We start from the raw sequence: 72,089 nt of genomic DNA, 5'->3' as shown, positions 1-72,089 counted from the left end.
GCTGCCCCTTACGCCTGGAACGCTCTTCCAGAACATTTGAGAACTACAAGTTCAACCGCAGCTTTTAAAGCTCAACTAAAAACTTTTCTTTTTCCTAAAGCTTTTAAAACTTGATGTTGTGCAGACTTCTACTGTTACTTTCTACTGTTAGTTTTACCCTACCCTGTGCCTGCTTACCCTATCCTGTACCTGTTGGCATTCTCTTCCCCTCCTTATTGTTTTACTATGATTTTATTAGATTGTAAGCCTATGCGGCAGGGTCTTGCTATTTACTGTTTTACTCTGTACAGCACCATGTACATTGATGGTGCTATATAAAATAATAATAATAATAATAATAATAATAATAATAATAATAATAATACAATTCAGAATCACTCTGGCCTTAGCTAGACCTAAGGATTATCCCAGGCAAATGGAGGGGTCATCGCTGCCTGCTCCCAGGATCCCCTGTGTGTCATCTGGATGCACAGGGATGACCCCAGGACAATCCCGGGATATCGGCCTGGTCTAGCCATGGCCTCAGACTCCTTCATTGTCCATTGATCTGAGCTATCTTGTTTAGCTCTCCTTTTTGCTGTCTTGTTTTAACACTCCATAAAGATGCAGGGATAGTTGATAGAATGACTCACAACTATAGGAATGTATCCAATATTAACCCTATTTAGAGTAGACCTGTTGAAACTAATGGGACAAGTTAGACTAATATTGGATACAAGCGACAACCCAAGGAAATTTCCAAGTGGATTCTGTAGGCTGACCCCACACATTGAACTCCAAATAACAACTGTGTTTCCATTCTTCAGAGATCAGTAGTTGATGAGTCAGCTTAATGCAAGCGTATTCCCTGACAGAAAAATCAGAACTACACTGTTTTATGTATTTAGAGCCAAACTCATCCTGACTAGACAAGGAGTTATGATCAGCTCTAGTTGATAATGGCAAATAAAATGAATTTTGGCCTGATATTCACCTCAAGATCTATATTCCTTCCAAATGGCTGTGTACGTAGAGACAATTGAAACTGGCTGTGCTGTCCCTTCCAGTCTGAGAGGCTCAGACACCTATCGGTTGATGATGCTAGCTTACTTTATTTTAACAGGACAAAGGTTCTAATGAAGCCCTTCAGGAGAAAAAGATGTGCTTGCTGTATCTTTGATGTAGAGAAAAGGTCAAAAGTGGCCGTAATCCCATTCTTCCAGTCAGCATGTGGCAGACCTTCTTGAAACCTCCTCTGCTCCTTCTCAAATTTCGGTAGAATACATCAATTCCATTGCTATTCTTACAACCCTGTCACAAAACAGCAGAAGCCAACAGCTCAGCACAACTGTGAGTGACATGGCTAGGTGTCCTCTTTTACAGAGGACAGTCCTCTGTTTGGAGACACCCACTATTTAAAAGGCTGCCCTGTTGAATTCCAATTTAAAGACAAAGAACCATAAGAACTGGCCAGAATTTCCCCAAATTTGCACAAAGTTCCTAAGTGCACAACTTTTCTCCATGGTCTAAAGTGGTATTTTCAGTCTGCAGAGGGAAATTGAACTGAGAAAGTTGCACAAATCGAATGATAGCTCATATCCAGCAATTTGTGAACAATTTAGGTGGACACATGCTCACAATCATGCTTAGGGCTTTGAACAGGGCATGCTCACATGTTTTGCAGGCAAAAACAAAATTCTCATACATCCCTATGGTGTACACATAGTTACTGTGGCTCCCCACTGCAATACTTGCATTAATACTCACACCCAGAACTCAGAAGGCATTCATAGTAGATTTTCCCCATTCCCATAGCCTTTCTCAGCAGTTGTAACTGCTTTATTGCAGGTGGATCATGGTATAACACTGTGGAAAATGGGAGTGAAAGTCTAAGTAAGCTACATGTCCACATTACATGTTCATCCTAGTCTCTGTCTTGTTTCCTTTCCACACACACCTATCTTATTGTTTCGTTGTACTTCCCTGATGCATTTGGCATGCTCAAGGTCCACACATGGAAAAACCAGTGCAGGAATACACACACGTATATGTGGGAATGGAAGAAACGGCCATTTAATCCAGCTTGCAGTTGCATATAGCAGAATGGCCATACTGCCCTCACATTCTCAGTTCAGATTATTGTTGTGAAGTTAGTACACTTTTACTGATATAATAAGGGAGAACTCCTATGGCCACTAGATGGTCATATGATTTTTCAGGTTCCTGGGAACCAAGGTTGGAGCCAGTGCTCTGACCTCGGTTCCCAGAAACTGTTTGCCCTGCCCCCACCCCATCTCCTGCTGCCTCTTGGCCAGCACGGTTCTCTCTGCCCCAGCTCCTTCTCTATGCTTGGGAATGGAGCACAAAAAGGGGGCATGCTCTGGGGAATGTCCAGCAGCAGGGAGGCAAAGAGACTGTGAAAGGTCCTTTATGCAGTTTCCTATGCACCATGCAGCCTCCCCCCAACTGCTCTGAAGCTCTAAATCAAGCATCTATAGAAAACTGCAGGGCAGACAGAACAAGGATGCGAGGATCCCCTCTGTGCTGCTGCCGCCCTGCATAGGAGGGATGTTTAGGACTATCCTGATAGGATTGCACCCTAATTAACCCTGTAATCTCCAACGTGGTGCCTGTGGGTACCAATGTGCTCACAAGCACCTCTTGTAATGCCTGCCAGGCTTCTTGCCCCAGCTTTTTTTTTTTAAAACATTTCTTACGATTTCAGAAAGTGTCTACTTCTATCAACAATTCTGAAAGATCATTCATTTATGAACTTCCTTACTTCAAGTTTGCCAAGTGAGGCATTTTTCCATGTATTATGGAGACAAAGGGTGAGATCTATGGGCCTTCTTGGGAATGATCATGCAAGAGGTGAGGTCTACCTTGATTTTTTTCTTCTTTATTTATTAAAAACCATGTTAGTGTAATATCTTTATTGGGTATTATAGTAATATGGATACTGGATTTTTTTCTTATGGCCAACACAGCTACCTTTGTTTGGTGTTTCTGTGTGGGTGTGGGTGTGCTTTTATTAAAGATATGCTTCCCAAGAGGAAAATTTAGGCCTTCCTTTCTTAATAATCTTTCAGGTGGTACCCAGTTGGACTTCATGGATATGTTCCCACCTTGTGGTTTCAGTACAATTTTTATTTATATTTTATGGAATTGATATTGGTTATCAGCTGCTTTGGAGAGTACAATATGATGGCAAATGCTTAAATAAATAAGTTGTCAAGGTTACAGTAGGTCCTTGATCTGCCAAATTGCAAAGAATCAACAGTCTTATGGTGGCCTACATACTGAATTTAATCATGAGAGTGAGTGAGTGAGAGAAGGAGATTGACTTAGGGCAGGTGAAATTAAATACAGGCAACTCAGCAGCATTAATGCTTGCCTTTGTCCTTTCCTCATTCAACTTACCAGTTGTGCCTGCAAGACGTTTTGTTGCTGAAGGGATCCAGTTCTGCACAATTCACAGTTTGCAGCCATGAGGACCAAGCTGACTATAGAGTATTATTCGTCGCAGAACAATTGCGCTCTAGATGTCTTTGAAAAAGGAGAGAGACTCCAAGTTGCCATTAAAGCTCTTGGATTTCAAACTGATGGAGGATGAGGAAATCTCAACTGGTGTCTTCACAGAGGCGAAGTGACTAAAAATAGCTGAATCATCCTCAAATTGGACTAAATTATTTTTGCCTGCTGAAATGATGGCCAGGGAGCTGTGCACTCTGGGGGATCAAAAGATGAATTGGAATCTTTTTGCCCTAAAGGCCAGTCCAAATGGAAGAGGAGATGTGAACCTCCACTACTAAGAATGGAAGAGGGGAGGAGGCCTTCCCTTCCAAATTAATCTAGAGGGGGAAATGGTTTAGTTAAGTGGATGTCCACCTGGTGATTTACAGAGATTAGTTTCAACCTTGTAGGGAGACTTCTGTGCTCAGTCACACTTTAATGACATCATCAGAAGTAGAATGGGTCCTTTTCAGGACCCTTTGAGAGAGATTCCATGCCATTGACAGCAGCTTGTCAGAAGTAGCAGCACAACTGGGCTGATAAGAACTGTGAGGTGTAGCTTACAGATTTCTGCAAAACTCATATGGATGAGATGTCAATTGGATGAGATGGTAACTAAATATTTAATAAGGAGATAAACGGCTCCTTTTGCTGAAGAATTGGCAGCATCTTGTCAGAGTCAGATGTTTCAACACAGCAACAATGTAAAGCCAAAAGTGTTGCTGTGGTCTTGCTAATGGGCAAGTATCTTGGCCCTGAATAAAGACATTGCTACATCAATAAAATGCATGAAATTACTAAAAGCTGCTCCTGCAGTTTGAGCTGCAGGAGCTATACTAAAGTGACCAGATACAAAAGAGGGCAGGGCTCCTGCAGCTTTAACTGTTGTGATAAAAAGGGAAATTCACCAGGTGCTGCATGCATACAAATGACACCTGTTGAAATTCCCTTTTCCATGCAACTGTTAAATATACAGGAGCCCTGTCCTCCTTTCCACATGGTCACACAAGTGTATAGGAGTGCACGGTACCTTTCTCTCAGACTAACCTAACTCATATTGCTCTTATGAGGAGGTAAAAAAAAGAAAGAACTAACCTAGTCTCCCCCATTGTTTTAATAGTTAGTTGCCTTATAAGAAAAAATATTTTAAAAGGACAGGCTGTAAATCCATAAAATAAAAACATTAAAAATATTTAAAAAGTAAACAAATAATATTGGGGGCAGAATGGAAGAAAGCATATCTGCTTTAAAGATAGACCTGGCCAAAGATTCACTTGGCACAATTACCTTGACATACCCTTCCAGGAGCAGAAATTGTGGGCAGAAGAATCAATCTCACTGACTTGGGTTACACGGTGAAGTGAAACCAATTGGTGCCTTGTGCAGTAATCTGTTGAATGATCAGGAGAATTCGTTGAATTGTCCTGCCAACTGGTTGACATATGAGAATCCATTAACATATTTATTTATTTATTTATTACATTTTTATACCGCCCAATAGCCAAAGCTCCCTGAAGCTGCTACACCCTGTAACAGTAGGCCAGCCTTCCCAAACCTGGTTCCTTCCAGATGTTTTATACTACAACTCCTGACCCTTGACCATGCTGGCTAGGACTGATGGAAGTTGAGGTCCCAAACATCTGGAGGATGCCAATTTCAGGAAGACTATGACCTTAGCTAGACCTAAGGTTTATCCCGGGATCATCCTGGGGTCATCCCTGTTCATGTAAATGACACACAGGGGATCCCAGGAGCAGGCAGGAATGACCCCGGGATGTTCCCGGGATAAGGTCTAGCTAAGGCCTGAGTCTAGCTAACTATTGCAACCTCCAGCAGCTCAGGTGTCTCAGAATCAGAGTCTCTGCGAGTCCTGCTTCCTTGACAAGCTTTTCAACTGAAGGTGCCAGGGGACTGAAGCAGGAACTTCATCAATTTGCCTTGTACTGAGTGAGCCAAACCATGGTCTATCTAGCATAGTATTGTCCACTCTGGTAAGAGGTCATTCCCATCACATGATATGGAAGATCCTTTAACAGTTGAGGGCCGGGGAAGTAATCACACTCCTTCTGTTGTTGGACTACAACCCTCATCATCTCCAACTATTGGTCACATAGGCTGGAGCTGATGGAACTCAGCAACATCTGGTGGGCTGTAGATTTTCCACCCTTGCTTTAAGTGGAGATGCAGTTGTGTGAGCGAGTACTGAATAGGAGGGTGTGGAGCAGGTGAATGGGGAGTGAAAGGAGGAACCCTCCCCCTCTTTTCTCTCCCACACAAAGGGTGTTTGTTTGTTTGTTTTAATTAATCAGATCAACTTCCATAGCACGGGCTGGAGACAGTAAAGAGGCATCCTGTTCAGATGACATGGTGGTTAAGCATTTTGTGCTAAATGTTATGGCTTAGCAGGCTTATCTTCCAGAAGTCATTTCCTTCTTTCTGTCTTGGTCACACACAACCTATATTTGCCGTTTTCTTCCACTTTAAGTTTGTTACAAATATTCCAGCACCTCAATTCTTTCTCAAATATATTTATTATATTTACAGACTGTGTTGTAGATGCTGCTCTCAGGGGGGGGGGGGGATGCAGAGACTTCAGCACCAAGCAGGTAGTGTCAGAAATTGCTGAAAATAAGAATATAGAAAATCTGAAACATTATTAGATCAGATTTTGGATTAAGGGAGGACTTTAAACAGTCGCATCCCTTACCTTTTTTGAGGTAGAAAAATCTCTTTTCCAAGGTGGATTTCTACTTCAAGATTCATCTCAGAAAGGGACCCCACATGGTAACATTGAACTGTTGCTATCACAGCCTCAAAACTGATAGAAAATAAGGCTGCAATTCTATGCACACTCATCTGTGACTGAGCATAAGAGTCATGGGACATAGTGGGACTTACTTCTGAGTAAACATATATAAAACCACCGTGTATGTGATTTTCAGGATGTGGAAACTTGAGACCTTACCACATAGGTCAGTTTTAAAAGACTAATTTTATCTCAAAAGCATTATGGAAAAAGGTTCACAAAAATAAGCCCTGGGTTTTTGCAATCCTGAAACTAAGCAACATTTCAAGGAAGAAACGGCCCATTGCAAATTGGAAAATCAGCCCTTGTGATCATGCTTGTGTTTGTCTGGTGCCTGATTGTAAAAGGAATTTGACGAGATAATCTTTTTTCCCATTCTTCGTGGCAATGACTCACCTTTTGTAGAATAACAGGACTGTTACACCATTTTGCAGAGTTGATATCAGCTTTATCTCTGTCAGGAAGGACATGATCAGAAATATGGGAATGCACAACTAATTCTTCCCCCACATTATTATCTGCAATGCAAAACTTTGATATTTTCCATTTGGGGCTAATGGAAACCTAGCCGTACACTGCGCTCAACATCTAAGGTCTTCCTCCGAGTGCCTACTCCAAAGGAAGCTCAGAGGATGGCAACAAGGGAGAGGGCCTTTTCAGTGGTGGCCCCCTGACTGTGGAATGATCTCCCCGATGACGCTCGCCTGGTACCAACACTGTTATCTTTCAGGCACCAAGTCAAGACTTTTCTCTTTTCCCAGGCATTTAACAGCATTTAACAATGCTAAGTTTGTTTTTTAATGGACCCCAGAACTTTTGTTTTTAAAAGGATACTGTTGTTTTTATGTTTTTGATGGTTTTAAATTTTGTATACTTTTTAATGTTTACTGTTTTTAACTTTTGTAAACCGCCCAGAGAGCTTCGGCTATGGGGCGGTATATAAATGTAATAAATTTATATTTATTAAATAAATAAATTTATATTTATTATTCCGCCCTGTCAGAGAATGCCAAAATGAATTCCACATATTTATTTATTTTGGCATTCTCTGACAGGGCGGAGTAAGGGGAGCTGGTCTGAAGTCATGGCAGAGAATCGCCTCAGCGGAGCTCCCACTCTGCACATCCCTAGTAATCAGCATCACAAAAACTAAGGGATACACACTTGGCAAGCAAGGCAGAGAGTTGGCACTCTAGTTCCTTACTCTGTCATGATAAATGGCCAATACAATGAAACATTAGAACAAACTGTATTACTGACTTAGCCAAGTTCATGGAACTTCGATTCACCAAGTCAATATTCTCTAGATTCTGGAAATAAGGAACAGGGGAAGTGTGCTACTTGTGTGCTTTGAGAGGCATGTAGCTGAGGCAATCAGTAGGTTCTCGCTGCTTTCCGGGCTCCCCATCCACTATGCCATGAAACTGGCCTTGGAAACCTTCGTTTTAGCCAACATAGGTTGATGGCAGTAGGTTGATGGCACTAGCATGTTATTTCCTTGAGTTACTGTCCTTTGTGACTGATCACACCTCCCATGGCAGCCATTTTGTGGTGTTGCCTGGGACAATTCCTCAAATTGCGAAAATGTGTCCACAGGCCTAAAAAGGTTGCCTAATCCTACTATAGGGTGAAGGAGGCTTTTGACAGTAGATATCTAACAAATTAAAAGGCAAGATTGGATAGTGGTGTTCATGCCACAGAACAAAGCAAATATCTCCAACCCATCCCTATGTTGCTACAGGTTTAGTGAAAGATGCAACATGAGGCTTGCCGCTTGCCACAGAAGTAGCCTGTGATGGGTTGATATAAGTTTAGTTTGGGTGTCTGTGAAAGTACTTTAAGAGGCTCACCTTACATTTATATGAAGGCCAGGCCAGAATTCTTATTTTCCTATCAGAGTAAAAATACTGGGTGGTAAAGAGGAAAGGAATCTATAATTTACTTTTGAAGGAAACCAGATCACAGTGGACATTGGGCACTCTGAATGTAATGCCTTTTGCATTACCTTCCTGCATTACCTTATACCTGAGATGTCTTTAAAGTAACCTTTCAGTGTTACCCTATCCATGCAGTACCTTTCGCCAAACTGTAAATACTGCATTTGGTGGCATTACTGGAAAGAGAGATCAGGGTGGGAAATAAAAATGCAGCCACATCAGTTTCTTCAACATGAAACCTTGAGAACTTTTTCAGCAGCAACGCAGGCAATTTTCCAAGTATAAGGTGAGATGGAAGCCAGCCTTAGTCGGTAAGATTAAAAGGAACCGGGGGCTTATCTTTTATGGACAGGCACTGGGCTTCCCAAAATCTTACAGCTAGGAACAACCATAAATAACAAAGGACCCCCTCTTCTCTTGCACTTTTGTTCTGATTTATATCCAGAACATAGCTGCTTTCCCCAAGGCTAAATGGATAGCGATGGCAAAGGTTACAGTATTTTACAGGCAAATACTAAAAAAATGTGTTGGCACTTAACACTTCAGAATTTTATTCTCCATTAGCACACATTTCACAATGGAATGCCACTGCAATCAGATACATATTTCTCTTTGACACCTCTATGTAGAGAATTAGAAAAGTAACTCTGCTGTCTGGAAGCCAGATAGCAACAGCGATAATAACTCTTACATTGCCCTTGGGTGCAGGGTCTAATCTTGAATGGCTGCCACCATGCCATGACTATGTCATGACATTAAAAAAAAAAAGCACCAACCTCCAGCCATGTTTAATTCCCAGTATATTTGCATTTCCAATGCATTTTGAGAGACTTCTCTTCTTCAAGGGAAACTGAAACACTTGATACCAGCAATTCTTTAAAAGCTAATTTACATCCCTTAATAACACATCAGCAATACTTAATGCCAGGATATGACACAGTTAAACATGCCATAACCATATCCCTAAATAACAATTGTGCCTCATGGGTGCAGGGAGATTTGTAATTGAATATTTGAAAGGTCTGCTTGAATTCTGTATTCTGTGAACTTTTCCCAGAAGTATTATATCTTAAATGCTGAATTTCCCTGGCTACATGTTTGGTTTTTAGCACCATAGCCAGAGTTTTCCCCTCAGAGCTTTCTGCAGTCCTATTCTTCCAGGTTCTTATCGCCAGTTAGAACATTGTCCATATGTACTTCAGCATTCTCTGCTCCTTCAAAAATTTGCAGCCATGTCCTTTGGAACAACCTGGGATAGGACTGGAAGCCAAATGGTAGTTTAAAGAAAATGGTAGTTTGAGCAGGTCCATAATACAAGAAAGAAGTAAATAACTTATTCCATCCATGGATATACCACTCACACCAGAGAGAATGGGCCTGTTCAGACAACATGCTAAACCATGGTTAGGCTACTAAAAAAATTTCAGCAAATGGTTAGTGAATGTGTTTAAACCATGGTTATGTTGCCATCATGGTTAGGGATGGTTCACACAGCACACTAAGCCATAATGTTTAGCTCAAACTGCCTAACCACTGTGGTTTAGTGTGTCATCTGAACAGGGTCACTAAAGTCCACTTCTCACATGGACTCACTTACATAGTTTTACATCCGTGTGATCTGGAACCCTGCACCATCAGGATTCCAGACTGTGTGGAAGCCTTCATGCATGCATGCAAAGGTTCCATCCCTGCAGAGGTTCATGCTGTACAGAAGGATGCCAGGGATGTGGCTAGTCAGCATGTGCAACATTGGCCACATGGCTATGTGACATGGCCCCACATACGCCTCACACACTGAGTATGAGTAAAACCTCTGTCGGTGTAAAAGGGAGCTGCCCCTAGTGCAAATGTATCAGCTTCTCCTTGTGCTTAATGAGTCAGGCAATTTTCTCATGGCAAACAAGGAACCACCACATGCTGAAAAATAAAATGGATGCCTCCTTCACAGCAGTATCATTAATAGACCCTTAGATATTGCTTACAGTAGTCACTGTTTATCTCCACTTTCACTTGCTCATTGCTGCTGATTGTCACAGAACCCAGTACTGAAGCCTGTGGTGGTGTTTATGGCTCCTCAAGCTCATAAACAGCAAACTGGAAAAACACAGTCCTGCTGACTTTGCAGCAGGGACTCTAGAAAATAATTAGCTCTAATAGCCCTGTCCAGACACTTTATACAGCCATGTTAAAGAGCAAACTACCTAATGGCAAAAACACACATCGCACCTGAGATAAGGGATGTGTTATTCATTCCTTTGCTTTTTTCCTCCACAATGCATCTTGCATTCAGAGAGAGGCAATTCCTACTCATTTGTTGTGTGACTTTATTTTCTTTCTGCATTGTTTATAAATTCCCACACTGTGCTTATATGTATTCAATTTCAAGAATTTAATTACAGAAGAAACCTGATGCACAAAATGTTGGATTTGGCCCAGGAAGTTCTCGTTACTATCCATGCTCAGGTATGGTCCCTTGGGGTGACTCTTGGCCACCATTCTCCATTCATAAAATGTGGAGTGGGGGGTAGTGGCCATCCTTGTGTCATGTTATACAAATGCAATATAGGATTTGCAAAGCACGTATCACTTTGACATGTGTAGCTGATTTAGTCTTTTTCAGTAGAAACAACAAAAAATATTGTGGCACCTTAAAGACTTAACACATGTGTTAAGGCAAAAGCTTTCATGGGCACTGTCCACTTCATCAGATGCATGAAGCATTAACACCATGCATCTGATGAACTGGATAGTGTCCATGATAGTTTATGCCAAGAGTGGGTAACTTGTGACCCTCCAGATGTTTTGGCCTACAACCCTGATCATCCATCACCATTGGCTATGCTGGCTAGGGCTGATTGGAATTGTATGCCAAAACATCTGGAAGGCCACAACTCAGAAGTAAGTTCCATTGAGTGTATGGTCTTATTCCCAGGTAAGTGTGTAGGGGACTGTAGCCTTTTAAAAACTGCCTGTAACCTTGGAAGGAGGAAAGTGATAGCTGTAACTGAGAATTTCCTCTCCTTTCCAGCACAATAACCCTACAATTAACAACTTGCTTACTGTGTGTGTGTGTGTGTGTGTGTGTGTGTGTGTGTGTGTCATGCCCCTGCTAGAGGAATCCTCCTCAGAGGAGAAAGCAGTGCCCCCAGAAACCAGGGAGACACATCAAATACTGGCACCAGACTGGGAAGAACCTGGGCCTTTAGGGGAGACAGCTGCAGGGCCTTCAGAGGAGATGGCTCCAGGTCCTTCCCTGGCAGGGGGAGGGGACTGTGACTCTGGAGCAGAGGCTGAGCAACCCCCTGACCAACAGGAGCACCATCACCTCAAGAGACAAGCCAGTAGGCCTCCTGTAAGAAGTGCTCAGTTGCAAAACAGTCTCCTCAGGAGAAAGCAACTCCTCCTGAGTAGGGCTCTGGCCAGAGAGCTCTGATGGACAGCAGCTAAGACTGGGTGGGGATCGGTAGCCTTTGTGAATAATAGCCAGCAGTGAGAGCTTGTTGGTTGCTGGAAACAATGGGCTCATCTACACCAAACAGGATATGCCACTTTGAAAGTGGTATATAAAAAGGCAGGAGCCACACTACTGCTTTATAATGGTAATGAAGTGCACTGACCACTATTGGGGCCCATTGACACATCTACACCAAGCAGGATATAATACTATGGAAGTGGTATGAAAGCAGTATATGGTATGTGTCATGGGTCCCCACAGTTGTCAGTGCACTTCAGTACCACTATAAAGCTGTAGTGTGGCTCCTGCCTTTTATATACTGGGTTCATAGTGGAATATCTGCTTGGTGTAGATGAGCCCAACATCTCACCAACTTCTGTTGCCTCCTGACCCTGCCTTGTTTCTGAACCTCTGTGCTATGACCTTGGACCTCTGCTTGACCCTGCTACTGGATTATGTATGTAATGGACAACCTCACTGTGTTTGACCCTTTGCCTGTTTGACTACTTCTGTATTTGGCTGAACTTAAAGCTTGTTTGCTGAAACATTGGACTGGGGTATTACTTGGGCTAGTGGTCAGCTGTATAACCAAGAATGCTACAGCCAGTGCAGGACAGTGTGTGTGTGTTCTTTTTCTTTTGATCAAGCTTCCTTTCTCCCCACCACCACCACCTGCAATTTCTCTCTTTTTAAAAAAAACTCCATGTATTTGATTTTTAAAGAATTTGTGTTCCTCGAGTCTCTATCTGATTTCATATTGTGATGCAGCCACTTTTGAGCCTTAGAGCTGATCAGACGGGAAGGTTGAGGGGTGCAGGAGAAGAGCCCCATTGCACTGGGGAAGTGGGTGGGAAGGAGGAATATTGCAAGGAAAGTTTCCCCCTCCTTTGCCCACTTCCAGAGACAACTACAACAAAATCCACACACCTCTTCAAATTAGTGCATGGAAGTGAGACTCATTGCATGCAATAGAATTTACTTCTGAGTAGACAGGCCTTGGATTGAATTGAAAATCAAGCAACAATGATCAAATGAAGAGTAAAAGAACGCATGTGCACACAAACACACAGACAGACACAGTAAGTTGTTAATTGTAGGATTATTGTGCTGGAAATTCTCAGTAACATCTCTCACCAGGGGCTTCATTATACAATGAGGGCCCAATGACCAGTCCAAAATCTCATCAGCTGGCCTGGACTCAATGTTTGGTAATTCATTAACCAGTAATTTTCTTTTCTCAGAATTAGGATAGGAAAAAATAGTTATTTTGGACTGCTTATGGGCCTTAACAAGGGATGCTACATCACTGGTCACTGATACCAATCCCAACTGTTTATATCCTCCTCTGCATGAATCAGTGCTAGCAGTTCTAAAATCAAAGATGTTTCACCAATGTTCCTGAAATTTCCATGTGCCAGAAAGAACAGGGCACCAGATTGGGGAAGGGCTGCTCTAAACAAAAAAAGAGAAGTAGGTGGCCCTAAGTCGTTCGTCATCAGTTTTCCACAACCCTACAGTCACCTCTGTATACCATATTCTCCATCCTGCTCTCATGGTTTATCGGCTTTGGGAGAATGAGAATTTCACTGGCACTTTCTGCCTCCTTAGGGAGGATGTGGCGTTAAGGCTTGTGATTTCCCTGCTTTTTGGTGCTTGGTTGGAAAGTGTAGAGCCTTGACGTTGTTTTGTAAACTGTAGGTTGTTTTGTTTAATGAATGTATATATATTGTTGCTGAGAAAATTCATCATGTTAAGCCAAATAGAAAATAGCTCTCCGTAGAAGTTATAGACTTAAGGACAGTAAGTAGGACACTGCTTGTCTGTCAGAACATTATCTGAGCTAGGGGGAAAGGTGCTTGGTTTTTCTGGTATTTTTTGTTATTCAATTTTACTAGTTAGATCATTAACTTCAACTTGAAATTCAGTTCCTCTGTGAAAAATCAAGTGTGTTTTCACACCTTTGTCAGCAGTTGAAGCCTGAAGGAACCTAAATTAGGGGCATCATTTAAGATAGAGTTTGCAGAGCACCTGGATGCAAAGAATCCCCCCAAAAGATTAATCTCTCCATAAGAGAGAAAGAACATACATTTTACAATTTATATAGAGAGATGGAAATGCCAGAGGCTTGGTCTCTACAAGCGACAGAATTAAGTGGTAAGAATCCTGAGTAGGGTCTTTTGCCACCTGAGGCAAGGGACAAGATGGCACCCTGGCCTCCAATTCACCCTATGCAGAAGTTGACTGGGTGGACTGACAATTGAATCCTAACTCAATGCTGGGAACAGGACTAACAGGCTAACTTAGGGGGTGCAGGACAAGCTGCCTCCACAGCATCTGCTACCTGAGGCAGTTCCCTCACTCTGCCTAATGGTAGGGCCATCCCTGATCCTGTGTTGGTAGCGTGGGCTGTACAATTTCAGACTACAGGTAGGAACAAAGCATAGTTGTTTGAGTGCTCCACATATAAAAACAAAGTGAACATCAAGAAGAGACTTTCTAGCCCATCTCATTCCCTTTCGTTCTAGTTTCTGTTTGTAGGGAACTTTTCACAACTGATGTATCCACAACTGATTTCCACCACTGCTAGTTAATGCTAGCAGTTTATAGTTGTAATACTATGCATCTTTACCTGGGAGTAAATTCCACTGAACAGAGTAGAACTTGGTTTTCAAAGAAATGCCTAAGATTGTACTGTTCATGTGTGATGGTGCCCTTGAGTGTAGAGTTTAGTCTGGGAAGTGCCATATCAATGATAACACAAGCCGTGACGATCTTGAAAAGTAATGTTCAGAGGGTCATATCCAGTTGCAATTACTTTCTGGTGAGTTTGTTCTTATAACTGAACATTCAGAAAGAATCAAAGTATAGCTTGCTCCCCCCTCCCATCCCCCAGATGTGTTCATGCTCTTATTCATTTCCTCACCTCCTACAAGGGCAGTAACTTCCCTTAAAGGTGCTCTGGAAGCTGGAACTAGTGCAGAATGCAGCAGCTCGGCTGTTGTCGGGAGCTGCCCCTTTCCAGCATGCAACTCCTTTGCTGGTGGAACTGCACTGGCTTCTGGACCAACAATGCTACTGGACCAAGTTTAAGATTCTTGTGCTAGTGTACAAAGTCCCAAACAACTTGGGACTAGGATACCTGAGAGAGCGCCTTCTCCAACCTGCCTGTTCACTGAGGTCATGCTCCTGGTGGTTCCACATAGACCTATTGTCCGATTGGAGTCCACCAGGGGAAGAGCCTTCAGGGTGGTGACCCCTTTCCTACGGAATTCCATACCTCTGGAGGTCAGGCAGCTGCCAACTTTGTATTCCTTCCAGCACCTCCTAAAAACTTTGTTCCAGGAAGCCTTCCTTTAATAACCAGCTGCAGTTTTATCTGCACTTCGTTTCTTTTAAAAATCTACTTTTAACGTGTTTTTATTCTGTTTTTATTCTTTTATTCTATTTGTCCACAACTCTGAAATTCTTGAATAGGGAGCTGTATATAAATATAAATAAATAAATAACTGTAAAACAAAGGCTTATGACACACATAACAAGAACTGGGGGGAGGAAATATTAAGTCTTTTAAGGAAAGATAGGAATGCTTGAATTCACACCAAGCTGACCCAATTAACCTTATTCAGGAGCACATATGTTGATAACATCAACATTAAATACAAACCACAGACATCCCCCCTAATGTGCTTAGCTCATCATCCTTCCCCCAATGCCCACATTTTAGGGCTGGAAAAACTGGCAATGCACACAATGATTTTTAATGCCAGGTCTGCCATTTCGACCTTATTATAAATGACCATTTCTCAACAATCTTTCCAAGCTGTCAGCAATGCATACATTCAAACTCACTTCTTAATCAGAGTTAGAGTTGGCTGCTGAATATAAATTGCAGCAACAGCTACCTACCCTAAATAAATACTTCTCCAATTAAAACAGTTGGTGTTGGGGATCTCTTAAGGAGCAGCAACTGTATATCAAAGCTGGAATAATGTGAGCAGACTTGAGCAAGATAAACTTTGGAAATGTGTTACAATGATGAGAGATGGGTGGGTATATTAATTAATTCCAGCCTGAATGGCCTGCAAGTTATACTAAAAATAGATAGGGCACAATCATTACTAAAAGTCAAAATTTCCTTCTCTGAAAAAAGTTAACATTAACAGTTAAAAAAAAAAGTTAAGTTAACAGTTACATGCTGTGTAACATTATTGCTGTCCTGAAGACCTATGAAGAAGGGGGCTGATAAACTCCTTATGTAAGCCATTAAAAAAAATGGATGAGTTTCCATTTCTGGTTTTTGATTGTTTTGTTTTTTAAGCACCAGTAATATTGTTCATCACAATCTCACAGGAAGGAATGCATATTGAAGTGCTGTGGATACATAAGATTGGGCAGGTGTCATGCAAGGCATCATTGGATTTCTTTGTGGCTCTAAAGCTGGAGCCAAAGAGGTTAATTTTGCTTCGTGAACGTTTTTATTCTATTGAGGATATGTAAAGAAATGGGTCTTTCAGGACGCTGACCTGGCAAGTAGAGTGTGTAAGCCTAGCAGGAAGAGTGTGGGAAAGCCTCTTTGTTTGTGAACATGGCATATGGGCTTGGATCCAGATGCATGCATGTATTTAAACAAGATAAAATAATAATTAAAAACTTTACAACAAATTGACAAAATTGGCAGAAATATAATCCATTTCAGGTCATGGAAAATATGTGAGAATAACAGCTTCTCTACATGAGAGATTTATTACACGTTTATGATTCACCAGTCATGGAGATTTACAGGTCCTTTACATGACACCATCAACCTCCAGGACATCTCCTGTGCCTTCCCCTGATAATCTTGCTTTAAAAAAGGTAAGAGATAATGCACTGTTTAAAATTATCACAGGCCACTAGATGGTGCTGTTTCATTTAACTTTATGGCACATAGCCAAAAAGGGTACATTTTCAATTACAATTCATGTGGTCATCAACAGAGGTTAGAACCTGGATCTGAAGGAAAAACTAGACAACAATAATGGTACACAGCATAATGTTAACTTTTTCAGAGAAGGAAATTTTGGCTTTTAGAAATGTGTGTTCTCTATGGTTTTTTGTATAATTTGTAGGCCACTTAGGTTGGAAATAATTAACATATCCACCCATCCCTCAAACCAGGATGGATCTGTGCATAAATTCTTGGGCAGAAGTCTTTGCTAGCTTTGCTACACTAGGTCCTTTAAATACTTGGGACTGCAGCTAGGACCGAAAGATGAACAGTCTGAGAGAATAACTTTTGACGAAAGGCCTTCCATTTATGCAGCACTCATGGCTAAAAATTTCCTTCACACTAGATTTCTCCCCAAGGCAAAGATTTTCTTTCTTTCTCAAATGCTTAGAAATATGGTAATACAGAATATGCATATTACTTTGAAATTAGCCTAGCTGCTTGCAGAGGTGGAAATGTAGCACAGAAGGCCACATTATTTGCAGCCAGTGCTAAACTTGGGGGGAAATGTCTGTAGATTCTGAAGTAGGGGGTTGTCATGAAGTTACTCAAATCCATGGCTTGAAAGGATTGCTGTGCTATTCAGTAGTGTTGCCTAGTGCTTAAAGGTTTGCCTTCTATTGCTTATAATCATAGAATAGTAGAGTTGGAAGGGGCCTATAAGGCCATCGAGTTCAACCCCCTGCTCATTGCAGGAATCCACCGTAAAGCATCCCTGACAGATGGTTGTCCAGCTGCCTCTTGAAGGCCTGTAGTGTGGGAGAACCCACAACCTCCCTAGGTCATTGGTTCCATTGTCGTACTACTCTAACAGTTTTTCCTGATGGCCAGCCGGAATCTGGCTTTCTGTAACTTGAGACATTATTCTGTGTCCTGCACTCCGGGATGACCGAGAAGAGATCCTGGCCCACCTCTGTGTGACAACCTTTCAAGTATTTGAAGAGTGCTACCATGTCTCTTCTCAATTTTCTCTTCTCCAGGCTAAACATGCCCAGTTCTTTCAGTCTCTCCTCACAGGGCTTTGTTTCTAGACCCCTGATCATCCTCCTTGCCCTCCTTCAGCTTCTGAACCCCCTTCAGCTTCTCTATATCCTTCTTGAAGTGTGGTGCCCAGAACTGGACGCAATAAGATGAGGCCTAACTAGTGCCGGATGGAGGGGAACCAGTACCTAATGGAGTTTGGAAGCTATACTTCTATTAATGCAGCCCAATCTATTGTTGAATTTATTTCATTGCATAAATATTCTGTCAGAGCTGATAAACCAGCCTTCTCCAACCTGGAGCACTCCAGATGTTCCCGTGCCTACATGGCCATTGGTCAGAACTGCTGAGAGTTGTAGTCCAAAACATCAGGAGGGCACCAGGTTGTGAATGGCTGTTTTAGACTAATGACAATAAGGTATTCACTCTCCCAATTGATTAAGCTGTGGGAGCCTGTGCAGTCAAACCATGTGATCTGCCACAGAGTTATGGCTCTTCCATATTGCCTAATGCCAAGCAAATGGAATACTATACAGATACCTTCTCTCTCACACACACACACACACAGACACGTAAGTGGCCCTTCTCTGGTGCTATTCCATGTGGCCATGATTTATGTCAATATGGTACCACCATGTAAGTGGTACTGAACACGTGGGCCTTTTCAACCCAATTGCTGTCTGCCCGACCTCCTGGAGGATGTCACACTGGTATGAAATGATTAATACATAGAAAAGCACCCCCTAAATAAGAAGAAAACCATAGATAAAGTCAATCAAATTCACAGTAGTGAGGGAAGTATTATTGCTATTAGAAAATATCAGTCAATATATATTTACAATGATACTTAAAACACATAAAAACTCACATGGTACCCAAAAATCACTCATATAAACTGTACATACACACTGAATCCCAACTGTTGACAAGGTCTGAGATTATGAGATCTCCAGATTACATGCTATTTCGTTACTTCTTCAGAACCCCCTAAGGACATTTTCTCATGGAAGGCAGCAGAAAATAACTCTTAGTCTACTTGAATACCTCTTCCGAAGACTTCTAGCACATCTAAACCAGCACATCTTAACCAGGAGAACACCCCAAAAGGTCTTTATGACTCCTCAGAAGCTTCAATATGATGGTCAAATAATAAAGATATGGAAATTTCAAAATAAATAAATAAAATATGGCTGCTGCTTTTACGCAAGTGGGGGAAAAAACACATGATTGGCCACATCAACATGTTTGTGGCATTCACAGTCATGTGGTATTTCCAAATGGCCGCATGGAAGAGCACTACAGGGAAGCAACTCCCGTGCAGCTATATGTGTGTGGGAGCCCTTTATATTGGTTGGATTAGTGCTACAAAGTAGAGAACTTCTTCCACATGTAAACCGCCCAGAGAGCTTCGGCTACTGGGTGGTATAGAAATGCAATCAATCAATCAATAATAAACTGAGATTCTGCATACAAAAATCGTTATGTTCCTCTGTAGGATCATTGTCCAAGCAAAATCAAGATACATCCCGGAGAATTTCCCCCGCATGTAGAAACTTGCTTCACGTGGGTATTTATGCAACTATATGAGCAGTATTTCACTCACACACACCACCGCTCCAACTTTTGCTTGAGTCTAGAGCCCCCTTTTGTATCTGGTCAAGAGGGCAGGGCTCCTGCAGCTTTAACTGTTGTGATGAAGAGGGAATTTCACCAGGTGCTGCATGCATACAAATGACACCTGCTGAAATTCCCTTTTTTATACCACTGTTAAAGACACAGGATCCCTTTTCATATAGTCACTCTAAGACAAGTAGATCATTGTGGCTTTAGCTAGACAATTTTTAAGTCATTAGTGGAACTCATCACTGTGAGGAATGGTTATATAACTTTGAAATAAATCCACCAGCACAAGGAAGTTTGATTAATCTGTTGTTCATTAGTTTGTATGGAAATCAGCCGTGTTAGACCCCAGCTGCATTTTCTAGAATTGAGAGTTCTGACAACATTTAATTATCCACTGACAAATGTTCCTTATTTGTTTACATTTAGTCTACCCCAGGCTAAACATGATAATTGCTGTACAAGTCCTTGGAGAATGGGCAATTTGAAGAAAAGAGCATGTCAGACTAAGGCCAAGAGTAAGATCCATTGGACAATTGTTAGAAGTTTGAACTACTCTACAGTAGATAAGGATATCTAACCTTATGAATGTCTGCATCTAGCAATAGAGTTCAATAGCTCCATCCTCCACATCCAGTCAGGAGATTCCATAGTGAAACCAAAAGCTGGTGAAGCTCTTCCAATTTCTAATGCCATTAAAAATCTGAATCTTGTGGCTACACACACTGAATAATTCACACTGCCCCGATTCGCAAGAACTGAGAAACCACCATGGATGAATTTCCCTGCCACCATTTTGAATATCTGAGCCACAGTGAAGGGGGGTATAGCTTGTTGTTATGTGTAAATCTGGTGAGGGTGGGTTGTTCTGGTGCTTGACAAGCCACACACAACCTTAAAACAGCCCATGGTTTCTGGGTGGCTTGTCAATTACCCCAGTAACCCATCCTTTGCTGGGTTCATACATAAATCAACCTATGGCATGCCCCAGCTGCAGCTCACATATTCAAAATGGTGGCTGCCACCACAATGAGAAGCCCTAGAGGTAAATTCACCCATGGTAGATTCTTGTTAATTGTGGACAAGGTCATTAATTGTTGAATATGTGCTGAACAATTTCTACAAGAATCTATTTTTAATGCTAATATGTCCCTTTGATTTTTTTCTCAAAGAAAAACAAACCACAGGGAAACCCTTGGGTTTATGAATGGTCAGAAATGGTGTGTGTGTGTGTGTGTGTGTGTGTGTGTTATAAAATTACCCAACATGATTTAAATTATGTCTATCTCTGGAGCCCTTAATTATATGAATATTTGGGATCTTGCCCTAACTAGAGTGCTTGTTTCCTATCTGATACAGGGTTCATGTTTTCAGGCTGTCTGGAACTGGTCTCTCCCCACCCCCCGCCCTGCCTCTTATGAAATACTGGCAGATAACTCATATATGACATGTTGATTGCTTTGTGCATACCTTGAAATCTATGCCCATTCTGGCAAGAATACTTTCACAGAATTAATTATCCGTATGTTATTTCCCCCCTTTTCCCACTACATGTGTCCTAGCACAGATAAACCTCTCTGCTGAGGTACAAATTGATCTCTCTAGACCCCATGCACTTTCAAATTCATAAAATACACCCCAGTCTCTGAGACAGGTTTCACACTATACTGAGTGCTATCCATTAGTCAGCTACTATGCACAAACCTGTGGAATGAAATGGCTGCAATCATTGTATGAGCCATGTTTGATGACTGGATTCATTGATAAAATTCATTGATGGATTGGATTTCATCCATCCCACATCTCCCTTTAGGCTTAACCTATATTTATGAATTTTAGATATGTGATCTAAGCATAAGTGTGTGTGTGTGTGCATGGATAATCATGTACCTACACACACACACACACACACACACACACACACACACACACACACACACCCCTTTCTCTGATGTTGTAGTTGCTATGAGACCAGATTGCGCTGGCAACTTCTCAAGAGAGTACGGCATTGGCTTTGTATGATGACACTTTAAGAGAGACTTGAGAGATCAAAATTGCATTTGATAAAATTTATACACTTCTGCTTTTTTATACAAAGTGTAATTCCAGTAAGCCTACGTGCAGGCAGGTATTTCTAAAAGCAGATAGCTATTTTTCACCCATCCAATTTAGCATAGAAGCATGCACATATGAGTGTTTCCATAGCAATGCCCTGTAGATGGTTGCACTAAGTTCTACTTGCCTCCTCTCTTTCATTACTAGCAAGCTGAATGCTTTTAAAGCAGGGCTTTCAAATGGCACAGATCGTGTTTTGACATGTAATGCCACTGAGGCTGTGGCATTAATCTGCAGGCAAAGTAATAGGAAATCACAGGGAATAGCCTTTAATACTGTAGCTCCCTCCCAAACCCTTGGGAGTTTAGAAATACAGTTAAAATAAAAATGAATTAAGTTTAGATTAGCTATCTCCCCCACCCCCACCCAGTTAGCTGTTTGACAGGCAGCACATCTTTCCTTGATGCTGTCTGCATTACCATGTTGGCAAAAGACATCTGTTGCTTTTCTGTTTGTTGAATGCCACAGAGCATCTGTCAAGGGAAGACTAGTAACCTTAGTTTATCTGAGTCTGTATCTGGCTCAGGCAGTTCAATAAAAAATGCACATGATGGCTATCTCATCTTTAGCCAGGGTGGGTGTCTCCTATGTTTATTTGTTGAATAAAAATCAACAGGTATATATTAAAGAGAAGGTCCATTAGTTCTCATAGTTCTCCTCTTTTCAGTATAATGATGAGGGAAGTTGGCTGTTTAAAGTTCCAGTCTAAGGGAAAAATTATACCCAAGGTGAATTCTGAAACAACTGTGCCATACGGAAACTGATCCTTCCACGATCCTTATCTGCAAACTATGGGATATTTGTTCCATTGAACGTCACAAGGATAAAATTGGTCTAAAGTCTCAAGTTAGCTGTTGGCAATGGCAAAAAAGCAATAAACCTGCGAGAAGGCTTTATTGGTCATAAAAAGTAAATATGACTTATGCTCCTGCTACCTGTGTAGCAAAATGCTTTTACATGAGGTCACCCAAATGTAAGTTTAGCTAGTTTAGAACAGGCACCATTTAACTATCAGCCCCCATAAATTAGGAACGTTTATGTATTTATTTATATACATATTGAATTTATATCCCACCATTCTGCCAAAATGGTGCTCAATGTGGCTAACAATAATAAAATACTGACTAAAACAGGATCTCAATTAAAACAAATAACAGAAACAAATCAATTAAACACATATCGATAAAATATATAGCATGCAATCACTTTAAACCCCTTTAATCTTTAACTAAAGGCTACAGATGTTTCAGACATGTCATTTTCCACTTGCACTTCCACTGCAACATGGATTTTATAATTATATGGCTACATAACCAGTTCTTTCCATGTTTCCATCAAAAGAAGGAATATGGCTTGGCTCAAAAGATTAAACTGCCCAGAGAGCTTCAGCTATGGGGCAGTATATAAATTTAATAAATAAATAAATAAATAAAATATCACAAGCATGCAGATGGTTTTGTACAAAAAGGTTGGAATATCATGTCAATGTTTCAGGGCCATCCATATAAGCATGAATTGGTAAGTGGGTCAGTCAAAAACATGTCAGATTTCAAATGGCTGCCATATGTTCAGATTAGGATGTGGAAGTGACAATCACAATATTCTACCTAAATAGTATTTTAACACATTTCAGAGAACAGCCTGACCATTACGGATTAATGGAAATGCTTTGGATGGTCATAGGAGCCCTGGAATTTCAGGACCTTGTGCATTATCTTGTAATGACTGTTGCAAATTTTAACCTTGCGGAAGAAACTTGAATAATTGGACTAACTTATCCAGAAGAATGACTGGAGTACCTTGGTAAGCATTCCATGCTATGATGAGAAAAACCCGGTTGTACAACTGCAAATATAGCTGTTCTCACATCCTCTGATGTACTCAGGAGGAAGAAAGAAGGCTGGGTATCCCCCTGCCCTGATCACTGTGATCTCAAAGTCTTGTCTGTTGAGAAAGGCACAATTATCCATGAAGCATTTCCTTCTGCAAAATTCGTTTAAACTGAAGAGCCTTATCCTATCAAATAGGGCAGCCATTTTTGCATCACCCCAAAGAGGAAATGCATCACCACCAAAGAGGATAAAGGAAGATTTTGTATAAAATTTGCATCTGCTTATTTATATGAATGCAAATTTAGGAATAAGGACTACAATATGAATAGAAATGCAATACATCTCACCATAGTGGGGAAGACTGTGGCCAGGTGATCTATGTACCTGCTCAGTCTGCTATCCAGATGTGCTAACTGTGGGCCAGCGACTTCAAGGTCCTTGCTGCTCTCCCTTCTTGTGTCTCTTTCACTTTAAACTGGAATGGGACTAGACATCCCTTCAAATAGAGGATGCCTGCACAGAAAGGACCATCCACTGACAGCCCTTCAAATAGCAAATTGTCCTCTGTAAAGTGGAGCACATGGGCCATACTACAGGATTGGGATCTTAGAGTAAGCTGTAGCATCTCCATGAAGAATTTAGTTCCTGGAATTCTTCTCGTTCACCATTCACCAGTTCACTAACGAAGCCAGTACTGAATTATTCCTTATCTCAATTTCTTGTCAATTATGTCTGGGTTTCTAAAAGCATCCAGGTAGGTAGGTGTACAACTTCATTATAGTTTTTTTAGGATAGGCTTTGGCTTCCCATGTTCTGATTTTTCACTACTCTGCTAAAGGTTGGGAATTAAAGTCATAATTGATATTGCTACTGTGAGTCATTCTTTTATTTTATTTTTCTAGAATGTATACTAAAAATGAAAATGGTGTTGTAATCATGGAGTTGATTGTGTTTATTCATTCAAAGTAAGCTTTACTTTTAAAAGAGAGATTTTCTCTTTAATTATGAGGACTGGGAAAACCTGACTACACCTTCCTTAAAGTCAAAGTACATTATTTCAGAAAGACTAAAATAAACATAATGAGGCTTAGCCTGAGTTGTACACATTAGGGTGTTTACTTAATTTTTTTATTTCAAGAGATAGATCTAGACAGCTCCAGTCCTCAAAAGTTAGCAAAACCAACTAATAGTATGAATACAGGCCAACTATGAAAAGGACAAACTGGCCCTAATTTTGCAGCCAAAATTGCTTATTGACACACTACACCAGAACCTGGATTGGGCCATCTGCAAATGCTCAGGAGCTAAGGTACAGGTTGATGAAATCATCAATGAAAGTCAGTGCTATTCTCTAGCTCAGGCCTAGTAAGTGCCCAGTTAAATCTCTTTCAGTCCTCCCCATAAATCTGCAAGAGCAGACACTGGAATCCAATAGCAGGTTCAGGATATTTCCAGGAGTGAGCTGCAGTCCTAACACAATTTTTATTTAATGCATTGCTCGTGAATTTATGACGTGATTTTTAATGTCCAGAACCCACCACTCCTCTTATGCCATGTACATTGGGAATAATTAATTTTGTATGGTATAATAAGGGAGAGATAGGGCTGGCAGTCATCATTGTGACAAATTGTTGCTAGTTTTTGTCCAGAGTTCATAACAAATACTAGCAGTAGAAATACAAGAGTAAAAAAATTATGTGCAAAGATTCATTATAAACATTACTATATAAAGCATGATAATCACTTAAATCATATTGTTCCACACTGAAAATAATGTAGTGCAAAAACTGCATTTAATCATATTAAATGTCACTTTGGAGGTGCTTGGTCAATAAGTTCACCTAGCGGGGACAACCCTTGCTAAACGAAATAGGAATGCACATTTCGACTCAATTACTTCATGCTTGATTAATCTGTGGGCAGCGTCTGGGGGAGCAACTGGTGTTAACCTGCCTGCTGGTGCATTGCCTGTAGTGCTGCTAACTCGTTAATCTGAAGATAAAAATAGATCTTGCACACTAAGTGAAGTTAACTATATCTGACCTGGCTAGTTTTATCCCCTTCTCTCTGCGTCCCTGTTTTAAAGACAGGAAATCACAGAATGCTGCAGATGGCCACTGTTTGCTTAAGTGTCACATGAGATAGAAGGAGATCAAGAACCATAGGATCATAGGGTTGGAAGGGTCTTGGAGGCCATCTAGTCTAACCCCCAGCTCAACATAATGGATCACATTGTTGCAAGCTAATGAGTTTATCACAGGTGAATTTAATAAAGTGGCTGGTAAGAGTGTGGCTCTCACTCAATTAGTCAGCATGCTAAAACACACACACACACACACACACACACACACACACACACACACACACACACACTATGTTTGAGATAGAGGAGAATTTTGTTCCAGTTCATTTTTGATAAGAATTTACCAAAAATTATGATTTTTTTGATATTCAGCATGGAATTTGAGATTTAAAAAAATAAATGAAATGTGAACAGATTTGTCCATCCAGATGCAGGGAGTGCTTTGAATGCGTAGTCTGGGTTTGAATCCCTGTGAATTCAACCATCTTAATGCTAAATTAGGGTTGCCAACACTTTTTCCTGACAGACTCCTCACATTTAACAGTTACATGGCAGGCAGATACAGCATACTCCTTTTACTCCTTTCCTTCCTGCAAATAGCTGTACCTATTGCATTTGGCCAGTGGAGATGGGTGAAATGTACATATCAGTCCACCTTTTGATATGAATTTAGATTTCATTTGCAGATTTCTTCATATTCTGGATGGAAAGAACTTGAGATTTTAGACATTCAAATGCAGAAGCAAGTGAAACTGACAGACTCAGCCATCCCGATCTATGCTTTGTGGCCCCAAAACATGTCCCTGTTTTTGAAGTCTCCAGCAGGCACCAGAATGCGGTGTTTACTGAACCTTTGGTGTTCTTCTTCCATACTTGGCAAGTGGGCTACGTTCAAGCTTGATGGCCAAAAGTTGTGATGACATCTGTATTAAATGGAGGAAATGCCATCCTGTTTTCAACAGCCAATTCTTTAAATTTGCTGGGCCTGGTTAACTAACTGTGTGGCTTTGCATATGGATGTTGCTGTCTGCAGAACCGTGGAGTTAACTTGGCTCAGCACATCACAAGAATTTCTTGTTGTTTATTCGTTCAGTCGCTTCCGACTCTTCGTGACTTCATGGACCAGCCCACGCCAGAGCTTTCTGTCGGCTGTCGCCACCCCTAGCTCCCCCAAGGTCAAGTCTGTCACCTCCAGAATATCATCCATCCATCTTGCCCTTGGTCGGCCCCTCTTCCTTTTGCCTTCCACTTTCCCTAGCATTAGCCTCTTCTCCAGGGTATCATGTCTTCTCATTATGTGGCCAAAGTACTTCAGTTTTGCCTTTAATACCATTCCCTCAAGTGTCTACAATATTGTGGCATTTCCTCAGTTTAATGTAGGCTTGCACAATTTGTGACCTACAAAGCTAAATGTGGTGCTTTCTCTACTTTATGCTGGATAATATTTACATATAACCCTCCTCTCCCAAAATGTGCAGCAGGTTTTTTAATATATATAATCTAGCCTATAGATAGAGCTACACTTATAACCTACACTATAAATGGCCACTGAGAATTATTGTTTTCACCCCTGAATGTTTACTTATTTACGTTTGCAGGAATGTAGTCTTACATAAATGCATGCAATGTATCTCAGGACCCATTATTAGATTGTAAGCCTATGCGGCAGGGTCTTGCTATTTACTGTGTTATCTGTACAGCACCATGTACATTGATGGTGCTATATAAATAATAATAATAATAATAATAATAATAATAATAATAATAATAATTGATTTTAATATATCGGGTAGGATTGCCCTGGCCACCTGCAATCCCATTAACCACTTACCTGAGAGTAAATTCTATTGAATTCAATGGGGCTTACATCTGAGTAGACTTGTCTAGGATTGAACTGTCAGATTTTAAACTGAATTTAGTTTTATTGATACCTTCATTAACAACCAGCTGGATAAGGTCTAGACTTTTTAAACATTTGAACTAACTGAACTGAAACATTAACTGTGTTAAAAAAGTAAAAGTAAAAGTCAAGACGTTTCTGACTTCTTAAATTTTAAAACCCACTTAGTGCATGGTTTGGAATGTAAGACTTCACACATTTCAAATTCGCCCATGTTTTAGCTAGATTGGATTTTTATTTATCCTCAGAAGTAGTTTCTATCTGAAATCAAGGTAAATGCATGAGCCAAAGGAACTACGAATCCCAGAATCCTCTCTGCTTATCTTCCATCTATTCTTACCTGATCACTTCCTGAGAGATAGTCTCTCTTGCCTGCCTCTTTTGGATTACAGCAGAGAAAGGGCCTTTCTCTCCAGTCATCCTTAAAAAGAACATCCTGTGCACCTCAGTATTGAATTAATTGTTTTTAAAAGGTTGCTAGTTTTTCATAAGGGAGAGGGTGTATCCTTCATAATTCAAGTTCAAAGTGCTCCAATAAGATCTCTCCAAACTGAGTGAACGGGGAAGAAGTGGTGAATGAGATGCACTGTAAATAAGCAGTAGAGAATGCACTTTAGGGCATAAAATAAAAAATTGAAATCCCAGCTTCAAACTTACACTGGTAGGATTTGAATTGGGTGTGATTTCCTAGCAAAGGTATTTCTTTGAGACTGGGGGTTGGGCTAAATGACCTCTGAGGATCACTTTGAATTTGAATAAAAGAGGCTGAAACTTCCCAAACAAGGCCAGAGACAACCATTGTTAGGTAAATTATTTATTGTATACTGCTCCACATCCAAGACTTTAGAGTGGTGAACAGCAGATATTATATAATAATAATAATAATAATAATAATAATAATAATAATAATAATAATAATAATAATAATAATAATATTTTAAAGAAACAAGAGTTCTGACAAGGCTATGGCCCGTCACTCAAGGAAGGCTTCCTGAAATAATGATGATTTTAAGAGGCACCAGAAGCAACACAACATTGGCACCTGCCTGAATTCCAAAGGCAGGGAATTCGGTAGGCACGGGGCCAGCACATTGAAGGTTCTTCTCCTGGTGAGCTCCAATCAGGCCATAGGTCCATGTGGAACCACCAGGGGCATGGTGATATGTTGGCATTGGACTCTAATACTAGGCTGATGGCTCTTAATGGCTAGACTTATAAATGGCCAGCAAATGCCTGAATGCAGTGAAGGCTGGTGGCTCCAATTTCAGTGGGGCTGTGAATTCACTCTGGGTTTCAGTCAGAACCAGCCAGAACCCAGAGCTGTCCGAGGTGCTGATCCCTTGGGTCTGCACTCCTGGTGAAATTTTGTCTTCAAATTGTAGAACTTGGGGGTCAAACCATTAAATTGCTTAGTGGATGTGGGATGAGAAAATGGAAGTGGGTCATAAGATTTTTCACAAGGGAGGTGTGACACCAAAAAGGTTAAGAACCACTGGCTTAGTGGATGTGGGATGAGAAAATGGAAGTGCATCGTCTCATAGAACATTGTTTACTTAGGAGATTTGGCAACACAAGATGTGGCAATGCCCCCTGGCTCCAAAGCTTTAAAAAGGTACAAGACCAATTCATAAGAGATTAGTCTGTGAATGGCTATTAGCTACAGTAGCTCAATAGAACCTCCAAGTCCCAGAGGGACTATGCAGGGCTGCATTTCCAAATCAGCATATAGAAATATTATGCAACTCACCACTCCCTTTGTCCTCTTTTTTTGGTGAAGCAGTTTCTCTTTTGGGGTGATTCATAAATGACCACCCTAGGAGTTTCCACATCGGGGGTTGGAGGTTGGAATACATGACCTTTAAGATCCATTACAACTCTGTGATCATGCGATTCATTTGGCTGATTACTGTTGGATGGTAAAGAGGAGAGATGAAGTCACAGGATATACAAATTGGAGTTTCATTCCCCAGAGTAACCGAATGTGTTTCGGCCCTGTACCATATTTTCTGGGCCTTCTTCAGGGGCTATACAAAAAGTAGTCAATACAATATATTAATTTATGTTTATAGACAAAACATTTTAAAATATCAGATTAAACTTCATGTACATACTGCAACTGTGCTTATGTTTACTTAATCTTTTTTAAAGTAGCTTGCAAAAATCTCTGAAATGAGATAAGGATGAAATGTGCAGGGCTACTTTGAAAAATAAAACTCTAATTTTTACTTTGTCTTTCCTTTCCACTGTGTGATTTTGGCTGCTGTTAGGGTGACCATATGGAAAGGAGGACAGGGCTCCTGTATATTTAACAGTTGTATAAAAAATGGGAATCTCAGCAGGTATCATTTGTATGCATGCAGCACTTGGTGAAATTCCCTCTTCATCTCAACAGTTAAGGCTGCAGGATCCCTGCCCTCTTAACCAGATATAAGGGAGGGCAGGGCTCCTTCCCCAAGGCTGAATGGGAAAATTGCACTATATCTTGGAGCAGCTCCTTGCTAAATTGGGGCAAGTGTTCGTGTGTATATGGGCAGGCATATGGTCTGGCGTCATGTATGAAATATTCCCATTAGTGACTGGAAATATTGTAGCAATAAAATACAGTGCAGGGCAATTAATTTTGTGCCATGATGGATGTATGGGCTATTATAAGCCACACCGCAGGAATAATCTAACTATCCAGATATAATAAGCAATAAACATAAACTTCCTTATGGGAATGATTACTGAGTCTGAGGGACTACACCAGAAAACTGATAACGCTTTGTGACTGAGCTGTAGCTTTGAGAAATCCTTCTCTGTAACTTCTATTTGATTTAACTTGTTACTTAGATTTTCCATTCCAAGAATGTTGTAAATGTCACTCTTTTCCACTAACGCACAATGCTGTGTCCTGATCTTTGCTCCCAAAGGGGCCTGTTCTGCAATTAGATGTGCACTACTGAATTCTCCTTTGTCTTCCTTTTCTTTTTAAAATATAAGTTTCAGTATATATATTGGAGGGGGGCTTGCATTATTCTGCTGCAGAAAATACAACTAATCCTGAACTCTGGCACAGCTAAGGAAATGAAAATGGAATACAAGACATTCAAACTTTCAGATTGGCAACTATTGCAGATAGCTGGCAGCAATAATTAGCTCCCGTGTGATAAATACATCTTGTTTCCATGTATATTTGCTTATTTAAAATATTGATATTCTTCAGTAATAGACGTCTAGGGGAGATCTAAGCATTTTTAAAACCCTGTAAAACACATATAACAACCATATAACAACCATAGCAGAGAAATAAAAACACACGAACACCAGAGAAGTCAACCAGTTCAGCTGATGTGCATAAAGGCCTGGGATATGGTCTCTACCTGATTCCGAAAGGGCAGCAGAGTAGACTTTGGTGAGAGTATTCAAGAGATGGGGTACCACAACTGAGAAGATCCTGTCACTATCCCTGCCCATGTGACGTTAGAAAAGGGTCTCATGTTCTGCATGTGGGTTCCTGGTCGACAGCTGGTTGGCCACTCTGTGAACAGAATGCTGGACTAGATGGACCCTTGGTCTGATCCAGTATGGTTCTTTTTTTGTTCTCTGATGATGATCTCAGTGCACAGGGAAGTGTATGTGGGAAAAGATGGTCTTTCAGGTACCAGGTCACAAGGCACAAAGAGCCTTAAAGGTTACCACTAGCACTTTGAATTGTGCTTGGACTGGAAGCCAGTGAGGCTATTTCAAAACTGGCAGGATGGGTTTATTTAATACTTATATTCTACACTTCACAATATTCATTCCAGGGTCGTTTGCAATGTAATTTAAAACAAAACAATAATAAAATATAGAAAAAACGATTAAAGGCAATAAACAGATAATTTCATTACTATAACACATAATTAAAACAGCAAAGTAACAAAACTTCACTTTTTAAAAAATACAGCATCCACCCAATTCTGTTTTACAGTAAAAACATTACAATGCTTGAGAGAACCAAAATGCCCTAATCTGATTATTAAAAGATAACAAGGCCAGTCCCAGCTAGTGGCTAAGTTTTGAACTAATTGAAGTTTCTGAGAAATCTGAAAACAGCTTCACACATACAGAAAGGAAAGGAACCTCTCGTGCAAGCACTTGAGTCATTACTGACTCCTAGAGGTATGTCTGCTTTCGCTGACGTTTTCTTGGCAGACTTTGTAGTGGGGTGGTTTACCATTGCCTTCCCCAGTCGCAGTTACCTTTCCCCCAGCTAGCTGGGTATTCATTTTACCGACCTCAGAAGGCTGAGTCAACCTGAGCCGGCTGCCTGAGAACCAGCTTCCACTGGGATCGAACTCAGGCCATGGGGAGAGTTTCGGCTGCAATAACTGCCGCTAACCACTCTGCGCCACACAAGGCTCTTCACATATACAACATTGTAGTAATCTTATACAGAGGTTACCAAGGGGTGAATAGATGGAACAGGCTATTTCTGTCCAGGAGCAGGTTGTAGAAGTGTACCAGTCTGGGAGGATTTTCAGATGGGTGGGAAATCACGTTTCCTTACCGTTGCTACACTTTCTGGTTCTCTTCCACAATAGGGATGAGCAGAATCACATGGGGAAGAAAGGGGGGAAAGCAGCAACCACGTGGCCCATTCAGTTTAGTAGATGTTTTATAGTGCAACTTCTACTGCATATGGCAGGAAATAGCAAAAAATATTGCTATAGCTCAGAAAAGTTGGGTTTTCAGGGTCTATTATTTTGTGACAGAAAAAAGAGCAGAAGGAGCGGGAGACGCACAGGAGAATCACAGCATTGTCAAAATGACCCGCGAACATCTGTGAGTGGACAGTCACGAGCGTGCTATAAAACACTTGCCTGAAGAAGCTCTTAGTGAGTAGAAGGTCTGAGTTTCCTTGGAGGTGACATGGACCTCCAATGACAAATCAAGCAACATCCCAAGACTGGGACACTTATGCATTACCAAAAAAGAGAGGAAAGCATTCCTCACACTCTGAAAAAGGTAAAATAGGGCAGAGATTTGCATAAAAACTGCATATTCTATGTATACATGCAAATCTAGAAATATAATTAAATTCTGAATTTTAAATTATAGGATTTACATAGAAATAAAATACAATTCAGTATAGTGGGAAAGACTGTGACCAGGTGACCTGTGTGCTTTGCTCAGTCCACTTTCCAGGAGCTAACTTTGAAGGCAATTCTCCCTTACTATGCTTCATCTTCTTTATACCAGACTTAGATTGGACATCCCTTCAAATAGAGAACACCTTCAGAGGACTGTCTTCTTGATAATCCTTCAAATAAAGGACTGTCTTCCTTAAAGTAGGACACATGGCCACTGAATCTGAACTTTCAGAGGGAGTTCACAACCTTTGTGAGGCACAACAGGTATATAAAGCTGGAATTTGCTGCAGACATAGTCCAAAATTCCCCACTTACTATGGAAGTCTGGCTCAACGTGCTATTTTACATCTCTCATCAGAAACATGTGACATAAAGACCTGGTTCACATGTATTGGCAGCAATTCATTTGTAAATTAGCCTGCAATTTGCCATGGTGTCTTCCATGGGCATTCTACTGCCATTTTTAAAATTTGGTCCCCAGCTGGTCCGATTGCTATGTGATGTCCAAACTTGGACAGTATAGATTAATAATGTGTTAGACAATCCATAGTTAACCCATTATTTCTCCTTAGGTTAATTGTGGGTTGTGTAATTCACAATTAACCCATAATGCTTGGGTTCTGACATCACGTAGAAACCCCTGATCATACTGATCAGGGGCTGAATATTCAAAAAGGCTGCAGAATGCACTCAGCAATTTCCATGGCAAATTGTAGGTTAATCCATGATTTGCCACTGATACATATAAACAGCCTCAAAATCTATTTCATAGTAATACTACTCAGCATGGCATCTGACAGCAAGTCAAGTCATACTTCTCATAGAAGGTAGGGATGGGGAACTTCTGTTTACATACTTCAATAGTCCTTGGATTATGGGTGGATGAGTGGCTGCTGGCAGTCAAGAACAAATCAATGCTTACAGGTACAAGTTGGGTTTCCTAATATTTAACAATTCACGTACAGAAAGTTCCATGTTCCTATTAGTCTCAGCCAAAAGCACTACTGGAGTTTATGATGACTTTACTGGGTGCACCTTGAAATTGTCACTCAAATTTCCATCTCTACAAGCAATCTAGTTTGTCGGAGGGTAGCACTTTAAGTCTAAAGAGATGTTTATTACCGCAGCACTTACGGCGTTGTGCTGAGTAAGTTGTAAGTTCAGCAGTGTTATAAGATGAACCTATTCACCCATGCAGACTGTTTGCCTTTAGTTATTGGTTTTTCCATATTACGCCTTATTCAGACTTTAGTCAGGTAATTTCACTGCTTTTATGTCACACGAGTCTGACCTGTAATAAAGGAATTTAGAATGAGATAACCCACTTTTTTCCACTATTCTCCAACGTCTGAGAATATCTATTAAAACACAGTCATACTCTATAACACTGCTTGAATGAATACTTTCCCAACCAATAATTATGCTGAACTGAATTCTTATCATGCAGGAATTGTGCAGCACTGTACCGTCTTGGCAAGAGAGCAGAATGGAAAAGACTCAACAGGTTATTATTGTTACAGTGGAAAATTGTATCTTTCTAAGAAAAGTAGCCTCATTTCATTATTCTGTAGGTCACAGTCCTATGTGATTCTTAACACTCACTTCCTGCAGATCTTTAATATTAACAGTGCCTATGCACTTTTACTCAGAAGTATGTTCCACTGTGTTCAATGGGGTTTACACCCCAGTAAATGAATTTAGGATTGCAGGTCAAACCTATCGTAGCATTACATGTGACACATCTTCACAAGCAGTGAGAAGTTCTTACCTGGGCTTGGTTTCCTTTGGATCTCGCTAGAGATTTATGGCATTTTGTAACATTTTAGTTTATTTACCCATACACAGGGTAAAAGAGGGAAAGCATTTCCAAAACAAGGGCAAAAAGGTCCCAGATTTGCATATGCTAATTTGTGTTATCCAGGTGCTAATGGTTGGTGGCAACGTAAAAGCCCATGTTCTCCCTTCTGTGGTTCTGTATCTTCAAACCCTGGACTAAATCAGTAAACCTTGGACTGGACAGCCCCTGAAAAAGAGGACACCTTCAAATAGAGGACTATCCTCATGATCACATGGCCAGAGTACTTAATACTTGTCAGCCAAATTATTTGCTCCCACATTAGATCTCCATGGTGTCACTGCATCCTCAAATGTGTTACGTTACAGAGCTCAAGAACATAGATCTTTCCCCCTCTGTTCCTTTCAATTTCATTTCATTTATTTGTTACATTTCTATACTGCCCAATAGCCAAAATTCTCTGGGCCATTTTAGCCTTAAACCACAACTTTTATCTTATTTATTTTGCCTAGTTCCTGGGAGTGCTGTAAGATTGCCAGCAGTTGATACTGCACATTATTTTTCTCCACAGGAGCTCACAGTACAGTACTGTATGTGAAGTTACCTCTCTTTATTCTCACATAAACCCTATAAAGTCGATTAGGCTGAGAAATAGTGACTTGCTCAAAGGGGTGTGTTCACAGCACTGCGTCCCTCAGAAACCCTGTGCTTTCCCTTCCCTGGGGGATGGCGTCAGATAGTCCTGACACCGAGAAGGGAGTGCAGAGTTTCTGGGTGGCCATCTGGGGACTGGAGTTGCCCTCACCCTCCTTCTGGTGGAAGGCGACCTATCACAGGTCACCTTCCACCAGGCACTCCCATGCGCACTGCTTTAACTGTGCTATAAAGGCAAAAGACCCGCCCTATTTTGGTACTACTTTTCAAGCGAATCATTTGTTGTTTTCCAAGCAGCCACTGGGGTCACAGGAGCAGGATTTGATATGTTTAAAGAAAAATTAAACAAATGCATACATCTGTGTAAGCTTTAAAGATAAAGACATCAAAATTGGCACAGTAATAGATATTAAGGAGAGCTTTAAGCATACCAAATTTGAGTCAGATTGGGTCATCTGTTGATTTTTAATGATTTTTTACATTTCCTCCCTTAAACCTATTTCCTGGTATGCAAAGGATCTTAGGAGCGCTGCTGCCTGGGGTGTGATTTAGCTAACAACAACAACAACAACAACAACAACAGTGACAGCTTAGTGCTGTAGGGGATAATTCGAGGGAAACAGGTACGTGGGATGAAGCTATTAGACAGCCCCCAAGTTGGTTTCATGGATTGAGGTATTGAGAAATCAGTTGTTTGAGGCACAGAAAAATGCACGTGCAGGATGTTGGAATGTAATAATAAAAAAGTCATGCAAGAGCAAAAGTGGTTCATGTAAAGAGGGGGAGAGGCAGTGAGCACTGGTCATCCTCCATTTGCAGCCTCAGCTCACTTAGTTGCTTCTAAGCAGAGAGAGAGAGAGAGAGAACTCGTGTAGTAAGATGCATTAAGAAAGGGATGCAGAATGTAGATAGCAATGTCAACATACAGCTGATTGGCACATCTACATGGTCAGCTTTTATTTTGCCACTGACTATGCTCATTTAATACCGCTGCAAAGTGCAATTAACTGTGCTGCTCTGTGCTTTGGAGGAAATGGTGCCATGTCAGTCATAATTACCCTCTAGAAATGTTATTTATTTCTTAGTTAAAATATTTGTGGATCACCTTTCGAACCCCTCTCCCCGAAAGGCAATATATAAACCTTAAACTTGATAACAGTACTTTAATGTCATTTCATTATACAGAAGTCAGTTCTCTGAATCCCTGGTTCACCATCTAGCAATTGTATGCATGTTTACTCAGAAGTAAGTTCTATTAGCTTCAATAGAGCTTATGTCCAAATAAGCATGCATAGGTTTTCAGCCTCAGTTATTCAGGGCGAAATCCTAGGCATGTTGAGATAGACAAAAGGCCTACAACTCACAGCTGGGAGCTGTAGGCCATTTTTCTGTCACAACATGCCCAGGATTGTGTCCTTAATTAGAACCCTTTTCTTAACTATGTTTGATCCAGACTGAATTACTTAGAGTAGACCCTCTTCCACTGTTGTCCCCCAGCAACTGATATTCAGAGATATGCTGCATCAGGTCCTGTAGGTAGAATACAGTCATACAACATTATGAGCAAAGTATACTTAAACCAAAAGATGACAAAAATCAGCATCTATGAAGAAGCACAACTGTGCATGTGGGAGACCAAATCCTCTAAGATACAGTTTGTGTTTTATACTTCTTATTACTATGAAATTTGTTCTTCTTTTCGTTGCTCTGCTTTAAAGAGAATGGCGATATACCTTTTATTGAATGGAAGGAAGGAAGGAAGGAGTATCGGGTAACCAGCCACCACTTCTATCTCTGCAGCCATATTACTTCTATATTTTGGGTCCAGTTTGTCCTAATCCCTTATCACTAGGAGATGAAAAAGTCATGCTGTAGTTGCCTAGCAACCACAGGACAAACTCCCCAGTCACTCCTCAGAAACTTTATTGAAAGTGTGTGCGATCCTCCCCCTTCCCCACCAATTATTTATTCTTATACATGAGGAACTGCAAAAAGTAAAAATAAAATAAAATCTCACTCTCTTCCCTGTAGAAATGTCTAGACAAAATTCCTTTGGTCAGATAAAGTTGAGATAGAAACTCCCAGCCCTGAATTTTATTATTTATTGTATTAGAAGTAATTAAAGAGGCCATTAATCCAATAATTGAAGACAGAGAATAAATTTAAGTGGACAGAGCTAATGCAGAAGATGCAAGATAAATCTATTATGTATTCACTGTCAATTTAGTACACTATATAACATCAGTATATGCATACAAGTATAGTTAAGGACTGTTTCAAGAGAGGCCAACCTTTTGCCATCTCAGATATTACAATATTATTCACTGTCTTTCTGAGCTTCTACTTCTGCAAAGTAAAGAGATTTATTCCAGAAGCCAGTTTTCAAACCAAGTTCCAGTCCTACAGATGTTTTATGTACACGTTCAACTTCAATACCATGGAAACCCACGTTGAAATCAATAAGATGATTCAAAGAAAAGATACACCTTTGATTAAAATTAAGGGTTTCTCTCATGTCCCTGAAATGTACAACCTGATTTCTAGAGGTATGAAAGATGTCCAAATAACTTCTAAAGAATTCTCTGTCGACACTGGTATACCTCCCTATGGGTTGTCTCCAAAAGAACAGACATTGCCAGGGGACCGAATTAGACCTCCTCCTTTCAGCACCCTAAATGACATCCAAATCTGCTCCAAAGGGTCGTGAGATCCTCTTGTGCAGATCTTCGGGGGGTGGGGGGCATGCGAAGTACTTCAGGGAGTCTACAGGGAGGAGGAGAAACTTGCATTGAATAAACAGAAGTCTGTATGATTTCCTGCACACAGGGTAAGTTTGCATCTGAAGGGATACAGAAGCTTTATAATTTAGTTAATGTTTTGTCTACTTTTTCAATTGAGTTAGTTAAAAGGGTTACCCATGATTGAGCCATTAATACTTATTTTGAGATCTGGTATAAAGTTAATTGTCTTCTAAAAATAGGTTAGTAGTTATTTCATTATGGCTGCTTTATGATAATCCATGCTGCTCAGAGACCTTTTGCAGAAATCCCATGTTTTTAGATGCCAACAGATATAGTTTAGGAACTGTTCTAATTGCTTTTTCCATTGTGAAAGGCAAGTACAACCCTCCGGAAAATAATTTTTTAAAAATGTGTGTATAATTAGTACTGCTTGCTAAAGCAGGCAGGATGCCAGGTATCTTGAAACAAGGTTAGAATTCAAAAAGTTTAAGTTATGACTTTCAAGCATCAAAACTTACTTTTGCAAAAAAAGAAGAAGAAGAAGAAGAAGAAGAAGAAGAAGATGATAATGGGATGTATATCAAACTTGTTACATGCTCTAGACAAGGGGAAGGCAACAATTTTTTGGCTGTGTGGACACATTTGGCAATTTGAGAAAATGTCCTGGGCGCCATCACAAAATGGCAGCCATGGGAGGCATGGTGAAAGACAAGTCATCTGCCCCAAAGTCTGAGTAGAAGGCAAAGATGGGGGTCTGATCCCCAAAACACTAAACATGTCCTTTGAACATACAGTTGTCAGTATCAACAGAAACCTTTTTCAGAGGAATCCCAGCTGCCACAAAGCAAATGGACTATTATTAGTAGCCCCACCCCCCAAAGCCAAAGTAAGGTGTGTATCCCCCCACCCACCCCGTTGAAGTGGGTCGGCCTTTGTGGACTGGGAGTCCGTTGGTCTCCCTGCTCCCCCCACCCACATGAACCTGGAGCCACCACCAGTGGGACTTAACTTTGCCACGTGTCCTCCTCTATTAGAGTGATGATTTAAAAGTAAGATGGGGGCTCTCACTTTTTCATAAATCTATGGTCACAAACTAGGGAAATGGCCCTTTACAGTCGCCATAATACTTGCACAGACATTAGATAATTTATGGAACATACCTTCTTTCCATGTTAAAAATTCCGAAGGTATCAATTTGTCCTAAGACATAAAGCTGACTTGTAGTAGTGTGATAGACAGTTGATTTCACATGTATCTTCCTAAATTATCAAATAGTTCTTGTTTGGCTCTGTGGTTAGATACAACGTAATTACTTTGGCTGGCTGGGGGATGCTAGGAATTGCAGGACTTTTTCTATCAAAACATGCATAGGATTGCACTCTAAGGACACAATATTATGGCCCCTAGACTACCCAGGGGCCATAGGATGCACTGGATCTCTCCTTCTGAAGTTGAAGACAGAGTCTGACCTTGGAAGAGGAGATTCAATTGCACTTCCTCACCCCTTGCAGAAATGCCCCATGTGCTATGGAAAGGCTCTGCCATCTAGGGCCGTTTGCCAGTAAAGTTCCTCCCATGGATTTCCCAAAATGGGTGGAGTAATGGATGGGTTGTTGATGGCATGGGAGTGGAATCTTCTCCCATCATCCCATGGGCATGCCCACAAACGTGGAGGAAATCTACACCAGAACAGACCCAGGTGTAAGGAATTCCACTCCCATTGAGTCCAATGAGAAAACAGTGTAACATGAAGTTTGCTCCTCTCCCTTCTCCCACCACACCTCTTCTGCAGTGGCTGTTTCAGGGCCATAACTCTTCCCTGCATGGAAAATTGAGTACAGGATTGTTCTGTCTATGGAAGCAGACAATTCTAACCATTCACTAGTTTTCTCCAGCTGGGAATCTCAGATTTATATACAAAATCTTCAGCATTTCCAAAAGACAATTCACTGAATAATATTTTGGGTCTCTAACTAACTACAATAGACAAATGACCAGAGGATTGTTACTGGACAACAGACTCTATTTGCTCAGGATAGTATTATTTCTAATTCATTGGGCATATAGCATAGAGTTACAGCTGTTGGTTCTAATAACCTAAAATAACTACTATACCCCAAAAGGAAGAGGGGCTGACCAAGGGCAAGATGGATGGATGATATTCTGGAGGTGACAGACTTGACCTTGGGGGAGCTGGGGGTGGCGACAGCCGACAGAAAGCTCTGGCGTGGGCTGGTCCATGAAGTCACGAAGAGTCGGAAGCGACTGAACGAATAAACAACAACAACCCAGTTCCAAACATATGATCACCAACAGGGATTAAAGTACCAACATCTAATATTGCATGTAAATGCTTCATGAAAACGTGGAGAAATTTACTCTTTTATAATTCTTATATTGGCTTTATTTTAAGCACAGGAAGTATGGTTACTGATGCATACATAAAGACACGGGAGGGTAGAAAGTAGATCTCCAAATCTTTTGGACTTTAACTCCCAGTATTCCTGACCATTGGCCATGCTGGCAGGGGCTTCTGGGAGTTGAAGTCCAAAATATCTGGAGAGCTACCATCTGCTCACCCATGCATTAATCTCTTCCCCTGATCCAAATTTCCCTGATCTGTGGAGCAATAAAAACATGCATTGGGTAATGCATTTACATATCTGTGGTATCACATATATTTTGGACCTTAACAATATTATCTTTGTTTCCTTACAATGACAAAAGCTAGGAGACATAGGGCCCAATCTACATGGAAACAGTTTCAGAAGCATTTTCTGGTTATATCCAGATTGATATGAAATCACTTTAGTCCATCAGTGGCACATGAAGCAAGAAAAGTGGAGTATACATTAACTTCAAAAAACAAACACACTTTCACTGGTCAAATGGCACTTGAAACCACCATTCTTTGGGATTGGGTGGGCAGAATCCAGCAAGTAGAACTGAACGTCGTCAACCATGTAGGTGCTGCTCAATGAATGAGAGAGCTTTCTCTCTGCCCCTTTCAATGCTCCTCTGCTCAGGGAACGGGGCACACTGCAGCAGAACTGCATGGAAGCTGCATTTAAGGGGGAAAAGACACACTAAAAGGACTTTGGGAAAAATGCGCCCTTTGGGGAAGGAAGCTGTGTGGTTGCTGCAGAGTGGCGACAATGCCCTATGTCATAAACAACCCTGATGTGCTCTCGCTCTGTACTAAATCACCCATGTAGATTGGGCCAGGATTGGATCCAGACTTCGTCATACTCAGAATAATTCCATTGAAATCAATAGATAATTAGTCATGACTAACTTAATCCTATGGATTTCTATAGGTCTACTCTAAGTATGACTAAGCATGGATCCAACCCATATATTTTCTCTTTTACATCTGATTAATTTCAGTGCCTGGAGAATTAGATATTAGTTGGATTTGTGAAGTAGCTGCCTACAAAATTAGTTTTCTCTCTCTCCAAAAGTAGGGTTAAGTGGAACTACACATGGAACATACTTCAAAATTTATTAAGCATGGACATTTGGATTGTAGCTTAGGCACAGAAGTGATTACTTTTCCATGTAAATGTCTCTTATTTTTATGCCTATGTGAAAAACTAGTTTAAGTCCAGCAACAGGGAACTTGTTCACCTCTTTGCATGGTTATATATGGAACATAAACATGATTTAATTGGCTATTAAAAAAGAAAGAAAATGACAAAGTAAGAGTTATAGATTTCACTCCCACCAATTCTGGGACAGATTTAAAGATAAGAGAAAGTTAAGAGAAAAGACGGCAAGTGGGGCAAGAAGAAGGTAGTAAAGGACAAGTTGAAAGCACTGATGAGAGAAGGTCCAGAAAGTACTGGTTCATCGTTGCATTAAACAAGAGAGTGATTCAGCTTTGCCACATTAAATATACCTGTATTCTCTGCTGGATATAGGCAATGTGTCAATTGTTTAAGGATTTTTTTTCTTGAATAATCACCTCCCTTTTTAATTGATTATATTTAAATAAATATGCTACCTGTGGGGTGTAATGAAGACATATAGAACTTAATACTACATCTTATTCCTTGTAAGGCATTTTTTATTGTGCTTTTTTCATTCCTTGCCACAGAATGAAACAAAACACCCTGTAATAATAATAATAATAATAGTAATAGTAATAATAATAATACAAGTGTTTATCCCCAACTTGCCACCGCAGTAAGTTAATAAGCAAGAATTATCACAGTGACGTGTGACCTGCAGCAAATGTTCTGTTCTGGAAACTTTTCGTTCTTCAGTACACCTATGATTAGGAATAACAGATTCAAACTGACCCAGCTTTTCCTAAGTTACAGATCAGAGATCAATGCAAGACAATGCATTCACGATGTCATTTCAGAACAGTGCACTGCCAGTCGCTGTACCAATGTCAACAACAAGTAAGATGACAGTGGAAACTGGTTCAGGGCTGAATCACCAGTAGGACATGCTGCTCGAAGATGAAATTCTGCACTGTACTGGGAAATTCAATATACTTGGCAGATATAAAAGGTCACCTCCTTGGAAGGGGTCTGTTCCATATAAAAAATGATGGAAATGCCAATTGTGTCATTCTTTCTCACCTTCCAGGATTTTCTTTCACCCCCTTTAACTTTTTTCTCTCTTTAAGGCATGCTGATTGGTCCCTGAAAGCCTTCTGCCAAACTTGATTTCACTCTTGTATTGCCAGTGTCCTTCTCCCAGGCATTGCTGGAGCAGCTGAGTACTACTTCCCTCCAGCTCTACGCCTCTGTGAGAACCAAGAGACTTTAATCTGGAAACATGTGGCAAGGCTTACTTAAAACAATGAAGGGCTTAAACCCTGGACCACCACCATTACCCTTGAGATTGTCTTAATCATATGTCCAAAATTTGCCTGGGGAAATTCCAGTGTAAGGGAACTTTTGCAAGGTATGAAGATATCTATTCCTTCGCATCTTGAAGTGCTGGAATGACTGTTAATATAAAACAAAATTACTCACTTATACATTTTTGATGAGTTCAACCCATGATTTTCAGTTATTTTTTTTAATTGTGTATTGTGCATTTAATGGAACACACATATATCAGCCTTGCATTGCTTTGTTCAGAAATTAGTCTAAGGATGCATACTCAAGGTCATGCCCTTTCATTCTGAATTACTCAATCTGAAAAAAAGTCTCTGTTTCCACACTTATGACCAGTAGCACAGATTATAATTTCTGTTCTGCTATCTATATGGATTATGGAGGTATGTGTGTGCATGTGTAGACAAATCCATCTTTCACTACCTTAATTATGTGTACTAAAAAGTAGTTAATATGCATTCAGTTATTTTAAGTATGCACCCAACTTTATGTAGACATTAATCAGAGCTGCTAGCTATAATTGGGACTATAATTTGAACTATTCCGTAAGAGTATGGGATAAAGAAAGCACCAAACTAAGTTCAATAATTACTTAGTAATTGTATACATGGGGTTATATCCGATTGTGTCCTTCTGCTAGTGGAATGGACACCACTAGTGGACTGCATTTCCTTTCCCCAATGCAGCTCCCCCCCCATCCAAGCCCCAAATCTGGCCCAGAGGCTTGGGGTATCCTCCACAGCAAATCTGGGGATTGAGCAAGGGGCTGCAGGGGTGAAGAAGGTAAAAGGAACTCCCATTGCACGGGTGGAAGTCCTTTCATGTAATGTTGGATTCAGCCCATGGTGTCCCACAATAACTAAACATCCCAAACAGAAAATCCATCTAGATGTTCTCCAAAACAAACTGCCTCTTAATTAACGTTGCCTTTCCATATGCTCCAAGGCATTTTTCACAAGCCAATGCACATCTACCATTATCATCTGAAATGGAACCATCCATTACCCACACCAAATTGGCCACTTCACCATTTTATTTATGATCTTGAATGTTCCAAGGAAAGGTTGTGGCCAGCTAATTTCCTGCAACAATTTAAACAGCTGGCCAAATCCAGAATAGGGAAATGAAGGATCCTACTTTGCATGCTATTGGAGCTTGTTTATCTTGGTAATCTTTGGAAGGAATGGTTGTATCCTTAGGCTAGGGCCCATCTTCCCCAACCTAATGCCCTCCAAATGTGTTGGACTAGGGTACCTATTGTACCAATTTAGCTTTGCCAGCCATGCAGGCTGGGGATGATGGGAGTCATAATCCAAAACATCTAGAGAACACCAGGTTGTGGAAGGCTGGTATAGGTCATGAAAAATTACCAAGAACACAGAGTATAAAAACCTTGTGAACCAGTGAAGATAGAATATGGTGTACAATATTTAATAATAATAATAATAATAATAATAATAACAACAACAAATTTATTTATTACCTGCCTCTCCCTCTGAATTGAGGCAGGGAACAACACTAAATAAAATATAATACATAAAAGAGCATATAAAGCTAATACAATATTAAAATAACTATCACAACATCTTAAAATTCTTAGGTTTAAAATTCATCTGGGTTGGCCTGCCAGAAGAGACTGGTCTTTACAGCTTTCTTAAACTCAGAGAGAGCATTAAGCTGACGAATCTCCTCCGGCAGGCCATTCCACAGACTGGGAATGGCCTGCCGGAGTAGATGTATAGCCTGACTAGTCATGAAGTTTTTGTTGTTGTTTATTCGTTCAGTCGTTTCCGACTCTTTGTGACTTCATGGACCAGCCCACGCCAGAGCTTTCTGTTGGCTGTCGCCATCCCTAGTTCTCCCAAGGTCAAGTCTGTCATCTCCAGAATATCATCCATCCATCTTTCCCTTGGTTGGCCCCTCTTCCTTTTGCCTTCCACTTTCCCTAGCATCAGCCTCTTCTCCAGGGTATCCTGTCTTCTCATTATGTGGCCAAAGTACTTCAGTTTTGCCTTTAATACCATTCCCTCAAGTGAGCAGTCTGGCTTTATTTCCTGGAGTATGGACTGGTTTGATCTTCTTGCAGTCCAAGGCACTCTCAGAATTTTCCTCCAACACCACAGTTCAAAAGCATCTATCTTCCTTCTCTCAGCTTTCCTTATGGTCCAGCTCTCGCAGCCATAGGTTACTACGGGGAATACCATTGCTTTAACTATGCTGACCTTTGTTGTCTCTGCTCTTAACTATTTTATCAAGATTTGTCATTGCTCTCCTCCCAAGAAGTAAACGTCTTCTGATTTCCTGGCTGCAGTCAGCGTCTGCAGTAATCTTTAGGTAAATGTCCTTTTTTTCATTCATCTTCATAACAACTCTGCAATATGGGCCGCTGTCATTTGAATTGTACAAATAAGTAATTGAGGCAGATAATCTCCACAAGGAAACGTACAGGGGCCAGATCTACACCTTAAGTAAAATCATTATGATCCCATTATGGTAATGCTATATTCCTCTTGTGCTTTTATACCTTGTAGGACACACAATGACATTTCTTGAGGTATTTTGGATAATGTGGAAAAAAAGCAGGAAATAACACTGTGAAAGTGGTATATGGAATGCTTAATGTATCCCTGCTGTCATCAGTGCACTTCGATACTGTTACAAAGCGGTAGTGTAGATCTAGACTGCGAGTAGATGTGGACTCATGGTGAAGTCTATCCATGGCTGTTAGTCCAGGCAACTATATGGACCCTCTAGGATCAATGCCAGCACACCCTTGCATTCAGGTTGCTGGTGAGAGTGGAAGCTGGTTGTTCCAATGTTAGTGGGGCAGCGAATCCACTCTGGATTTCAGTCAGAACTCTAAAAGAACTGTCCAAGTTGCGTTAGACTTGTTCTGGATTGAAACCTGCAGAGCAATCACCATCTTACTGACTTCAGAGTCACCAGCCTCCACTTGCTGGTGGACTGCAACAGGAAGAGCTACTGTCATTATATTCCGCTGGTGGGCTTCCCACAAGCATCTAACTAGTTCATCTGTCTAGTTTAAGGATGGGCAACAGATAAGCCCCTGTTATGCTGCTGGATTCAGCAGTGGTTGGGAGGGGGGGCATTTTTTTAATGGGCCTGTTAGGGCTACAATGCTCTAAACTGGTCAAAGTTAGCATAGAAACAAGCTAAATTTGACTCATTTAATGCTAAAAAATGTGATTATTTTTTTAGTGCCCCACGGTACCCCAGAGAGTGTAATCCCCAGATCCTCAGAACATGCCCCCGGATCCCCCAGAAGTTGTCTACCCCTGGGCTAGTTAATTTGTAGCAGACAAAATGTTGGACTACGTGGACCTTTAGTCTGGGCCAGCTGGTCTCTTCGTATGTTCCAAAATATAGAGGAAGTGGGGGAGATACAGCGGCCTGGGCTTCTCCTTGTTACTTTTCATCCAAGAACAAGAACAACAGCATGGTTGCTGTGAAGCCTATCATTTACACTTTGGGATCCCTTGGAGAGAAGCCCTGGAGGGACAGCCTGCTGCTCCATCGCTTTTTGGGAAGGGAAAAAGCAGGAGAGGGGACGAACAATGCAGGGAGGAAGCGGCAGGGAGGGCGGGAGAGCTCGCGGAGGGAGGGAGGCAGGGGCGTGGCTCGGCGGGCAGAGAACCCGATAAATAGAGAGCCCTGGGCTGAGAACGCGCCGAGGAGGACTTGCCCGGACGGAGCACCAGTCAGCACCGCGGACAGCGACACGCCGCCGCCGCCGCCGCCGCCACCACCACCAGCAGCCACCTTCCTCCTTCCGTGCCACCCATCGCCCCAGGCACACGCGCCATGTCCGCGGAGACTTACCTACAGGGCGCGGAGATCTCCGCCTCCCAGTTTTTCGAGATCTGGCGTCATTACGACTCTGACGGTGACTACTGTTTCTCCCCCTCCGGCTCAGCCCCGTCCCGGCTTGGAATCCAACCGTGGGGTGGTGGTGGTGGAGGGGGCTGGAGCTGCCGAGCAAGCGGGGCAGGAGAGCAGGCAGCGAGGGAAGAAGACGGCTTCCCTCCCGCTCCTCTTCGGCAAGCGGGAAACTTTGTCCCGCGCGAGCCAGAACTTTCGCCTGCTCAAAGCTGGAGCGACGCGGACGTTGGGCGGCGGAACCGCCCGCCGGGAAGGGCGGCTGTGGACCGTTCTCAGCGCCCGGGGGTCGCTCTGGTTGCCTTGGACTGCACCTGCCTAGGAGAAGAGGGTCGCTCGTTCCTTGTACGAGGGCATCTAAGAGTTCAAGCGCCCCCAAACTTAACATACTATTGTTAGTAGTATTGCTATTAGTATTAGTGCATAGAAGCCAAACAGAATGTTCATTTCCTGGGGAAGCTTCCAATCCTATCCCTCCTTCCCTGAGAGTAAGCCTCATTGAACGCAATGGGACTTACTTCCGAGTAGACATGCCTAGGGTTGCGCTGCAAAGCTGCTGCGTAAGCCTGTTCGGATGCATCGCTGTTCGGCAACGGGTAACAAACACCTTTTTCGCCAGGGAAGGGAGCGTGAGAGGAACGTCCTCAGCTGCTAACAGCGCCCACATCTCTCTCTTTTGTGTTACAGGCAATGGGTACATGGATGGAAAAGAGCTGCAGGATTTTATCCAACAGTTGCAGCAGGCACGAAAGAAAGGAGGACTGGTAGGTTAAGATGTTTCTCCCCCTCACACACACACACTCCACTTTATCTCCCCTTAATTTAAGAAGAAATGTCTTGTGTTGAACCCCGGTGACTTCTGTCCATAGCAGACCTATCATATAAAGTGAAGATCTAACTTTGCAAGACCAAAACGAATGATGATGTCCAGGAAACCTGGGTGAGATGGAATCTAGATAATACACAAAGTTTCTTGCATCATTCCACTTCTGTACTAGAGCAAACCATCTTTTGGTGATGTTAGAGTATTGTTTATGAAGAAACAGGAGATAGCTCTCCTGCCTTCCCCCCAGTATGGTTAAAAGATGGTTCAAAATTAGCTGGACACATCCCTTAATATGTGGGCTGAAACACATTTCTGCCCCTTGCTGGCCGATAAACAGATCTGCAGATTAGTTCTAACTAGATATTACATATAGTAGTTTGAGATTAGAAACTGGGATCAGTAGGACCAAATATGAACTGGTGCAGGTGACAAAACTGCTTTCTTGGATGAAATAATAATAAAATGGTAATAAATTGGTGTATTATTTGAAGTTACAGATGGAAGATGTTCAGGAATTATAAGCCAAAGTTTTCGACTGAAGTAAAACATTTTAACTGCCATTTGCAACTTAAAATAAGAAACATAATGTCTTAGCAGGAAAATAGCATTAGCCAAAATGGGGTAAAAATAATAATAGTGAAGGAGTCTAATCTTCAAAGCAAGAAAGTAAAATCCATTCTTGTGATTCAAGCTAAAACTAGACCCAAATACAATGAAAATCCAGTTAGATAATTCAACTATGAAAGAATAAAGAGTCTTGTGGTACCTTAACAAATAACCAATTTGTTACGGCATAAGCTTTCATGGACTTTAGCCCACTTCATCAGATGCAACTGATAAATTATGAAAGATATTCAGTGTCCCTTGAAATAAGGCTGAAGCTGTTATGTGTATTTGTAAAATGTCTATGTATTTCCTATGAAATTATTCCAATTTTTAAAATCAAGTATGTGATACAGTAAAGAATTTATAACAATTCCCATTTTATTTTGCAAATGAAGTGATGGCTGGTCAGCATTATGTACCTTTTTCTTCTTGCATCTTCTGCCCAGTATTTGCTCTTCCTTCTGCAATATGAGTCATTGTGAACATACCAATAAATTCATGATTTATTTTTAGAAGTAGACTCGATTAAATTTACTCCATTTTAATAAGTTCCTAGAAGTTTTTAACTGAAAAGAATGCATTAAAAGAAAAACCCTCACACCTTTCTTCCCAGTTGAAATTGGTGTCAAACACCTACTTAAAAATTAGAGCACTTGCAAAGTGATATCTAAAATCCCTCTAGGCACTTTCTTGTGTGCCACCCACAGTCTCATTTATGCCTTTTTATAGATTCTGCCTGTACGCCTCCTTGTACTTTGAAAGTACTCAGGTGTTCTTATTCAGTTTTCCATTGACATTGCTTCAGCAAGGCTATTTCTGGAATGTTCTGAGAAGTACCAAACTTCAGTTCTCTCATTGGATCATCCATGCTTGATCTCTGAGGTCCTCTTCTGGACTGATGCATGCCAGCCCGGAAGTTTGAAACCTGAGCCAACCCCTGGATCTGGAAGTCCATTTCCCGAACAAACATCTCACTAGTTCATTTACCCCATTTCACTAGATACTGTTTCAGTAGCTTTGAATTTCATGTTCTTTGCCAGAATGGACATTTGGGAATATTAATTGGTCCCATGCAAGTTTCGTAGTTATGCTATTACTATCACTACCACCACCACAATCTTGGACTTACTTCTGCATTTTGGGAAGTTTCACTTCCTTTCCTTTGATAACAATACTTGTTTCTTCTTTGCAACATACCTTTAATTAAATCTCAGTCAACAGAAGAGGTAGATAAATACCTTTCTATATTTCCAGTTTAAATTCCCCTCATACTCTCATCTTCTATTGTCAGATTTTTGTTGTTTTAATTTCAATTATATTCTGTCTTAAATATGGTGGGTATGATTAAGAGGTGAAAATTAATGCCATTCTGTAAAATAAACACCATAGTGAAAGATGTTGACAGCTGTCCTTGTGGAAATTCCCCCCTACCCAACCCTTATCAGTGTATTAAAAGGAATATATGTGTGATCCTATGCTCATTTCCACAGGAATAAGCCCCACTGCGCTTGGTGGGCCTTGTTTCTGAGCAGACGTAGATTGGACTGTGTGTATAGCAAATAAAAATATTTAAGCACGTCTGAGTATATATATGATTTTTCATGATATTATTTAATTTAATAGACAAAATCTAAAAATACATTGCTACTGGTAACGTATGAGCACAATCTTGGTAAATATACCCAGGAACAATTCCCAGTGACTTGTGGGCAAAGGACTTGCTTTCAGTTGTGTTACAAGTGCCCAGTAAAATGAACACAGCTACTTGTTAACAACTGATGCTTAATCATTAACTAGTTACACCTCAGTAATTAGCAGCAGATTTAATTTCCATTATGCTTCACTTAATTCCTCTGAGATTTGCATGCCTGTACTCCATTTCAGATCCTTCTAAATTATAGAGTAAGTAGTAGTAGTTTCCTTTCCTGTACAGTGTATGGAAGGATACAAGTACAAGTAACTCAAAGTGCTCGCCATGAATTGTTAAATGAACCAGTGTATTCTTAAGAAATTCATTATTCATTGTAAACAGGACCCAATAAAATATCGCTGTAGCATCCGTTGATGCCTTCCATAGTTGTGCTAATTTTATACCTGCCAGTAGCAATCTTTTCACTTCAATATCTTTGTGAATACTGTATTACTTATTTGCAGAATCTAGCAGCCTGATTCTATGCAAGATGTCTCAGATGTCCCATTGAGTTCAGTGGGATTTACTTCCAAATACGTGTTCATAGAATTGGAATCCAAAGGTGGCAATCCCATGCACACTTACTTGGGAGAAGGCCCCTTTAAATTCAGTGGGACTTATTTCTGAGTAAGCTTGATCAGGCCACTGACAAACAAACTATCCTAGATACATTATTCTTTTTTCTTTTCTTTTCTTAAAGCAACTTAAGGAGATGCTTCTCATAGCCAGGGAATGCAAATTGCAAGGGGGTTCTATTTAGTGATGGAAATGGAAGAAAACACTGAATTTAAAAAAGACACAACTCCCCTTGAACAAAAATGGTAGTGATGACAAGAAACATGTATATGTCACAATTTAGTTAATGTTGACATTCACATAGAATGTTGACAGCCCAAGGTACATTTCATGAATGTCAAAAGATTCAGTGATATCTTAGAGAATGTTGACAGTTAAATGTGATTGTCAGCATTTACCTGTATGTGTGAAAAATAGGGAAATATTTATTTTTACGCCTTCATTAAATGTGTCTGAGATGGTCAGAATTCACTTATGAATGTAAGCCTGCAACAAAATTTGGACAATGTAACATATGTATTAGCAATGGGTGGGATCCAGAGTTCAATTAGCTATGCTTGGAGAAGGTCCATTGAACTCAATGGGACAAGTTAGTTATGGTTAACTTATGTCCTATTGATTTTAATGGGTCTATTCTAAACACAGCTAAGTTGGGATCCAACCAAATGAAAATAATACTTGCACATGGTATTTTTTGAGATATTATTTTCTGGTAATATAGCCTCTTCTGGATATTTAGTAGAAAAAAATATGGATGGTGCATGTGAGAGAGAGAGACACACAGAGAAAGAAGTGTTTAAATGTTGCTAAATTTTTGTGAGGTTTCATTTTTGAAGCAAAAGTAGCCATTCTGAGACAGATGAGACCATCTTTTGTACATTATCACACCATTGCTTGAGAGATCTGCTGCTACTTTAGCACCACTGGCTTTTTTCTGCACTTTCTTAGCTTTAAACAAACAAAAACTGGCGAGGGCTTCATTGTATGATCCTAGTCAATCAGTGATCATGTCAAGAACATTATGACATCATAGTACTTGCAGCCAATTAAATTTGACCATGTGATAACATCATTGAGGGCAAATGTAACCCTTCCACTGCCCTCACTTTGAGTGGAAAGGAAGAGGGAATCTATCTACTCCTGTTGCCCAGGCAACAGAGCCAATATTCGCTGCTGTGCTCATAGTTTCATTGCCTGCTGCCAGTGCTTTTGGCTTGGATCAAGCACTAGCTGCATATAATTAGTTGGGGCAGAATGAGAATGGCTATGCACATTTGGATGTGAATTAATCCATCCCCACTGCATTACATCCAAAGGGATGTGCCTTTGGATGTGTGCGTCCTCACTCTGCCCCAACTAGTCAAGTATGCATGACTGAAGGAAATTATTATTATTATTATTATTATTATTATTATTATTATTATTTCTTACCCACCTCTCCACCTGGATCGAGGCGGGGAACAACAACAACAAGTATAAAATACATAAAACTGAATTAAAAACATAGTATACATTATTAAAACATCCTAAAAACACCCTAAAATTCCATTGGATAGGCCTGCTGGAATAGATCAGTCTTTATAGCTTGCTTAAATGCTAAAAGACTGTTAAGTTGACGAGTCTCCTCTGGCAGGCCATTGTACTGACTTGGTTGCCTTAGCAACAGGAAGATGCTGCCTTGTGAACTTTTTGACATTTGTTGGTAAAATGATGCAAACATTGCCCCAAAGAGGGACATTTAAACACTGAAAATAGTGGGGGAAAGACAATACTGAATTTTTTTTTTTGCATTTCTGGCTGGTGAAACAAAGGAACAATAAGCTTTATTTTAAAATGCAACAACAACAACACTGCAACAAGGAGGTTTCTTATATTTTAAAATATTTATAATTTTAAGTTCAAGCAGAAGCTTGAAGAATCTGAAAGAGGTTCAATCTTCTTGAAAATTCTCTTGTGCAACCATTCATTTCTGTGAAGATCGTGCAGGAGAACCTCCTGTGATAGATTGTGTTCTTCTTGGCTCCTATTGTGCTTCCTTCAAGTAATCATCACTGTATTGTACATTTGTAGGACCTAACCCCAGAAATGAAAAGTTTTGTGGACCAGTTTTCAAAGACTTCTGATGGGAAAATAGGAATAGTAGAGGTAAGATAGTTTCTTTATTTAATGCATTTGCTTATACACATTTGTTATGGTTCTGCGGTGATGTGAAACTCTGTAAATAATATCTGTATTACTTGATCACATTTCTGTAAAATAAGTGCTTTCTTTATTTTATCCTTCTGGGTGTGTCAATTCTGAAGTTATCCATAAAACAACAACAACAACTCCAGTTCTCAGTGATATGTGATTTTGAAAGTTGTTGTTTTTTTAAAAAAAAAATGCTGACAATTTTAAATATCCCTTAATACAGCTGAACTCCATGGCCTTGATCTATCTATAAGAGCATGTTTGCCATGTGCACCTACTTGTCATTCAGTAGAGTTGGAAATGTCAATGTTAAGAACATTGCATTTTTATTGCATTTTAGCCCTCAGGTGATCAGAGCTGACAACACAGTCTTGATAGTGGATTGATTATGGTTCCTGATCATTAATGATAACTATGCCCGTGGTTCCAGAAGTTGGGGAGCCATGTGTATAGCACCTGTTTATTCATGTGGTTCCCAATAAAATATGGCCGCCTGCTACAGCATGTGCATTGCTCTAGCAAGACCAGAGGGTGTATCTTTTCAAGAAATCCAAATGGCTGAGAATATTTCAATGCTTTAATATTGTTTTAATATTTTCTGTTGGAAAGCCATAGCAAAGATGCTAGATTTTTTGGGGGGGGGGTTAGACTTGTTTTTAGCTAGTAGTGATAGTTATGATGAATGATGGCATTTCATTTTTTGGAGCTTAGTGCATGCTGCTTTTCTGATATGTTCCGGTTGATTTTTATATTGCCATCGGGCAAAGTTGAACCATGAAGTCCTACATACTTCAAAAGGAGAAAGTTAAGCATATATGTATTTTTCCAGCATTTAGACATGCCCAGCAATATCTTTTTTAATTTTTTTTATTGTGCATTAAATCATAAGGATACAGTCAACAAAATACATCAATATTTTTTAACCTGATATGCTATGACAGAAATTATCATTATATCCATTTTGGGGGTGAGGAAAAGGAGCATGAATAACAGGGATGGATTTTGTTACTTGCTAGTTTATTTCCTACTATGGTCATTGTGATCTTTTCCCCTTTACTTTCTCATCCACCACTTCCTAAATTCTGCAGAGTTCAATCTGGCCATTGGGAAAAAGGGGGGATCTCCCCTTTTTTAACCCTCTGATGTCCCTTTTTTAAAAAATTACCCTCCAACAATGGGAGGAAAAAGTATGACAGTTCCAGCATTTATTTTTGCCCTTTTGAGGGCATGCTGAGGGAACAAGGGAACTTCCCTTATTGTTATTTAACTGCATTTCTCTATTTGGGTTTTTTTTTTAAAGGAGCATGTCAGAAGTCAAGCTGTTTCACTCCTCCTTTGATTTCCTTTTATTTTTCTCCTCCTCCCAGGTGGCCCAAGAGTTCTTCCATTTTCAAAATAAAAGTAGTTATACGGGGAAGATCTTTTGGAATAATTAAGAGGCAACCTGAATTGTTTACCAAAGTGCATTTTTAGCAGGGTGGTTGCTTAAGTTGAGGGTGACGATTTTAAGAGCATCTTCAACAGCGTACAGTAGTGAGGGACCTTCCTGAGCTTTTATCCATGGAGTTTGACAATGCACGTGTTCTTCAAAAATGCTCCCCTCCCTGCACTCTGGTTTATTTGTTGAAGCCACTGGATACCCTGAGATGTAGCTCCAAAAGCCTGTTCTTTAGCATTTCCAGGTGGCAATTATGCTATGTTTGAATGATGAAAGCACATTTCTACTAGGGAACGGGGAGGAGTGAAAAATCATTTCAACATAGGACAGAATTAATTATTCTCTAGAAATTGACAACAGTTTGCTGTCTCCTATTCCTTTAACTCAGCCTTCCTCAACCTTTTATTCAGCTTCCCTCCAGATAGGACTGGACTACAACTCCTATCACCCCCCATCAGCATAGCCAGTAGCCATGGGTGATAGGAGTTGTAGTCCAATACAACTGGAGAGACCTGTTTGGGGATGGCTGTTTGATCTCCTTGAGACAGATCTGGACCATGTGTGACCAACCAAGCTGAATGCAGTCCACCAGTCGGGCATGTTGTCCATCTGATGCATGACAACCCTGCTGTTTTATGGCTTTTCTGAGGGCCCTATGGAGTGCCATATTCATGGCTGGCACGGGTCACAAAGGGGTGACAAAAACCTTCCTGGGACTGCGAAATGGTTGACAGCTAATCAAGCCATGATATTTGGGGTGATTGTGGACAGGTGGATCTCTTGTACTGCAGGGTTTGTCTAGCAAGTACAAATGTACTTGCCTAATATAGGAAGCTGCCATATACTGGGTCCAAGTATTTATCCATCTTCCCTAGGACCATCTCCTCTGACTGGCAATGGTTCTCCAAGGTCTTCCCCATTACCTCCCACACAATCCTTTAAACTGGATATTCTGTGAATTGAACCAGCAACCTTCTCAATGCAAAGCATGTTCTCTCCCACTTTGTCAATTATGTTTCCATTAGAATCTTTATTCTGCTCTCTTCACAGTTTTCTCTTGGTAATACTTGATTAAATGCTCTTTGTCAGAAATGGACAGAGCCGGCCCTCCGATGAGGTGGAGGTGAATCCCACCTCAGGCAGTGGAGTGGAAGCAGCAGCAAACTGGGTACACCCCCTGCCCCTGCCAGTAGGGGTCTGCAGCCACTGCCTCTAGTGGGTGCTCTGAGAGCCGCGCCAGCCACTCTCCCACCCTGGCATTTGCCGCAATGGGAGAGAGGAGCTGGCAGGGCTCTCTGGAGCAGCCGCCCACTCGGGAACACGAATGGGTGATCTGGAGAGCCCTGCCGGTCCCACTCTCTGCTCCCTCCTTGGTTTCAGTCTGAGTGAAAAAGGACAGGTAGCTCCTCTCAGCTACCTGCCCCCTTGCTCACAGTGAGAATCCTGAAGACAGGTGTATTCTCAGAAGAGCTGTGTTGGCGAGGAAGCAGCTGGTACAGCTCTTCAGAGAGGCAGCCAGGCTGAGGTGCCTTGTGGGAGGGATGTCCCAGGAGATTACCTGTACAGCAGCAGTGCATGTGCTCCCTTAGGTGGCAGGAGACAAACACATATGTTGGAGACCTTATTGTGGTTCTAGCCTCAGCTTGTGCTGAGGCTAGAAATGTAAACAACTATAGCTCTGAAGATTCACACAATAAGGGACAACATTGTTTGGTTACTAGGCCTAGGGCAAAGTCCAATCCCCAACTGGAATTGAGGCTGGGCTCAGATTGAGACAGAAACATTTCTAGAATAGACCCTATAATACTTCTTCTGCAATTTTGAACCACCGCTAGATATCTAGGGAGTGGGCTGAGGGGGAGGAATCCTGCCATCTCAAGTTAAACAGCAGAATGTATCTTAAATATAGCCTAGGCCAGTGGATCCCTTTTTCCCAAGTAGAATTATTGATTTGTTTCAGGAAGTGCTGTACAAGCAGCGGTTTGTGTCCTTAAAAAAACTTAGTAATTTTTAAAGCCATAACCATGCCTAAAGTTGCTTTTTTAATGGAGACATAATTGCACATATCAGCACTCTCAATTCTAAGTGCTACATTTTCATATATAATCATTAGTACATAGGATGAGCATATGGAAAGGAGGACAGGGCTCCTGTATCTTGTAACAGTTATATCGAAAAGGGAATTTCAGCAGGTGTCATTTGCAAGCATTCAGCACCTAGTGAAATTCCCTCTTCATCAGAACAGTTAAAGCTGCAGTAGCCCTGCCCTCTTTTGTATCTGGTCACTCTAGTATAGATCCTGCAGCTTTAACTGTTGTGATGAAGAGGGGATTTCACCAGGTGCTACATGCATACAAATGACACCTGCTGAAATTCCGTTTTCTATACAACTGTTAAAGATACAGGAGCCCTGTCCTCCTTTTCATATGGTCACCCTACTGCAAGGCCCATGGGCCATAGGCAACTTGCAGAGACTCCAGGTGTGCCCCCTCTCTTTACTTGATTGTAGAGCATCTTCCTGTCCCAACAGCCCAAGTGTTTGAGGCATTGCTCTAAGCAGTGCTTAGTGATGCTGCTCCTAGTCCTTTGCTGCTAGCACCTTTCTTTCACCTCTGCCTCCTGTGGCACAAGACCTTTTGCTGCAATCTGAAGTGAAGGATAAGATGTCACCTCCCTGCATCTGCCATCTGAGGCAACTGCCTCACTCTGCCTAATGGTAGGGCTAGCCCTTCTCGGAGGCCAGCTACAGAGCTTTCACTGCAGGCTGCCCTGCTCCTGAAAGAAAGCCACTGCAGTGTGAAGAAGTGTGTGTCCCTCTCTTCTCTCAGTATCTAGGAACTGCCACACTGGGTTGCAATTGCCACCGCCCCACCACCACTTCATGCCCAGAGGGTGATAAAAGAGAGCCAGGATTAGCATCTTCCCAGCTTCACCTCCTTTCCGTCTTCCTTAAAATACCATTACTCAAGTCTGTCCATGTCTACTCAGAAGTAAATCCCACTGAGCTCAGTGAATCTTACTCCCAAGTAAGCATGCATAAGATTGCAGCCCTATGGATGCTCTTTTGGGGGAAGAGAAACAACAGGTGTATGTGTGTGGGGGGGTGCATTTTGCCTTCAAAGGATCTGGCGTTTTGTTTTTACATCCTCCCTACCCCCTTTGTTTTGTTTTGCGGGAGGTAGCTGCTGAGACTTATCTTAATGACTTCAGAGTACATGCAGAGCGGTCGCAGTAGCAGTCTCTCTCATTTCCAAAATAAAATTTAACTTACATTTTAGTCTTGCTTAGGCATAGCAAGAAGGCAGCTAGGATGTTTTTGTCTTTTTTTAAAAAAAAACTATGGGGGGTGGTTGTGCCTCTGTTGGATTGGCAAATCGTAGATCACTGTGAATTTTTGAGCGGTGGTTTAATAAATTAATTTGTTTTAATAGTTATGAGCTGATAAAAGCAGATATGTAGGAAAAGCTCATTTGCTTTGATGTTTTACTGAAGGATGTCCAGAATGTGTGGAGGCAGGAACGTGAAGTTTCTGGCTGGCTATTGTGGGAACAGAATGCTGGGCTAGAGAGGCCTTTGGTGTGATCTAGCACAGCTCTTCTTATGTTCTTAACTAGGGCTGCACATTGCTTTGGATATAAATCCTGAATCCGAGGCAAATCCGGGTGATTCAGAGAGCTTTGAAACAGATCTGAATCGAATCGAAACAGGTCCAAACCAGTTTAAAGCGAATCGGCATTATCTGAATCGATTTGGACCTTTTTCAAGCACAGATAAACATGAAAATTTGCACCATGATAGGGCTTCCGTAGGGCTTCAGCCCTGCTGAGTTTGAAGCACATTGGTTCAATCTGTCAGGTATGCTTTAGGGTGGATTCCTGCATTGAGCTAGGGGTTGGACTCAATAGCCTTATAGGCCCCTTCCAACTCTACTGTTCTATGATTCTATGATCCCCCAATTTTTAGGATTTTTTTTTAATTTTGAGGTTTTAAAATTATTTTTAAAAAAATACAATGTCATTTTTAAAGACAAAGAGCTGAAACTTAGCACCGTGATAGCTCTTAAGTAGGGTTTTAGGCTTGCCAAGTTCAAAGCATATTGGTTCATCCCTTTAGGGGGGGATTTTTAACATTCAAACTCAAACCTCCTCATGTCTAACACCTTGAGAAGTAACCAAGTTTTTTTTTGGGGGGGGGGAAATGAAATTACAGATAAAGACATGAACATTAGCACCTTGATAGGTCTTCAGTAGGGCTTCAGCCATGCCACGTTTGAAGCAGATCGGTTCAACCCTGGTTTTTTGATGGAATTTTATAAATGTGTGCTTTATTATTGTGTTCTGCTTGTGCACAACACCCAACAGACACATAGACACAAAATAGAAGACATTGAAAGACTAAACAACACAGAACTCAGAGGATGATATTATTATTATTATTATTATTATTGGCTGTGCTGATTACAGTGCAATAAGATGGACCTTGAAACAATCCCCCTTCTAGCCTCCTATTAAGGGGATGCCAAAGCATCTCTTACTGTCTATATTTCGAACCACTGAGCTTGCCTCGCAGGGCTGGTTTGTTTGCTTACCATGTTTCTCTCTGAGTGGGAAGAGCATCAGAACAAACAAAAGAAAAGTAGGGGAGATTTGCACTTGAAGGGATAGTGTGAGCTTGAATGAATACACACCTTCTCAAATTGCTCTTTGGTTTGAGTGGCTGCTTTGTTTTCTTGAAAAATCACATTTTAGCAGTGGATTACAGGAAAACCACTGCACAGATGTGTCTAAAATTTGGCACACATGAGCACCTCAAGGGCATCTGTAAAGTCTCCAACATATGTGTTTGTCTCATGAAAAATGAGAAAGTTATAGCACTTTGCTTTGACTGGTTTGCCTGAAAAATCACATTTTTAGCAGTGGATTACAGGAAAACCACTGCACAGATGTGTCTAAAATTTGGCACGCATGAGCACCTCCAGGGCATCTGTAAGGTCACCAACTGTTATGTATCTATCTTAAAAATTAAAAAGTTATAGGTGTTTATTTTTTTCCAATTCAAGTCTATGAGAAAATGAAAAATCTGAATCTCAATTTGGATTCGAGGTGAGGCAGACTGGATCCGAATCGATCCAAAGCGAACCAGGCTCAATTCAGAATGTCCGAATTAGGATCCAAAGCAAATCGAAGGGTCCGAGGACAGCCCTATTCTTAACATGCACTGCTGGCTGGGAATGCTAGGATTTGTAGGCCTTTTTTTGCTGGCAGTTGTAGGACATTTTTCTGTTTAAATATCCATAATCCAGCCTTCCCCACACTTTCACACATCCAGTTAAAGTAAGTTTTGTATTCAATTATTCTGTGTTAATTTTGATAGTAAGTTAATGTGGCTCTCATACGGGATTTCTTTTCCCACTGGAAAAATAGTAAAGGCCACTGCATTATATTGATTGATGCCCCTGAAGGACCAACTATGCTTTCAACCAACTCTTTGCAATGATAATCCTGCAAACACCGACATTCTATTTCTAGCTCAGCTAAATGTGTTAAAGAAGAGCGTACAGATTAGGCAACGGGAGCTGGGGACAACTCAGGTTCCACCACAAAGCTCAAGCAAAGGCAATAAGCAAAGAAGTGGACTTGGGATCAAATAGGGTTGTGACAAAAGGGAGTGCATCAGCAGTGACAGAATTTTAAGCCGAAATCTCAGACAGAAGTATTAACATTTAAAGCCCTAAACGGCTTGGGGCCAGGTTATCTGAAGGAACGCCTCCTCCCATATATACCTGCCCGGACCCTAAGGTCATCCTCAGGGGTCCTTCTCCGTGAGCCCCTGCCAAAGGAAGTGAGGCAGGTGGCTACCAGGAGGAGGGCCTTCTCTGTTGTGGCACCCCGGCTGTGGAATGAGCTCCCTAAGGAGGTTCGCTTGGCACCTACATGATATGCTTTTAGACGCCAGGTGAAGACCTTTTTATTCTCCCAGCATTTTAACAATCTATAAATACATTTTAACTTGGTGTTTTAAATGTGTGATTTTGCATTGTTGCTGTTTTTATCTGGTTGAGCTTTTATATTGTATTTATATTATGGTTTTATATTGTTGTTTTATACTTTGAATGGTTTTAATTTTTTGTGAACCGCCCAGAGAGCTCCGGCTATTGGGCGGTATAGAAATGTAATAAATAAATAAATAAATAAGTAGTCACTGAAGGGCAGTTTTGGATTTGTGGCAGGGAGGGAAGAACGCGAGAGCATCAAACCTTGCTTTTCTCTTGCTTTTCCATTTTGTCTGCAATTGAATTTTGACATCTACCATCTTGGATGATGTGCAAGCTCCCAATCTGGGAACCATTTAGATGTCATTTGGTAGCTGTGAAATGTGAATGTTCTCTTTAGGATGAAGTACAGGGGAAGAAGTACAAGGCACTTCCTCCTCTTCTGCCTCACTCTCCCCTCCAAAGGTATAATCTGCCCCCAAAGTCTCATTTAAAGGAAATCTCCCAAATATCTCTCCACTTCTCCATCCCCAATGCAGTGCTAAATATTTTTGCTGGGGTAATTAGCCTTTTCAACTTTATTGAAAATATCCACACGGTTACAAAATTCAGCTTTCATTAAAAATGTGATATTTCGTAATGTAAAAAGTAAGATACTTAATAAGGCAGATATTCACCAGTGTAAAAGTACTCTCTTCCTCTGACTAAAAAATCATTCTGCTGAAGGAACCCTTTGCTCCAACTCATTTATTCCTTTTTCTGGCAGTGTAATTCCATAGAACATTTCTCCAGTTTATTTCAACATGATGTGAACAGGAGTAGATGCTGCTGGATTCTACTCAGTATTCACAGACTATTGATTAATATGGAAAATATTTGAGCATCCCATTTCACCTGGAGCCTTAATACAGTACCTGCTGTTTGTATTCAATAAACAATGGCTTTAAACCAAATTTAAACTTAATCTTTTACAGCTTGCTCAGGTATTACCAACAGAAGAGAACTTCCTCTTATTCTTTAGGTGTCAGCAGCTGAAATCAAGTGAAGACTTCATGCAGGTAATCCATAGAAATCTTCCCTTTTGCAAAATTAAATTGCCAAGACCCAAATCTCCTTTTGTTGTTTTTGTTTTTAATGGCCAACTTCTCAATTCCAGACATGGCGAAAGTATGACAGTGACCATAGTGGCTTCATTGATGCTGAAGAGCTAAAGGTAAGAAACTCTTCATTTATTTATTTATTTAGATGATATAACCCAACCAAAGGAATTTTTGTGGTGATGGAGAGGGAAGTAGCAAAAAACAAAAACAAAAAAACCCCACCCAAAAGTAGCAAAACAAAGTGATATAGAATATATAAATTCATTGGCATTTCTCACCCACTCTGACTTAACCTTGTGTCCCAAAAACCAGCCCAATGAACTCTAGGCTTTGACTTCGGAAAGTTTGCAGAGGAGGAAGGGGGAGGCATTTCACCCTTGTTTTCAGTGACTCTCAAAGAATGTAATAAGACACGTGGAAAGAGGCCATCTTTAAGGTACAAGAACACAAGAAGATCCATGCTGGATCAGCCCAAGGGTCCATCTAATCCAGCACTCTGGCCAGCGAGCTGTTGATAAAAGGAGCAATGCCAGAAAGAAGGCCTGCTTGAGATGCTGGAAGGGCCTCTGAAAATCAGACAGCCCTGAGATAGTTCAACTAATGGTCTGACTTGGTACAAGGAAACTCCATAGGTTATCTATAGAGTCCTTGGAAAACTGAGAGCCTTGGGGTGTCCCTCTAATTGGCCTGGCAGCAGTGCTAACCCTAGAAAAGCCTTCCTATGAAAACTAAGGCCCTCCAGATATTGTTCTACTGCAACTCCCATCATCCCCCCACCATTGGCTATGCTGGCTGGGTCTGATGGAAATTGCACTCCAACTACACCTGAGGTTCACAAGTTGCCCACCCAGTTTCCAATGGACAGAAGAGCCAACACCACAATAATCTATTAGAGCAGGCGTGGGGAAACTGAGGGTTGCCAGATGCTGTTGGACTTCAGCTCCCATTAGCCCCATGGCCAGAGGTCTGGGATGATGGGAGTTGTAGGACCATAGATTTCCTACCAATGTTTAGAGGGGTAAAGCCTGCTCTGCATGGTCCTTATATAAAAATATCTGCCCCATCTCCATTCCCGCAGTGTTACTAGACTGACTGCCATATACAGGCTGGCAATCCCCACTCAAGGAATGGTTTCTTGTGACTCATTTACTTACTTATGTCACTGGCTACATGTTAAAATTTGATCCTTCCTTTCCCACACAGTGCTTCTCTCAACACCCTGTAGTCCATCAGTTCCAAATTATAGGCCAGATCTACACCAAGCAGGATATAACACTTTGAAAGAGGTTTGAAAATGATATATGGAGTGTGCCCTGGGCCCCAACAGTTGTCAATACCATTATAAAGCGTTATAAAGCAGTAGTGTAGATCCTGCTTATCAGTACAAGCAAAAAATCTGGTCCAAAATATCAAAAAGCAACAATACACCAAAGAATAATATTAAGAGTATGTGTGTGTGTGTGTGTGTGTGTGTGTGTGTGTGTGTGTGTGTGTGTGTGTATTTTGTTTCCAGATGATAGGCATTTGCAATTCCCAAGCTCTCCAGACTTCTTTCTTAATAAAGGATTTTAAATGTCACTAAACTAGGACAATCGACTGATCTGCTGGGAAAACGAAAAAGTGATTTTTTTGAAGGGCATCAAATGGACTTACGCTTTTCCTTCAGATGTACCATCAAATATGGAGATGCACAAATATGGAATTTGTCTTTGACAGAGCAGATTCCACTAAAAATGAGGGAACGTGGCATTTTATTTATTTATTTCAAGTGATTTGTTTAGGCTGATTTTAAAAGTAGAACCATAAACTCCATGGAAGATAGCAAACTAGTTGAAATGACAATGTGATTTCTACACAGCCAGCTGAGTTTAGGAATCAACATTGTAGTAGTGTCTTGAAAACCAGGAGTTGGACCCAGCTTCCTTGTTGTGCCTGAGGACCAAACACTGCTAGCGGAACGGTGCTCCCATGTTCTCTCCTCCCCCCCAAACTCCACCGCATGCCCTCCAAATCTCTTCCGGACGATCCCCTAACCCTCTGGTGCAGATCTGGAGGGCACACTGGTATACACAATCCTGGGCTAATCCATGTGCTCAGCCCCACCAATGATGGGTGGCACGAAGCACCTGCTTGCAAGGGCAAGTGGAGGGTTATGTTTACTCTCCCATCAACCCATCCCTCTCCTCAACAAACCAGTTGATTGGCACGACTGCTGCATATACACAATGGGATCAGGTGTCTTGTTTCCATTTCAAAAGGATGTCCTCCAAGGTGCAGGGAAAACTTATCAAATTTGCAGACGACACAAAATTGGGTAGGATAGCTAATACCCTGCAAGACAGAACCAAACTTCAAAGTGATCTTGATAGGCTGGAGCGCTGGGCGGAAAACAACAGAACGAAGTACAGCTTCTAAATTACACAAAGTACTGGAACCCCTCTATTCAGAACTGCTTAGGCCTCGTCTTGAGTATTGTGTTTTCTGGGCACCACACTTCAAGAAGGATGCAAACAACCTGGAGGGGGTTCAGAGAAGGGCAATGAGGATGATCAGGGGTCTGGAAACAAGCCCTATGAGAAGAGACTGAAAGAACTGGGCATGTTTAGCCTTGAGAAGAGAATTCTAAGGGGAGACATGATAGCACTCTTCAAATATTTGAAAGGTTGTCAGACAGAGGAGGGCCAGGATCTCTTCTCGATCCTCCCAGAGTGCAGGACATGGAATGATGGGCTCAAGTTACAGGAAGCCAGATTCCGGCTGGACATCAGGAAAAACTTCCTAACTGTTAGAGCAGTACAACAATGGAACCAATTACCTAGGGAGGTCGTGGGCTCTCCCACACTAGAGATCTTCAAGAGGTAGCTGGACAGCCATCTGTCAGGGATGCATTGAGCAGGGGGTTGGACTTGCTGGCCTTACAGGCCCCTTCCAACTCTACTATTCTATCATTCTAAGCTTGCGATGTGGCATGGGGTGGAGTTAATATTCAGAAATGGCCACCCATCTTTTTACATGTGCGATTGTGCACACATATAAAAAGAATGCAGATGACATGTAGAGTCCCTGGGTCCTTGCTTACCAGGGGCCTTTCATCATGCCTCTTGTGGAGGGAGGAAGCAAGGCAAAGATCCTCTTCCTTCCTTGGCAGCTAGTTGATTTCATTTACCCTCCAACTGCGCTGTAGCCTAGGCCCCAGCCTAAGAAACAATTGGCTGCACTCGGTGGCTTCCGGGGTGTGTGGCCTTGGAGTGCAACCTTTTCCTTCTCATCTACTCCTAGGGCTTAAATGAAGGTTGTGTTATATATTTATATCATAGCGGGGGTGATCTCCCCACTCTCCACTAGGGTATTCCCATGAGGCAGGGGGATCAGACCTCTTTCATCACAAGGCCGAATTCAATTTCATAGAAGCCATTGTGGGTCATATTCCAGTGGTGGGTGAGGTAAAAGGGGCAGGATCACAATACCCCCAAATGCCAGTATCTTATCTTAAAGCTCTTACTGCCAGTAACTAAGCCTTAGAAGAGGATTTCAAGGCTTTTAGAAAGGGGGGACTGTGCCCAAACTGAGAAACCATCAAAACATCTACATGCTGGGGAAAGAGGTGGGAACATTGGGACTCCAGTTGGACCTGATTTGGCCCACAGTCCTGACACTTATAAGGGATGTTGGGGCGCCACACAACCAGGCCTCTCATGATACTGGTTTTGTGCCATTGTGGCCCTGAGATTTCTGCCACCCCTATCAATGTTACCCCAGCAGAAGGGCTGGGACAATGTTGGTCTGTAGTTGAACTGCTCAGTGTTTAGATCCCATGCAAAACTCTATGAGTTGTAACCAGTGAAGTTGTGGCCATTTCAAACCCACTTAAACTGATGCACAATTCTTGCTCCGGCACTCTACCCTGTTCCATGTGGTGAGCGCAAACTACTATTGATTTCTGTGCTTTACCTTTAATTTATTTATTTATTTATTTTATTACATTTATATACCGCCCCACAGCCGAAGCTCTCTGGGCGGTTTACAACATTAAAAATAGTAAACATTAAAAGTAAACAATTTTTTTAAAAAAACACATAAAAACAGTATAAAAACAGTATCCATTTAAAAACAACAATTCTGGGGTCCATTAAAAACAAACTTAACGTTGTTAAATGCTGTTAAAATGCCTGGGAGAAGAGAAAAGTCTTGACCTGGCGCCGAAAAGATAACAACGTTGGCGCCAGGCGAGCCTCATCGGGGAGATCATTCCGCAGTCGGGGGGCAACCACTGAAAAGGCCCTTTAAATAAACATATTGCCTCATTCTTTAACATGCTAATAAAATGCAGATTTACCATGCAACCCTATGCATGTTTACTGAAAAATATGTCCTATTAAGTTCAATGGTATTGCAAGACTTTATGCATTAACAAGAAATATTGGACTTGCTTTATATGTTTGGTCATGGATATGAAGACAAAGAACCCACCGTAACAGGAAAGCAGATAAATTATGGCTTTCTGATGTGTTCATTTTGTTTCAGAGCTTTTTGAAAGACTTACTACAGAAAGCACATAAGCAGATCGAAGATTCAAAGCTGGCAGAATACACAGACATCATGGTAAGAGTAGTACTAACAACTATTTCATCCAGAGAATTTAGCATCCCTTGTCTCCATACTAAGGCACAGCCTTTTTTGACGCTTAAAATCCTCTCTTTGTTGCCATCCCTGCCCCCTTCCCTGAATGATGTACTGGTTAGTGCCATAGGAATGGGGAGAACATCTGATACCACAATGAACAAGGCCTTCAAATTATAATTGGGAGAAATCTAGCAGGTACTGCTGTAGTGTACTGCTGCCTTCATTCATTTCATGTGCAAGCTCCCATATATTGGAGGCTACTTCGCAGCAGTGGTCCTGGTAGACTGAAACCCAGGAGCTTCAACAATGGCTTGTCTGGCATGCATGTGGAATGGCCTTTCTAGGTTGCAGTAACCAACATGGCCACCTTAAGAACTTGTTTTTGCAAAAGAACAATGGCAGCTTAGTTATGGGAAAGTAGCTCTTGTGAAAGTCATATTATGGTGGGGCAGTGGCGAATTAAATAGCAAATGTAATAGGTTTCACATAATTTAGTTCCAACACACACACACTTATTCCATCTTTATATTGCATACATGGAATATATTGTCATATGATTAACGTGGCTCACAATTCCAAAAAAACCCAAGGAATAATAAGACAACCTATTCAATATAAAAACAATGGGTTGGATCCAAAGATGGCCTTCCATGAATGGAATGGGCTTGAATCTAGTTGAAGACTTCCACAGTCGAAACTAGGCAAGATGTTCCTCCTGAACCACCTCTCATGTTTTTCTGGAGGATTTCGCAACCTTCCAGTGCAGATTTTCAGGGGGCTGCAAGGGGAAGGGGCAACAGAGCCCGAACAGTTTTCTGTCCCATGAGCAGAACTCGGCTCACAGAACTCAGGATCCAATCCAATAAAAGCTAGAGCCATAAAAGTGGACATAAGAGCAGCCACAAGACAAAAACACATTTTGGGAGCCTGATCCTTAAAATGCAAGCTGAAACAAACCACTTTCAATGCCAGTCCCCACCTAAAGGTGGGCAACCAAGGGCCCACGCATACATCCCTGGGAAGCCAATTCAATTGCATCGGATTGGCATATTCCCAGGAGATGAAGTGACAATAGCTTTGGTGGAATGTTTTCATTCTTTGCTGATCTTGCTGAAAATATCCACACGATCTCCCTTTCAGCTCAAGATTTTTGATGACAACAATGATGGAAAGCTGGAACTGACTGAAATGGCTAGGTATGTATATCTCTACCTATAAAGCAGGAAATATGTGCGTAGCTTTGTTTGTCTAGAAATGTTTACCCACTTCCTGTTGAGGTAGAAGCATGAGATTTTCAACGCTGCTAGAGCTTCCTGTGCAAAGTTTTAAAAAACCCAACTAAAACTTAAGTCCATAATTTTGCAGTATAACTATTTTTTTTAATAATTTAAAACATAATTTAGGCTGATGCCTACAACTCCCAGCATGCCTACAACTGAAGGCATGCTGGGAGGTTAGGTGCAACAGAGAACTCGGAGGATTGTGCATGGCCACGTGGGTGTCCTTGTGTGATCTCTGTAATGGCTAGACAGCCCAGCATGCCTTTGCTGGAGCTGCCCGTGTCGACAAGAGGAAGGAAGCACCTCTCAGAGGACGTGGGCAACGGCCCGCCAAAGGCATGGTAGCTGATAGTTGATTGCCCGACTGTAACTGCTGCCTACCACCGCAGCCTCAGGAGCCAGGTCAAGGAGAGAAAACAGAGCTGAGGGAGCAGGCTCAGCCCACCGGCAACCGATCCCAATGCCACAAATATGGATGGCAGAGCAGCAGCCGTGCGGAGAGCTACCCATTGGAGTTGATGGTGGGGCTGATGGCAGCGGTGAACGTGGAGACGTTGGGCAGGTGAAGGAGAAGGGCTTGAGGGCTGAGGGGATGGGGTGCTCTTCCGGATATATCACCTACATCAGAGAATAAGGGGAAAGCTGCAGGCTAGCACCAATCAGTGGATGAAACATGAGACGGGGAAATGACCTCACATTGCTGAGAAGCAGGTTTCAGGAATTGCAAATCCCGATGTATTTTGAGGATAAACCCCTTCTTCTCCTTGTTCAACCCTTTAATAAATGATGACATTTGACTTGCACAAAGGAAATGCTCCAGTGATGCAATCAATGCACGTTCAGACATAAAAAAGACCTACGACTCCCAGCACTTCTCCAGCCAGCCATGCTAGCTAGAGCATGCTGGGAATTGTGGGACTTTTTTCTGTCTTCGTGTGCATGGGATTGCACCTGTACAGCATTCCTTAAATGAAAAGTTTGAACAAGAAGAGTTGCCCCCAAAGAACATGTTTTTAACATCCAAAAGGCATTGGGATTTTGCATCTGATTTTAATAAACTTTCTCAGCATGTGTTGAGGTCATCTTTCTTTAAAAGGTACGTATTTAGACCTAGGCATAGTATTCAATTTCCTGTTCTAATCTGTGAATAATTACTTTGAACTATGCTTCTGTTTTCTCCAAAGATTGCTCCCAGTACATGAAAACTTTATCCTAAAATTTCAGGTATGCAGCATCATACTTCAAACTTTGAACACTATATATGTTGATATAGATATTTAGATATCCCAACCGCTACTGTTCTAAAACCTGTCTTTCTTTTTAATATTAGGGTATCAAAATGTGTGAAAAGGAGTTTATTAATGCTTTTGATACATTTGATTCGGTAAGTAGACATTTTTGTTTGTTTTGAAGTTCTGTGAACCAGAACGTAAATGTTCTTAAATGTTCTGTGAGCTGTAACAATTCAGCGGAAAATAGCAGGGATGAATATTAGAATTGCTCATGTCACCTTTTTTTGTTTTCAGGATGGGAACGGCTACATAGATGAAAATGAATTAGATGCTTTGCTGAAAGATCTCTGTGAAAAGAACAAGACGGTAATTCTAATGGCTTTGATTTTCACTAGAAACTTTTTTTTTTTAAAGGACACCCCTCACCTCCATCTATGATAGTTGCTGTGAAATCAAGTGTATTAAGATTTCCGGGTACATTAAAAAAAAAGTATCAAATAGCGTTAGATTACTCCTAGGTTAACTTTAGCACTATACAGTACTTCACCAACACTATTCACAGAGCCGCTTCAGTAAAATTGTTACCATCTCTCTGAGCTTTGCTCCCTGGCTGAGAAGGAAAGTAGTGGCTATATGATGAATTAGGTGTGAACTGATAATGCTGCAGTCCAACAAGATCTGGAGTCCAACTGGGAGCAACAATCCAATTGGGAGCTTGTGGGTAGCGTCTGTTTTTAGATAGATAGATAGATAGATAGATAGATAGATAGATAGATAGATACATACACACACACACACACACACACACACACACACACACACACACACACACAGAGAGAGAGAGAGAGAGAGAGAGAGAGAGAGAGCTTAGTTCCCCCGCAAAGCACTATGTAAATTACCACATAGCTTCTATAATCTTACACAGCTTACATTTCCTGCATAGTAAACCCATTGTCTGAAGTAAATTAAGAGCCAAACTAGGTATTACATCATTGCTAATTGCATGCGTGGTTTGTAAAGTATAAATAGATGGCATGTGGGAATGACAACCTACACACCTTGGGGGAGGTGCTAGCATTGCCCACCCCCGTGCAGTCCTGATCCTGATTGCCCACCTCCACCATGCTTGCTTTTAACCTTTTAAAAACAATTGCATGAATGGTGTCACATGTAGCTTGGCTTTAAGAAAACTTGCTGGAACGCAGCTTTCTAAAATATATTCAGGTGTATAAAATATATGCTCTTATATTAAATGTATGTGATTGATAGAGTAGCTCATGTAATAGGACCGTGTGCAAGCTTCGAGCTTCAGATTCGAAGTTTGAATCATGGAGACCATGTTCTGGCGGACCCACCATTTCCTCTCACAGCTATAGACCCCCATACAGCCTACAACTCCCAGTGTGCAGTGCCTGGGAGGGCTGGACTACCTGGGGCCCAGGAGCAGAGGTTATACATGTCTTTGCTACCACCATTGGCCACTCCTGGCACGATCACTGCCATTGGCCACTCCTTGGCACGATCACTTTATTTATTTTATTTTTATTTATTACATTTCTATACCGCCCAATAGCCGGAGCTCTCTGGGCGGTTCACAAAAATTAAAACCTGCCATTGGCCGCTCCTCGGCGTGATTGCCGGAATCCCCATGAGGGAACGACGGTGATCATGCAGGGAAGGCGGCAATGGTGGTGGGGATGCCGGCGATCACGCAGTGATTGTATTGAGGAGCAGCCAATGGCAGCGGCGAAGACATGTATAGTCCCTGCTCCTTGGCCTCGGTAAGTCCCACCCTCTCAGGTACTGCATGCTGGGAGTTGTAGGCTGTGCAGGGGCCTAGGGCTCTAAAAGAAAATGGCGGGTCCATCATAAAATGGTGAATCCGCCAGAAAATGGCCTCTGTGATTCGAACTTCGAATCTGAGGCTCCAAGCTTGCACAGCCCATCTCTCTCTCTCTCTCTCTCCATCAGTGTGCATGGAGCTTCCAAGAGTACAGAGGAAATATACTTTGTTTTCATCCATATTCACACTGAATGGGCTAGAGTTAGACAAACTCAGCTTATGTTGAGGTTTTTTGTTTTTTGTTTAACTGGCCCCTGGATAGTTGATACATAGTCTGTTTTTAAGGTTTTAAATTTTGTATATTGGTGTTTAAATGTTCAGTGTTTTTAATCTTTGTAAACTGCCCAGAGAGCTTCGGCTATGGGGTAGTATCAAAACGTAAAATAATAATAATAATAATAATAATAATAATAATAATAATAATAATAATAATAATAATCTCCTCACAATATAGTACTATTATCTTGTGTATTCCTGTCAATAACTGACCTGCATTAAAGCAGCTTATCTTTTTTTCTTTCTTTTTTTTGAAAACAGGTATTAGATATTAACAACATTGCAACATACAAGAAGAACATCATGGCCTTGTCTCATGAAGGGAAGCTTTACCGACAGGAACTTGCTCTTCTTCTCTGTGCTGGGGGAAATTAGAGCCCTTTGATCACTTCCACTTAACTAGTGATATATTATATCTTAATAACAAACAAACAATAACTGTGCACTATAAGGGAGTAGGCTTTACTTTCTTTTATACCTTGTAAATTTAAACTGCATATAGATAATTAGCCAGGATATGTGGCACATTCTTTTCAGCTTGTTTCTATACTGTTTGTAATGTACAGTTTTTGTAACTATAAGATCGATAAAGAGGATGTCTATGTTTGGGCCAGTCTGTTGATTCATTTACAAACAAAATAACATCCTAAAATGGTCCTTGTTTCCATAAAAAATGGTGGGAGAAGATTTTAACACTCAGCTGAGACAAGTTTTGGCTTGTTATATCCTTTTGTTGCTTGCTGCTGCTACAGCAAAAATGATCTCCATGAACTAAAAGGTCTTTCTGACCATTATGGAGAGAAGCACAGGTTCAAAATCAATGAATTTAGGACCCAGGTGGCTAGCCTGAGGCAATGCTGCCACAAGTGGTGTGCATAGCATTTTTTGTGTGGAAGATGTGGACAGGAGCCAGGAGAATGTAAGGACCTGGCTATGGCCTACACTACTTGTGGCCTTCCAGATGTTTAGCCTACAACTCCCATCATCCCTTCCCATTGGCTATGTTGGGAATTGTAGGCCGAAGCACTGAGAGGACCACCCCTGGCCTCTCTCTCCAGAACTGTACTGCTGCCTGCTGGCTCAGTCAGTAGATTACAGAGAAAACCATCCTAAGACATGGAGGGGCTGTATATGTATTATAAGGTACACTGGAGTGGTACTTATTCAAACTTTGGACTTGACCTGTGGCACAATTGCCCAAAAGGCTGGATACCCTTTACTTCGGAGATACTTGAAGCTGTTGAGAAATGATCAATAAGCAAGTCCATTACTTGCAAAACTATGCTAGGTGCAGTATTTTAACTAGAGGTTTGGGGCTGATGGCATACACACATCAACATCAGTGAACTTAGCAGTGCTGTACTTTACTTTAATAGAGTTCCTTTCCTCCGAGTTATGAATTTCACATCTTTCCAGTTTCCCTAGCTTTACATATCAAGGTCACTATGGTGCCTCTGGATATTGAGGCACTGAACTTCATGAGAAGCCTTTAAGCTACTGTAATAGCCTGGCAGGCACAACAGTGTCTTTTACTGGACAAACTGCAAGTTGGTAAAGAGAGAGTACCATAAATTAAAGGTAATTAAAACATAAATTGGCCTCATACAATACTTTAACGTTAGCATTAACAAATGCTGCTGTGTCAGTGAGTATGACAATCCATTTTCTAAAACTATTTCCACACTTTGCAGAATATTATAATTCTTGCAAACGGCTGTTTTTACATCATTCTGTGTAATCTATAATTAAATTTAATATACTAAGACTACTGTTGTCTAGTTTGTCTACTTCCTATATTTTGTTATTTAGCAGCTAATAAAAGAAAAATAAAACTTGCATATATAGTGAGCCGCAGCGCATTTAAGCTTGCATATGGCCCCGGTTAACCTGTCTGGCCACAATCCAGTAAAAATGCCTATTTCCATGACAGATAATTGGGATAGCCCCTCATTTCATCAATGCATGCCACCCATTCCATTGAAAGTAATGGGACATGTTCATCATGACTAAAGTTGCAATCCCATAAACCCTTACTTGCGAGTAAGCTTCAATTAACACAGCAAGACCTCATTCTGTTCTGAGTAAACATCAGTGTGATCAAGCTGCAGATCCTACCCAATTATTTTCAATAAGAATTAGACATCACTAGTTTTTGA

The 72,089-nt window shown here is 41.2% G+C and overlaps 1 protein-coding gene across 1 annotated transcript; it reads left to right on the top strand.

The window, feature by feature from the left end:
- The first annotated feature begins 46,140 nt into the window (after positions 1-46,140).
- On the top strand, positions 46,141-70,749 carry CALB1 (calbindin 1). Its single transcript, XM_063130924.1, has 11 exons — positions 46,141-46,268; positions 46,949-47,025; positions 52,030-52,104; positions 60,554-60,637; positions 60,736-60,792; positions 65,204-65,281; positions 66,443-66,498; positions 67,767-67,806; positions 67,913-67,966; positions 68,109-68,180; positions 70,195-70,749. The coding sequence occupies exons 1-11, from the start codon at positions 46,187-46,189 to the stop codon at positions 70,306-70,308; spliced, it is 789 nt and encodes a 262-aa protein (XP_062986994.1). The 5' UTR covers positions 46,141-46,186; the 3' UTR covers positions 70,309-70,749.
- The last annotated feature ends 1,340 nt before the right edge of the window (positions 70,750-72,089 follow it).

Source organism: Elgaria multicarinata, chromosome 7, assembly GCF_023053635.1.
Source record: "Elgaria multicarinata webbii isolate HBS135686 ecotype San Diego chromosome 7, rElgMul1.1.pri, whole genome shotgun sequence".
Taxonomy (NCBI): Eukaryota; Metazoa; Chordata; class Lepidosauria; order Squamata; family Anguidae; genus Elgaria; species Elgaria multicarinata.
Note: the sequence above shows the minus strand (reverse complement) of the source record. Positions and strands in the feature narration are given on the sequence as shown.

Bases quoted from the DNA above. Each gene is read 5' to 3' on its own strand.
- CALB1 (XM_063130924.1), top strand. From the start codon at position 46,187: ATGTCCGCGGAGACTTACCTACAGGGCGCGGAGATCTCCGCCTCCCAG. The intron at 46,269-46,948 runs GTGACTACTGTT...TTTGTGTTACAG, and splicing joins GCGTCATTACGACTCTGACG to GCAATGGGTACATGGATGGA. The intron at 65,282-66,442 runs GTAAGAGTAGTA...TCTCCCTTTCAG, and splicing joins CAGAATACACAGACATCATG to CTCAAGATTTTTGATGACAA.